The 72,089-nt window shown below is 28.3% G+C and overlaps 1 protein-coding gene and 1 long non-coding RNA gene across 6 annotated transcripts; one reads left to right on the forward strand and one right to left on the reverse strand.

Moving 5' to 3' along the window:
• Positions 1–32,679: 32,679 nt before the first annotated feature.
• On the forward strand, positions 32,680–33,412 carry LOC147806957 (uncharacterized). The gene is made up of 2 exons (XR_015435751.1): positions 32,680–32,767; positions 33,087–33,412. It is a non-coding gene; the product is annotated as an uncharacterized LOC147806957 (long non-coding RNA).
• Positions 33,413–41,763: 8,351 nt separating this feature from the next.
• Positions 41,764–52,641, reverse strand: LOC107454510 (transmembrane protein 220). Of its 5 annotated transcripts, XR_015435403.1 has the most exons (8): positions 52,397–52,641; positions 49,149–49,293; positions 48,303–48,332; positions 48,112–48,172; positions 46,915–47,059; positions 45,465–45,530; positions 42,091–42,333; positions 41,764–41,848 (listed from the first exon to the last, which is right to left on the reverse strand). XR_015435403.1 is itself a non-coding variant. In XM_016071724.5 (7 exons), the coding sequence occupies exons 1-7, from the start codon at positions 52,447–52,449 to the stop codon at positions 42,174–42,176; spliced, it is 660 nt and encodes a 219-aa protein (XP_015927210.3). In that variant the 5' UTR covers positions 52,450–52,631; the 3' UTR covers positions 41,764–42,173. The 5 variants fall into 5 exon arrangements, 4 of the variants coding, with proteins under 4 accessions (XP_015927210.3, XP_015927209.3, XP_071039074.2 ...); XM_016071724.5 differs by having other exon boundaries at positions 41,764–42,333; positions 52,397–52,631; XM_016071723.5 differs by lacking the exon at positions 52,397–52,641 and adding an exon at positions 51,835–51,960 and having other exon boundaries at positions 41,764–42,333.
• Between the last annotated feature and the right edge of the window lie 19,448 nt (positions 52,642–72,089).

The raw sequence follows: 72,089 nt of genomic DNA on the forward strand, positions 1-72,089 counted from the left end.
CAAAAAATAATAAATAAATAAAATAGAAATTAAGCTTTATATTCTTTTTCAAAATAAATAAGTAAATATAAGCATCCGGTGAAAATATTAAGCGGGGCAACTCTGCCCTCTCCCTCTTTTCAGCGTAAAATAACATAAAAAATGTTTATTTTCAAAGTAATACTGAAATCATGAATTCACTACATTTCAAAATGAGTTTAATTGATGATGCCGATTCTTTATGTAGCGTTCAGAAAGTATTTTATCTCATTGCAATATCTCCAAATTAAATTTAAAATGGATATTTTATTTTCCTTCTTTTTAGAAAAGAAAAGATACTATTCGTCCGTTTGGAGTTAGCGCTGAACAGAATGGAAACGAAATAATTCCCGAAACTGATGAAACGCCAATTGCAGTCAAAATATTCAAGAAGTCGTTCATTTCTTCTATAGCCGATGTCGCAGCGTCAAATTCCGTGAAAGAAAAATTGATAAAGCTGATGATATTTCTTCTGAATCTATTTGGATTTCTGTATTTTACTTATGATTACGAGATACAATATCTTACTTACGAAACTACTTCAATGCAGATAATAGAAAGACCATTTACGATGGATCGGCCAGCAATAACTCTATGCGATGCAAATCGGTAAGTAATACATATGTTACGGTTTAAAGTGATAAATCCGGTTATTATTAATACTAACCGGTAAAAATGAATAATAACCGCTTACTTTGGTCAAAGTGAGAATTAAAAAGGGGAGATTTCCGTGTCGTGGTCTGTGACAGAATAATCGCCAACTCTTAGCAACTTCCGGGCAACTGGCAGGCATAGAAACTTAAAAAAAAAAATTAATAAATAAATAAAAATCACAGAACGGGACGAGGGGTACAAATCGTACCCTCCCCCGGACAAAGATCTAAATGTTTTTTAAAATTTTTTTTATTTCGTTTTTCTATTTTAAAATCAATTTGGCGCCTTAGCGATTGCAGTTGGCGTAAAACATGTTGATGTTTGCTTCTCACTTTTACCAAAAGAAGCGGTTATTATTAATTTTGACCGGTTCGTATTAATAATAACCGCTTCTTTTGCTCAAAGTGAGAAATAAAAAAAAAAATAGTGCGTGGAGTCCCTCCGCGCGGAAGAAGTTAAACTTCGCAACCTGCGACGTTAATAGTAGAAGAATCAGCAGTCGTAGAAGGATCACTAGTTCTATTCAACGACTCTTTTTCCTGCTCCGCTCGCTTCCGTGCTCTGTAATCACGGTATTATTGTGCATTTTTCTCTCTTGGACCTCTTGAACCAGTGGAAGTGCTTGTGGTTGCCTCATCGTCTCGCCCTGGAAAATGTATTTGTATTAATAATGTATGTGAATGCGTCATAATGTAATTTCAGAAGAGAAAAACCTAACAATCAATTGATATTCACAAGAGACGTACCTTGACATAACCATAAATCCGTCGCATTGTCCGTGGGATTGTTTTCACTCATTTTTTACGATTGTTATCCACTAAATTTGAAAATAAAAAATACTACCATATTAAATTATATGTGTATCAAAACAAATTAAAAAAATATTTATAGAAAAACAATACTTTAATTATTTTTATGCTAGTGAGAACCAAAACAATATGGAAATGAATCAGGGAAAACTGGATCCTACAACGCGATTTCCCGGCCAATAAAAATGTAGCGTTAAACGTTTAACGCAACCTTGTTGGAAGTCGCATAAGAAGTATAATTTCAAAAAGGTGAAAGATTGACATTGATCAAACTTCACTGGTTATTATTAATAATAACTGGTTAATGTGATAAATTCGCTTAAATTATTCGCTTTAACTGACTTATTTTGTTATTATTAATATTGACCGGTTAGTATTAATAATAGCCGACCACTACACAACGATCGTAACATGTATAATTTTTATCGACAAAAAATATGCTTATAAATTAATGATTTCTCCCTCCCCCCAAAAAAATACAAAATGAATGTGACTAAATTTTTTTTATTTTATTTCCAATGAGCTGCACAATCGGTCTTGCCGATGAGCAGACCTAGTGCGTTCTCCAGAGTTGGTATCCACTCTTTCAGGACCACCACAATGGGTGAGATACCGTTGGTCATGTTAATTTGGACGTCTAGTTTCTGCCACACTAGATGGCAGCACCCAGACTCTATTTGGATGCTAAAGTGCACTAGGAATTTAATTTTGCCGGAAATGCCAAGAGCCAATAAGGCACTCCAGGGATCTTTTACATGCCGCATAATCATACGACATGGCCGCTGAGGATTTTCTGCGTCCCGAAAATCCGGTGTCTGGGCCGGGGATCGAACCCGCAGACTTGGGCTCAGAAGGCCGATGACAAACCAACTGCGCCACCCAGCCACAAAAAAGTGATTAAATAGATTTACTGATTGAGTTGTAGAGTCAGTAGGTAAAATGTTCCATTCCAACTTAGGACGTTTCTGAGGAATTGAATTCGACTCCAACTCATGCTTCAATAAAATTTTCAGAATGCCCAGAAAATATTAATATTATAACTAAATAAATATAAACTTAAAATCATAAGTTTCCATTTTTTATGCAAAATTAGAATTAAAGGTATTTGATTTAAAATTGCATTTAATATTAAAATTTAACAGCTGAATAAGTAATTTAAAAATATTTTTGTACAAAATGAGAAAATGATTACAGAAAAAAGATAGAAATCAATACCTCGTTTTCATTTTTATAGTTATACTATTGCAAAAAAATGCTCAAAAGAATTTTCTTAAACTAAGAAACAATTACAAATAATGTATAGAAGCAATTTGCAAATTTTTTTCAGCAGGTAGCTTTTTTATTCAGCTTACAACATTCGTTAGGAGAGTATATTAAAAATTTCCACCATAAACATAAGAACAAAGAAACAAAAGAAAAAAGAAAAAAAATCAAATATCTTAAATAGTTTTAACAATTGTTATAATATTCTTTGTGTTCTCATGCTAGGTATATTTTTGGGGTCGAAAATCTGAACACGTCGAAAAACAGATATGTTTATTCAGAGAAAGTGCGCTTTTATGTCTGTTTTTGTAACTTAAAATATCGTCTACATTTATTAATTAACATATTTGAGGTTTCCCCTTTGAACCATTAAGATTGAGTCAAAAGTCATTAGATCAAAAGTATTCAGAGTGGTCCGTTTTTTATTTTGTTCATCGTAATGTAACAGTCTGTAAAGTCATACTTATCAACTGAAAAGAAAAGACATTTCCGTAGATTTAACGTTGGTTGGTTGGTTCTAATGCCACTTGACACACGGGCAAGCCTGCTTGGTGAAACCGAGCAAATTTAAGGTAGAGTGTGCGATTCTTGCTTTTCAGTGGCGCCATCTATGGCCAACAATTCGACTTCTACCACATTATACGTCACACCTGTTTATAAGGCGGACCCATTTATACATCCATTCATTCATCCACAGATCGTAATTTTGACCTGAATCAGTGAACGATCGATCTCCAATCCAGTACCCCCAGAGGTATTGATTTGTTATAGGAACATGGAGGACTTTGTGACTTGACAGAATTTTAACTTGCATCAGTCACAAACTACACGGGGAGTCTTCGGCCGGCGGGGTTCTAACCCACGAATTCTCGAACATGAGCCCAGCCCCCTACCAACCAGTCTATCCCGGCCCTAGATTTGACGGAAAGTGCATCGAGCAGGCATCTTTTGCCGGCAAGATTTCAAAATAATGTAAAATTTTTCTTTTCAAATTAATTTTAAAACCAAATTAACAGTTAACTCTCTGATTAAGGAGGTAACCTATTAGCTTTCTGGTAGAAAATTTCAGAAGCAAACTAAAAGAAAAAAAAATATTTATGTTTTAGTTATTTACGTAACTTGGGCATTTCCTTTGAAGGCTTGCTCGTGTGGCAAGTGCTATTAGAACCAACCCACCAACTCCGTTCCGAATTTATAACTGAATCATTATGTATTAACATACAGTGCGTATGTAGGTCATGGTGCAGTTTTTACTTGTGCTCGAACTTTACGGACACATCCGTACATATTCTCGATTGTTTTAGATCTTCTAGATTATATGAATGGCTATGGCTCTAATTTGTAGAGATCAGTAAAATTCTTAGTTGTTAACTTCAAACTTTGATAAATTCTTGACTTTCTTTGAAGGCGAAGTAGGAGACATGTTTGCACAGAACAGCCGCATAAGTGCGTTTTTCTCAATTCCGAAGAAGAGTTATGCAACAAGTATGAAAAATATTGCAACTTCGATGACATATACTTAGGCGTAAGTTTTACTCACGTATTTCTACTAAATAATGAATTTATATTGTAATGTATTATGTTTGATGCAAAAAGTAATTTTTTGCTCAATGTACCGCACATCATAAGTAAAAACAAGTGCAGAATTTACAGATTTATTGCCTTATTTACGCTGGGTGTTTAAGAGTGCATAATTTCTCTTATTATTTTTTCACATCCCTTAATTACCGCATGGGAAAAAATCTTATTATATAAAACGCTAATACGTACGTATGTATGTATCAATAAAACCGATGATATTTCTTTTCTCGCGCTGGCAACAGTTTTCATTTTTAATTGATTGGATTCGGCGCGCAAGAGCACGTAGTGAGCAACCAGATAACAATAACCAGAGTGAGCATTATCAGGTTGTTCAATTCAGATTCATGCACTAAAAACATGACAATATTTAATTTAAACTCAATTAGGAATTAATTAATTAATTGAAGTGAGAATGCTTTAAAAGGCCGCTGTTGAATTGATATTTTTCTACTGGGAGCTACCTAAACGTCTAAAAAACGTTTAAGTGTTTGTATTGAATGCATTGAATTTTTTTATATTTCGCGTTTATTTATGCATTGAATTTTCACGCTTTAAAATGCAGAATATTAGTGAAGCAATATTTGATAATTTATTTTGCTAATATGTTTCTTATTTAGCTAATGTTTTGATTTTTTCAGCATGTACAATCTAAATAGCTAATATACTTTTTTAAAAGCCAATAAGAACATTGGTAGAATTCATCTACATAAGTACAATACTATGTCTTTGATGATAAAATACTATGTCTTTGATGATAATATATTATGTCTTTGTGCTAGAACATTGTGATCATTGGCGAGCGAGAGCAGCGAGCCATGGTTCACGGCGTGAACCACATAGGATTGCGTAGCAATTCTCGGGGACTCGCGAGCGTTAGCGAGCAGGGGGCGGAGCCTCCTAGTGTTATTGTAAAATACTAATTGTAGTAAAAAAATAAAATAAAAGAGCAAGTAAACAAAAAATTCGCCTAGTGTTTCTTATGAATACGAAAAAAAACAAACATTGAAAGTATTTGATGGCTTTTGTTCATAGAGCATCACATTTACAGTTAATTGCACCAAGACTTATTTATTCATATAATATTTCACAAAACTAAAGTAAATTTTATTAATTTTTGTGAAATAAAATAATATAAATAATGCTTCGTCATTTTATTGCAGGTTTTTAAGGATAATCCTGTATGCGACGATAGTTGTTATGATTGGCAAAGAACAATTACTGAATTTAAAGATTTTATAACTCATATAAACGATAATAATGTCTTGCATTTATTCGAGGATAAGAGGTACGTATAAATTAATGTGTGGAGGGTTTTAAACTATATTAAGGACCTAATGTGACAAAATGACGTGATGTATTCAAAAATTACCGACATCTGTGTCTTCGTTTTTTTTTTCCCACATTTTTTTTTGGAAAGAACTTAAATAGTATGCAACTGTTGAAAAGCCTCATACGAAATGATTTTGTAGTTAGAAACTTTTACCAGCTGAAATAACATCACTTACAGAATATTTCATTACTTATAAAGATAGCTTCAATAAAAAAAAATCTGCTCTTTTTAGATACCAGACTATTTTCTTAAACTATTTTCATTAGTTTGAATAAACTAGGTTCGACTTCCAACAAAATGCTGAATGATACTTTGTCTTGATGATTAAATTGAAATAATACCTAAACTATGGAAATTTAGTCAAAGAAAAAACATTTAATGAAAATAAGCGTCATTTCTTTATTCTAAAGATTAAACAAAATTCAATTGATCTTTTTCACTGCTGTTCAGTTTTTAAAAATATTTTCCATGGGCAAGTTTAAAAATGCTGTTTCAAGCATCGGTTTTCCAGAATTCTTCCTCCTTGATCTTCGAAGTGGAACGATAACTTAACAAAAACCTCAGAAATCCATTCGCTTAGTTGATCGCAGCAATCGTTCATGACGAGACCTTCCAATAGCATCGTGGCCAAGAACTGATGAGTCAGCAGGAACACGAGTGTGTTGAAGAAGATAGTTCGTTCATATGATTTGATAACACTTCATCACTATCCGTCGAAGGTATTTGAGATTCTTTAAGATTTCTTAAAAACTGACTTATTTGGCTCAAGTATTCCATGCGGAATCATTTTCTTACATGATGATAGAGTTTATATTTATAAGCATGTCTTCTACTGAGATTTTTATCATCTATTTGATCTAAATCTTGAACATCTGTTTCTTTTATGTCTTGCAAAAACATTGTAGGTGTTAATGCAACACTGTTATCTTAATCTCCCGAAAAGGACAAGGATTAATAACGCTTTCAGACTTGCAGATGATCGTATATGATTCTTCGTACAAGCCTTTCCTAATACTTTTCTTACAATTCTTTTAACATGACAATTAACCGTTCCCAGAACCCACCTCACCATGGAGTGAATTAAAAAATCACCAGGATATCTTTTTTAGTTTAGCAAATTCCTCCATGGATTTCCAATTAATGGCTTTTAATTTATTGTTGACTCCAACTAAATTGTGTTATTATCTGATTACAGAGTCATCGGTCTTATTCTTCTAGAAATGAATCAACAAAGAGCCAATAAAAAGTTTTCAGTAGTCAAGGAATTAACAAGCTTTAAATGATTTCGAGATTGCGCAGGATCGTTCATGACGAGACCCTCGAATAGCACAGGAACACGGATCACTTAAATACAAAGGTCCAGCCGAATCAGCACCAGTCACCTCTGAAACGAAAGCGTCTCCAACCGACACCTCCTAGATAAGAGCAGGCCTCAGCACGGGCTACCATAAATATCCCTTAGTAGACCAAACGAAATGACATATTTCGTATTTTCAACCACTGCGCAGCTTAGTACCCCCAACGTAATGACATCTTTCTTAGTTTTCATCTACTGCGCAGTTGACTTCGTTAGATCGGACTACTAAATTGATCCTTGCTGAGGCCTTCCTTATTCTAGGAGGTGTTCCTTTAATGAAGGGCTAGTACTTTCCGCAGAGCGTTTGTCATATCGTTTACATTTCGCGCATTCTCTAATGACTAGGCGAATCATTTTCATACTGATAATCCAAGATTTTATCACAAGCTTGACATTTGTACTTGTATCTCAAAATGTCAAAGCTCATCATGTTTTTCGAAACTTAAATTTCTTCATAGTTTTGTAATTTGAATTTTGCAAATCGAATTTCCAAGTAAAACTAGATAACGAAATGCCTCTAACTCTTTTCTTGTAAAAATTTTAGTCTTAACTTTGAATAGTCCACCAATATCAATGAATGTTTAAAAACTCAATTGCCGTTGTTGCCCTAATTTTTTTTTTTGAACTTCTTCCAAAAATTTTTTTCCCGCTTCCTATACCACTTCTAATTTTCCAGTTTTTCTGTTCTCGTAATATCAGCAGCTTGTATAAAATTTTCCAAGTCAATATTCTATTTTACAAAAAGAGGAAACTCTGGACTTATACTGGAAGACATCTGAATCAGTGTTTATAGCACAACAATAACTTTCGAAACAATAACATCAGAAATTTTCGAATCCAGATATTTTCTATATTGTATTTTAAAGATACACCAATAACAATTAAATCTGTTTTATTTTTGTTAAGTTCAGTTTCTAAAAATTTTAAATGCTTCACAAAAGATGTTCCATGCACACTTCGCTTCCTTTTCAATCAACTTATTGTTACATCAGCCATTATTTCCATAAAAATATACAGCACAGATTCAAATTAAAAGATTAATTTCAAAGCAAATTTCAAACAAAAATAAAAATCGAAACCAAATATTTTAATACTTAGCCAATTGAAATATTTCATTACTTATAAATATATCTTCATTAAAAAAAATACCGGCTTTTCAACATTCAAGAGTTTTGAGAAACCGGGTCTGACTTCTAACGAAAGGTTGGATTATTCTGCTTTGCTGACGTTAAAGTTAAAAACACATTGAACTGTGGGCAAATTTAATAGGAAGAAAATATTTAATGACAATCACGTACTATTTACAATTAAAGAGAAAAATTAATACAAGATAAACATCATTTCCTTGTTCTAAAGATTAAACAATATTCAAACTATCTTTTTCTCCGTAGTTCAATTCTTAAAAATAGTTCAAGTGGACTAGTAAAAATGTTGGTTCACGTGGTTTGTATCCAACAACGTGAAATTTCAGAATTATTTGTTAATGTTACCTTCTTAATATCATTATTCCTAATTACCATTTTACGGAAGTTTACGGGTTGTTCCTTTTTGGTAGGATGATATGATTAGCTTTTAAGAAGAAAGCAATATGTACTAAAATGATTGAGTTAAACACGAATTTTCTAATATCCTAAAAACGTTTCTTGTAATTTGGAAAAATAATGAAATTAAGGAAAAAATATTATATTTTTAATGGCAAAAATACACGATGAGTATGCTTAATTTTTCATATTCGTATGGGGATTTTTTCAAAATCACCGAAAATATGTTCTCATCACATTTAAAAGGTACTTTAACTCAAGAGAAAGCTTTTATTTCATACTATTTTTAAAGTAAGATGTAACTGGAATTATGTACACATATTTCTATTTACATTGTTTGATTTTTACTTACATCGCTTGATATTGATATTGTTATTGTTTTATTACCTGTTGTATATATTGTTTTATATATTTTGATCAAATTTATCAGGGTGAGTAAGAATATCAGTAAACAATTAAAAAAAACAGGAATATATATATATATATATATATATATATATATATATATATATATATATATATATATATATATATATATATATATATATATATATATATATATATATATATATATATATATATATATATATATATATATATATATATATATATTTATATATATATATATATATATATATATATATATATATATATATATATATATATATATATATATATATATATATATATATATATATATATATATATATATATATATATATATATATGTATATATATATATATATGTATATATATATATCATGTACTCTTAGATATACTAGAGCTATTTCGTTTATTTTTGTACGATTGAAGAACATACAAGCTTCACCTGGTACCATTTACCGACAATGATGGAGAATCTGCAATTTGTATATCTTATGGACTGAAATCTGATATCGACGTTGTTGCAAAATTCTTCAATAGAACAGTTGTTCACAGAAATTTAACTAAGGATAATTGGCAGAATGAGACTAAAATTGTAACTACGAAAGGTAAGAAAACAAATGCTCAGTATAAATTATGTAACTAAAAGCAAGTTTCCGATTAAATTAACGTTGTTCTAGTTTTTTTTATTCCCAGCTGACTTTTCTTTCGCTTGTTAACAAGTTCCATTATCTTTGGCAAATAAATCCCTGAAATGTGCTTTATAACGTTTGGAACACAGTATGTTCGTTTTCATAATCGAGTGCAAAAGTGTGATTCTTACTACCCGTGAGCTTGATTGAAAATGATTTTTTTTTAAAGGGGAAACACTTTTAGCTCCTTTTCTAAGACATTTTTCCATTCTAAATCGATTAATCTAACCTGAAGAATCATTCGAATCAAAATAATGGGCCAGTATAATAAAATATTCAAAAGTGTGATTCTCACTACACGTAAGCTTGACCGAAAACGGTTTTTTCTAAAGAGGAAAAACGTTTCGCTCATTTTCTAAAGCATTATTCAACTCTAAATTAGTAAATCTAACATGTACAAACATTCTCTGAATTGGTTAATCTAAACTGTGCAATAATTCGAATTAAAGTAATGTACCAAGTATAACAAAAATATTCCAAGGTGTGATTCTCACGTACCCGTAAGATTGCAATTAAGAAATAAACAAGTATTGCAATAAGACAAGTAAGAAATACTTTTATCTCATTTTTTAAAGCATTATTCAACTCTGAATTGATAAATCTTACATGTATAATCATTCAAATTAAAGTGTTGTGTCCAGTAATAAAAATATTCAAAACTGATTCTCACTACCTGCAAGCTTGTCTGAAGACGGTTTTTCTTAAAGGTGTATACTTAGCTCATTTTCTTATACACTATTCTACTCTTAATTGGTTTATCTAACCTGTGGAATTTAAGTATTGAGCCTAGTAAAACAAAAATATTTAAAGATATAATTTATATTGAATTAGGCATGGTAAAAATTTCCAGCTATAGTCCTCAATAAATTATATTGATAAAATTTTGAGTGTATCTTAAAACGCCAAAAATGGTGGCACGCAAGTTGAAGTTTCAATTCCCTAAAGCGGTAAATTGAAACACCATCAATAACTCTTTGTTCTTGGTTCTTCATTACAGCAGGAGAATGCTCTTTTGGTGTAAAGTTGCAGCCACTATTTTTCGTATTCAGTAAAACTAAAACAAATTCTTTGTCAGTAACATAAGATACACATAAGAGTCCATAAAGTTAATTTTACGATGCAATTTAAAGCAGGAATTAACTCAAGAATAATGAGTACAGTCAGCAAAAAAAAAAAGATATCACCCTGAATAACTTTTGTTATAATGATCGGATTTTCACGATCTAAGTGTCAATCTTAATGATTCCCGGGGGTGACCTCAAATATGCTAATTAATTAGTGCTAACTATTAATTAAGTTAAGAAATCTGACACAAAAACGTACTTTCTCTGAATAAACATGTATTTTTTTTTACATATTTGGATTTCTAACCTTCAAAATATAGGGGGTAGCCGCAATCTGGGAAATGTGGTCCCCATAGTTTGGTCAGGAGAGCGATCCAAAGTTCGTACCCCTTAATGTTAATTTCGCTTTTTGCGTTTTCAGTCATATTTCAAAACTAATGAAGCAATTCAAAAAAAATTGCACCCACTCATAAAACTCATTTACCCAAAGATAATTTCATGAAAAAAATAATTTTTAATAATTATTAATTATTTTTTATTATTTAATTAAATTGAGGATGAAAAAATTTTGAATTATAAGGTATGAATTTTTTTATACCATAATAATCTACATATTTTTCAATAGAAAAATCTAAAGTTTCAACTGTTTTTATTTATTAGAAGCTGAAAAAAATTAAAATTAATTATTTTTAAAAAAATAATTTGGCGACAATAAAAAAATGATTAAATGGGGGCGATTAATATTAAAATGTGATAAACTTGCGAGGAACTTGACTTCGCGCGCGTAGTGTAAAATTTCATTCATATTTTTTCGCTAATAATCGTTTGCTAATCTTTTTATTTTTATTTCTTTCAAACTATAAAATACGATGTTTCTTTTTAGTCATTTAATAATGTATTTGTAATTTAGTAAAGAAATTATGAATAAAACCTTTTGAATAAAAAACACTTTATTCAACGAATGTCTAGTTTTATAAAGGCGTGCTTCTGATAGAATATGATTATGCACCAGATTGTGCTTACTTAATGTGATTATTTTTTAATTTTTGATTTTCTTTTTCAATAACTGATACAATTTCAATAATATACACACGTATGCATAGATTTGGAATAATATATTTATCAATTTCTTGAATATATATTTTATAATTATTAATACGAATGCGTAGTCAACATTTTTAATCATCTTAAAACTTCCCCCGGTGGCTGAGCGGTAGCGCTTCGCCCTGTCGTTCCTCGGGCCGGGCAAGGCTGACTCAGCCTTTCATCCCTTCAGTGGGTCGATAAATAAGTACCAAGCATGATTGGGAACTAAACACTGGGGGTTCCGCGTTCAGCTGACCACTTGACCGGAACATCTGCTCCTGCACCCCAGAGCCCTAGGTCCAGAAAACTGAGATGGGCATAGTAGTCCTTGGCCCTCCATGGGCTGTCGTGCAGCTGAGTTTAGAGTAGAGTTTTTTAAAACTTCTTTACATCTTATATATCGCCTTAATCTTAAAATAAATTTGTAAATTACCTGTCTATGCGTGTTTCGCAGAATTATTTTTCTAACTTTTTTATTGAATTTTAATGCAATTTTTTTTTTAAATTCTATTATGTATATTTTTTTCCAATAATATACTAATCAATTGTTTAAGTACTTTAATTTATGTTTTTCTTTAAAATAAAATTACTTTTTAAATTATTGCTAAGTTCTTATTGAAAGAAAACTTAAAATTATTGCCAGCTATCTGAGAATTAAATCTTGTTAAGAAATTAAAAATATTCTACTGATCACACTCAATATCATTCGAAGCAGAACAGCTGACTATTTACTAAAAATACTATTGTTTACGAAAAATGAAGATAAATTATTAATTTTATTTTTTTTATTACTTCTTATTTATTCGAGTAATGAAAAGTAAATGCATATGTGCGCACAGGGGAAAAATTTAACAGATTGTTTTGTTTTTTAAATGAACAAAAAACTATGGGCATGCAATTTTAATTCAACATTCAAAGTTAATCTTGTGCGCTAGCCCTTTTAAGTTACCCTTTTGTCTTAAAAAGTTGAAAATATTTTCTTTAAAAGTTGTTTGTATAATTTCTCAACTTTTGCACAGTTCAAAAAAATATTGCTATATCAGGAAAATGTTCGATATGCCTTGTTTTGTTAAACAACTACTAAAATAAAAAATTGCAAAAAGATTTGAAAAATGTGCTATTTTTAGAATCATCATCTCAAAAATTGTTCTTTTACTCCATTTGACTTTTTTCTTCTTAAATAACTTATAATCATAGTTTTAACACACGTTTTGAAGAAATTATGTATACAAATTTCTCCTAATATTTCGTAATAAAAAAACAAGAATATTAATGATTTATTTATACAGTGAAACCTGCCAAGTTGACCACACTTGTAAGTTTTACACCTGAATAAGTTGACCTCAATTATCAAGAACGGAAATTTTCCTACATAATAAAGAAGCAAAACCTTTGTAACTTGACCACCTGTCTATCTTGTATATTGATCACTGAAATAAGTTAATTTTGTCTAGGAGTATTATGAAATTCTATTCTAAAACCCTCATAAATTGACCAGAAAAAAAAAATTCAGAAAATTTTCTGTCATTTCGCAATGTATGTTAATATTTCACTTGTTTGGTGAAATAGTGTAAAAAGCTAATCTAAACCTTTTTGTGAGTTGACCATCTGGGGAAACTGTAGGGAGTCAGCTTTTGACCATTTCTTTCATTCATTCATTGAAAACAGGTGTGTTAGTTGAAAAGTTGCTCTTCCAGTTGCAATAGTGAGCAAATAGGCTTGTATGCGTAGTAATAACAGAATAAATTTTAAAGTGTTAAAATAATTTTGTTTTGTTAAAGTTTTCAATGTTTTCGTATTCTGATATTTTAAGAAATTATTTTTATTAAACACTTCACATGCATAACTAACAAAATAATTTTTAAAAAAAAGTTAGTTAAATATTAAAATTATTTCTGTGTAACAAATTGAAGTTCGTTTAGGTTTAAACACATTTCTTGAGATATTCATTTGGCCATTTGCTAAATCAAATTTTTAAGTCCAGTAAAAAAAAAAATTTAAATGTATAGCAACATGTAGGAAACGAAAAAGTAAACAATGTCCCACCCCTTCTATAAGTTGACCACTTGTCTACGTTGGCCACTAAAACAAGGCACATGAAGTGGCACACAAGTTTTACTGTAATTGTTTCATTGAACCAGAGTAGTTAATTGTTTTCGTAATAATCGGCCTTACAACTATTTAACTTAGATTCTTTGGACTAGGCGTCACTTCATGCATGTCTTTCGATATTGAAATTTCAAAGATAAAATGTAAAAATTACAAGAATGCGTAAGTTGGTTTCAACTAACAAAAAAAAAAGGGACAAAATCGTTGGCAAAAGAAGTTATCTCATGAAAAGAGTGTCAGAGTTGAAAAATTATTGTAAAAACTGTAACAATTGTTACTCTTGTTTAATTAAGGGTATTATAAACCTAATTTTCGTTTAATCATGTTTTTTAAAGAACTAACGAAAGGAGTGTGTAAATAACATCAACTCTTTTTACTGCAAACTAAGTTTACTTAATATCATTTGCAAATATTAAGAAGTACAAATTCTTGACTTGCTCCTTAAAATAAAGTTTTATTTTAATCGTAGTTGAAGAAGTACGGATATAGTTAAGGGAGGTATGCGACATTCGGAAAAAAAAAGTCGTGTCATAGAGATAGTTTTAAACAGAACGAATTAGTTCTTTTAATTGAAATGCTGACAATATCATTACAGCATTTTGGTTAACAAGTGCCATGAAAAAAGGTTCTGAACTTAAGATATGGATTTTAATATATTTTCCTAGTTACATAACTCCTTGATCTCCGCACCGTTTTAATATTCTGTAAAGCATAAAATGAAATAATGTTGAATAAAAAAATAGATTTCAAATGAAATATTTTATTTTCCTTAATACAGGGTATCTGTTACATTTTAGATTTTCAAATTCATAACTTTTCATGTCTAATTCCAAGAATTTTCATGATTTAACGAAGTTACTATTTTCTCCGATAAAAACAGAATAATAAATTCAAAAAGCATTATAATCACATTATATAAAATAGGTATAACCAAAACACTGCAGTAAGAACGCACTTTAATACAAAACCCCTCTATTTAAGCTTTTAGCTCAATTTCCGCTTTTGGTTTCATATTTTGTAATGTGGCAATCTTTTTCGAAAATATTTTAAATAATTCTTTAAAAATTTCACGTTCATGTAATAAGTTCATTTGAATTCGCAGCTCGCTTTATAGATTTCGTTTCATGTTTTATTCTGTTTCTTCTTTATATTTAATTTTCTGATTTCGCTTGATATTTTTACTTATTGTGTTCCATTATGTTTGTAATTTTTTTGTAAAATTTTTTTGAGTGCTTCTCAAACTATTGCATTGATATATTTTACTTTGGCTATATTGATACAATAATAGAAAGTACTATTTTTTTGCTGATATAATCGTGTAAGCTGATGAAAAGATTATATCTTTTATTTTCCGGATATTTTTAGAATTTTTTTTCCGGTTTCTTGCTGTTTTATTTTTTATTATTATTTTTCTTCCCCCCTTTTTTATTGTTCCGTAATTTTTCCCAAGTTTTTTCTACATTTTGAACTTATTTACTTATTTTATGAGTTCTATTTACTTGCAGCTTATGCGCAATAAATAAAACTTATTTTTCGTAATTTTCTTCGTGTTTTTTTTGTTTTTATTTATTATGATATATATATATATATATATATATATATATATATATATATATATATATATATATATATATATATATATATATATATATATATATATATATATATATATATATATATATATATATATATATATATATATATATATATATATATATATATATATATATATATATATATATATATATATATATATATATATATATATATATATATATATATATATATATCAAAATGCTTTTAAAATGCCTTATAACATTTATTAAGTTTTACAATTTTATCGAAAATAAATACCGTGATTTCTATAAAATTTTGCGATTATGCATCAGAATAGCTATCTTTTTTCAGGTCCACCTTTGCTTGATCACTTTTTTTTCCTTTCCTAAGAAACTCGAAGTGCGGGGCAAAAGCATTTAACCCTACAACTCTTCATAAATTTATGATAACTTATGAAAATTTGGTTTTAATTCAAAACTGTCATACAAATTACATTAAAACAGCTTTACAAAAATAAATAATGTCAGATAAAAATTCAAAGATTCTATAATCTTGGAGAATCAAAAATAATTTATTAATTTATTTAAATTTCCTTTTTAAAGGAGATTTAAAAAAAAAAAAAAAAAAGCCCAGAAAGCAACGTGAAAAATTCTTTTGGTTGCTTAGCAACGAGAAGCACTATCTTTTCCCATCTTGTCATTCATTCAGTTTCTTTATGGTTGTTATAAATTATTTCCCCTTCTATGGCGAGGTAATTTGGCATATTTTTAAACCATCGCCAGATATATAAATCCCTATTGCGACCTAATTTACAACCCATTTTTTTCGAAATTTTGTCTACCCCCCTATTTTAAGGGTCAGGATTCCAAATATGTAAAAAAAAATACATGTTTATTCAGAGAAAGTACGTTTTTGTGTCTGATTTCGTAACTTAATTAATAGTTAGCACTAATTAATTAGCATATTTGAGGTCACCCCCGGGAACCATTAAGATTGACACTTAGATCGTGAAAATCCGATCATTAGAACAAAAGTTATTCAGGGTGATATCTTTTTTTTTTTTTGCGGATTGTACATATTTAATATATCTTAAAATAAAATTAGTTTGTTAAACAAACGTAAGCGTTGCACAAAGAGAATAATAAGATGAATTCCAACTAGGCTTAATAAAACCAATGTGGATAGAAATTATTCGTTATGAAATCATTTAATAAAGTTCATAAAAAGTGAAAAATTAAAATATAACTATCCTTATTAAGCAAATAAAACCATAATCCATATTTTATAGGTGAACTTTTTCTGTAGGCGTATAGCAACTTGGAAGGCAACAACAAACTATCGCCAACTCGCATTCAAATTTATACAAGCATGCACAGTGGGCCAGCATCCAAGGTTTCGTTGCCAAAATTAGTATTTCGATAAAATTTGTTTCAAAATTTGGGGGGGGTTTCATTTAGGGTTTTTTATGTGCAGGTAAATTGAATTCATAGTTGAAATTTTGAAATACACTAAAAATACCCCAAAAAACAAAATGGCGGTTGAAATATGGCGAGCAAAAACAAAAATAATAATAGTAAGTTTAGTAAATATAGCAATGAAAATATAATAATTTTCGTAATTTTATATTAAAAATGAAAAGCAAATTATATTTCCGAAGTAATATTACAAAATTACGCGAATTAATTACAAAATAACGCGAAAACATGAAAAAAAGCATAATTTTTGTTTTTCGGTATATTTAGTTCACCTTTGCAATACGGGCAAAATGGGGCAGGTTTTTTTGAAAGAAGAAGCATCAAAGAAGGCAACAAAAAAAATTTTTATCTAATTACCTCGTGGAACTTTTTGGAACTAAGTTTCGAAAGTCATTCAAACATTGTAAAATGTCAAATGATAAGATATAAACTATAAGTTTGTCAAGAGTATTAACTAATCCAACAAATTGAAAAATTGTGCTATAATTTTAGACTAATTACTCTGATAAAAATGTAACAGTAAGGTGAAATTCCTGTATATATTTCTGAAATAAAAATTTAAAAGTTACATTAAAATTTTTTTAAACATATTTTTCATTACATTGTACTCTTGTCAGTCCAAAAAGTAAATAATAACGTTTAGAATGATTATAAATACTTAATTTGGGCTATATTAAAACTGCCCACACATATTTTAGTTGAAAATTTAATTTTTGACTTGAGGCCAAAGATCATGGTCTTCTGGCCTACGGTGCATGCGCATGGTGTGAATGAACGTGAGACAGGTGTAAGTTTTTTCTTGTTTAGGTGTTTAGATTTAAATGACACATTTTAAATTGCATATGAGAACTTGATTTGGTGTTAGCCTGAAATATAGTGTTCTTTCACCCAATTTTTTAGTTGTACAACATTGTACTCAGAGAGATATTACACAACAGCTTTTACTTACTTATCCTGTAAGACCTCTAAATTGAATATGCAGCAAATCATATGAAATCTAAAATGGAAATGTTCTTTCTTTCTCAGATATTATTTTCGTTATACATATAAAGCTGGATGAATACATTGATCCTTTGGCAAAGCCGGCCATTTATCTTACTATACACGATTCCAGAAGGCTTGTGAATCCTTTTAGACATGGTTTAAGGCTTGGATTACCTGGATATCATCTTCTTCAAGTAACTGAATATGTGAGTATGGTTAACAAAGTACAATCTCCAAACTGTGGTTTTACAATTCTTAGAATTATAAAAATTGGAGTTTTTTAATAATTTTTACTGTACTTTAAATTTTGAACTTCAGTCTACTTTTTTTATAATAGCCTCATCAGTCAATGCATCAGCTCGAATTAAAATAACACCTTTAAAGACTTAGAGAAGTTTTGAATATCATTTTCACCCTGTACCGCACTGTTATAAATTTTTTGGAAAAAATGGTTAAATGACAATCTATTTAGTTGTTATTTTACCATATTCAAACAAAACAGTCAAATAGCTATTGATAAGATAATATTTTAAATGTAAACAGTGAAAAAAACAATTTATTAATTGTTTCACCTAATACTGTTAAGCAAATAGAATTTTATCGCACCAATTAGGACCACCTAGTGAAGCCACTTTTTGAACCTTGCAGCGGGGAACATATTATAACCAATAGGGCTAATCTGGCAATCTCATGGCCTACATAATGGGGGTTCAAGTCCTATCGTTGACACCACAAGATTTCCTCCATTCTCTTCAACACATGAAAAATTTCCAATGCCTGTTATCTGACTCTAATCAACACCTCCTAGATAAGAGCAGGCCTCAGCACGGGTTATCCCTAAATCCCTGAAATATCCGGGTTAATATCCCTTAGTAGTCCAAACGTAATGACATATTTCGTATTTTCAACCACTGCGCAGCTTAGTACCCCTAACGAAATGACATCTATCTTAGTTTTCATTTACTGCGCAGTTAACTTCGTTAGATTGGACTACTAAATTGATCCGTGCTGAGGCCTTCCTTATTCTAGGAGGTGCTGCTCCAATTCCCATTACCTAACGAAAGGCTTAGCTCCAATTTCCAGTTAAATATTTTTTGTATGGATGTGAAATCATGGTAGTTGTAAATAGTTAAAAAACCGTACTGTTTTGTATTCATAGTTTTTTAACCATGCGAGTCGTAAACAGCTTGAAAATCGTAAAGGAGTAAGATGTTCCTAAGATTAAATGGATGAGCAAATAGCTGTCTGTTATTTTATCGTAATTTTAGAATGAAAATTCCAACAGCGCGCAAAAGAATCACATCTTCCCTCCTAAATATATCTTTTAATCTAGATCTTGTCAAAAATTATACCTAATTTTAATTCAAATGATATATTTTGTTGTAAGATTTGTATTAAATATATCTTATGTCACAAAATATTTTATAATATTATGTGAGAGGGACATAAATTTTAAAAAGATTTTGCTTTTGGTGAAGCAGAATGCTTCCTGAATGAAATAAAAAGATCTAGGTTTAGCATATTTCTATTTTTACCTTAACGTATATAATTCATAACTTTTGACTCTTACCATCAAATTGCTAAGCAAATCTTTTAAATAGATAGAGCAACATCTCTTACTCGACCCTTATGATACAAATTGCTCAATGGTGAATAAAGGAACTTCAGATGAATTTTTTGATATCATGGTAAGTTCCTGTTTTATTTCTTTTATTGCATGACGTGATTTATTGTAAAGTATCAAGTACTCCGATTCGACCCATCATTAAAAAAAAATATCAATTTCAAAGAAAAAGGAGATAGAATTATACAGTTCATTGCTCTGTTTTGGAATCAGATTTTCTTCTTCAAATTTCGAAATTAGTTGAAATATAAATTAATATAATTAAACTATTATTAAATGTTTTTCTGCACGTAATCCATTCGAAACAAATCTACACGTGTGACAATAGCTTTTTTTTCTGTTGGTAGCTCATTGTTCGTGAAAAATGTTATTTTGAAATTATATTTTGTTTATGTTCCTATCAGTGCAACCTACTGACGAGCAATGAAATTAAATCTTAAGTTTATGTTAAGATTTAATGATGGTGAGTTAAGATGCATTTAAATTATCTGGTTTGCGAAGCAGAACCCAGTAATTGTACAATGCTCAAAGAAGATATCTCTCTGATTAACTTCCGATCCTAATGATCAGATTTTCACGTACTAAGAGTCAATCTTAAGGGTTCCTGGGGTTGACTTCAAATATGCTACTTAATTAGTGCCAACAATTAATTAAGTTACAAATTCGGACAAAAAACGTGCTTTCTATTAAGCATATATTGTTATACATATTTGGATTACATATTACAGACAAAATTTCGAAAGGATTTGGTTATAAATTGAGGGACTAAGAAGCTATACGTGTTTGGCGATAAAAAACAACCTAGCAAAATATAATCAAATTTCATAGTAAATGGCTTATTTTTGGGTCAGTTATCTCTACTTTTGTAGTTTTTCCTTAATTCATGATTGCCAGTGTACTATTAGTAGACTTTTTCAGTTATGTGTTTATTATTACGGATTTTTTTTGCACTCACGATGTAACGAGCTTACGTTGTAGTGTCTGTTTCTGTCCGGATGTCTGGGATCGTTCTAAAAGCTTGACTATATAACATTTCCTTCATTGATGTCTTATCATTTATATTTTATTTAGGATTGCATAGAGAGTTGCAACTTTAATCTTCATATGGAGCAGTACGGATGCGCACCTCGTTCAATAAGCATAAGTCATAAGGCGAAATTGTGCAAGAAATGTAAGATTCAATATTTTGCAAAATGTGTCAACGATAGGATATTTATATTTAGAACTACATTGAACTACAACACTATTAATTTTTTTAAATTGTCGAATATGTGTAAACTATTTTGTAGCTAATACTAGTAAACTATTTAACTAGTAAAGTATTTAAGTTGCTTGATATCTACTCGTAATACATTTCTTTAAACATACATCGTTATTTATTTCCTTGCCAAACTCAAACTTTATGTTTCTTAATTTGAGTAATTAGCACTTACTGAAAGACATTATGAATTATATTCGTATTTGTATTTATCTTTTTGAATAGACTTTTGGCAATCTAAGAGATTTGTTGATTTCAACTTGTTTATAATATCTGCACTATGATGTAGGGTTTCTCAAATTTGAGCAAAAATGTATCAAAATAGTTTCGGAACAAATAATAGTCGAATTCGAAGACCCTACGTAACCATATGCTCATTTTTGAGCAAAATGCATAGATTAAAGTATGATGTGGAGGAAGAAATGTGTTAGAGAGATTGATGTTTGTCTGCTGACCATGATTGGTTCGTCGAACCAAGGACCACCGGGTTCGTTGTAGGATGCTCTAACCAACAGACCTGGCTGAAATAGGAAGCAATGACACATCATATGATATTTTCCATTCATTTAAGTGTTTTTTTTAAGATATAGCGAAATAAGCAAAGAGTGAAATTAAAATTACCGATTTCCTGAAAGCTATAGGAACAATATTTTTCAAATTGCAACTCTTTGTATCTTTGCAAACCGAATTACAGCTCTATGATATGTCATGGTGGTGGCCACTATATAAAGCTTCGAATTCTCCCTGGACTGGGGTGCACAACTATGGTATTTAGAGCAACCTACTACGAACCCTGATGAGCCCTGCGCATGGTTCAAATCCTGCTCGCCGCCAACGAACATCCCTCTCACGCATTTTCTCATTCACAAAACTTTTGAAACAATGCATTTTGCTGAAAAAAATGCTTCAATTTTGAATGTTGTTACATGGAGTTTTCAAATTCGACTATTATTCGTTTGGAAGCTTTTTTTACACATTTTAGCTCAATTTTGAGAAATCTTTTCTTACAGTGTGACTCTATTACACGTGCTTATGAAGCAGACTTCCCCCTCAAATCCTGCTAGCTGCCTCAGCGTGGCGAGGGGGTCGTGCCACTGGGCGGAATGGGCGAAGTACGTCGGGAACTCAGCTCTTGGTAGGGCCTCCCTAGGCGTGAAGGCCATTCCATTATGCCCAGCTAATGCTAGCAGGTGAAACTATGGAGCTAAATCAGTCTTCTACCTTTGGTGTTCCAGGTCACTTTCGTCCAACAGAAGCTGTAACACTTTCCCCTCTGCCATGAGTCTAGTTCATGAGGTCTTTGCAGAGTGCAAAAAATGTTTATGGACCTCTGGAGGGTTCCTCCTTCGTATAGTTGGTATTTCAGAAAACGACCTGGAAGTGCCTTGCTTTTTGAGGGACCTAGAAGCCAGCAGACTTGTTTCTCTCGCTTTGCAAGTGGTCACTTGAGGTGTCTCTCGTATGTTCAGGGGCAAAAGACTTTTGGACTTTGCACTAAATGTAAGACTGCTCAGACTTCGCCCGAGCATATTCTAAACTGTATCGATTTCAAGATCGAGGAGGTTTTTTTTCAAAACCTCATCTGTTTTTAGACTTTCTGGACATTTTTGGACTTATGGAATAGGTCTAATTAGGATGGACCTCTTGGGGATTTGAAACAACAACATGAAACAGACTTTAATTCCGGAATAATGACCTTAGACTATTCAAAATTCCTAGGAGCTTATTAACTATTCTGCGTTTAAAAACCAATATGGATGCACTTGAGTCTCTATTAATTATTACAATGTTATATTTTCAATGCAATGATGCTCCTCAAAATGACGAGTTAGTAAAGATAGACAAGCTGAATAACAGCAATTTTACATTATCTGTCTATATTAAAAAAAGAAAAAGAAAAAAAAACAATTATATTAGATCATTTGTAAACACTTATCACCAGTAAAGCGTTTTAACATACTTATTTTGATCAACATTTCGGTTATAAAAGTTAAAATCTGCAATTATCTGCAAAATAAATCCAGAGTTACCGTTTTAGAGCAAAGCTTGTTCACATTTTATTCTGAAATATGTCGTTTTTTTAAGGAAAAAATAAGTTTTTTTTTCTAAATAAAAAAAAAACTTTGATGTTTGCTGTGAAGTCTAAATGCATAACTTTTGTTGCACTCATTCTTAGAATGCTAGTTGTTGTCTTAGGTGATTCGTCAATACTGGTAAGCCTATTTTAAGGGAGAGAGATGCGCTTCTTGTTTCTACAATGACGCTATCGAATATTCGACTTCCACCACACACATACATCACAGCCTGTTTTACAAGGAGGGCACATTCACTCACCATCCATCTATTCGCAGATCGTAATTTTTGACCTGAACTAGAGCATGATCAATCTCCAATCTAGTACCCCCAGAGGCATTCATTTGTTATAGGAACCCAGAGAACTTTGTCACCCCGGCAGATTTATAGCGCATCAGTCATCATTTTGTACACAGGGAGTTTGGCCGGCAGGGATCGAAATCACGTTTTCCCTTATAATCACGTAACTCCCTTAGATTGCTACGTTTATACCAAGTTGTTCCTTTATGCAAAAAATTCAAACTTTTGTTTTTATGATCATTTTAGAGTTTACGGAGCACCCTATATGTAGGAGTTGAATTTTTATTTTATTTCCAGCATTCTTAGACATTAAAGCATTCATTCTTGCCCGAGAAATTATCACCGGATGCATTATGCTGATTTGGTGTGTCTGAACTGTATTTTTTCTAAAAAAATAATATCATCACTACAAATGAATAAATTGTGATAGTCATAAATAATCAAAAATAAATTCTCATGATCATTCTCAAATTTTTATGATCATTTTAGAGTTTACGGAGCACCCTAAATGTAGGAGTTGAATTTTTATTTTATTTCCTGCATTCTTAGACATTAAAGCATTCATTCTTGCCCGAGAAATTATCACCGGATGCATTATGCTGATTTGGTGTGTCTGAACTGTATTTTTTCTAAAAAAATAATATCATCACTACAAATGAATAAATTGTGATAATCATAAATAATCAAAAATAAATTCTCATGATCATTCTCAAATTTTTATGATCATTTTAGAGTTTACGGAGCACCCTATATGTAGGAGTTGAATTTTTATTTTATTTCCAGCATTCTTAGACATTAAAGCATTCATTCTTGCCCGAGAAATTATCACCGGATGCATTATGCTGTTTTGGTGTGTCTGAACTGTATTTTTTCTAAAAAAATAATATCATCACTATAAATGAATAAATTGTGATAATCATAAATAATCAAAAATAAAATTCTCATGATCATTCTCAAATTTTTATGATCATTTTAGAGTTTACGGAGCACCCTAAATGTAGAGTTGAATTTTTATTTTATTTCCAGCATTCTTAGACATTAAAGCATTCATTCTTGCCCGAGAAATTATCACCGGATGCATTATGCTGATTTGGTGTGTCTGAACTGTATTTTTTCTAAAAAAATAATATCATCACTACAAATGAATAAATTGTGATAGTCATAAATAATCAAAAATAAATTCTCATGATCATTCTCAAATTTTTATGATCATTTTAGAGTTTACGGAGCACCCTAAATGTAGGAGTTGAATTTTTATTTTATTTCCTGCATTCTTAGACATTAAAGCATTCATTCTTGCCCGAGAAATTATCACCGGATGCATTATGCTGATTTGGTGTGTCTGAACTGTATTTTTTCTAAAAAAATAATATCATCACTACAAATGAATAAATTGTGATAATCATAAATAATCAAAAATAAATTCTCATGATCATTCTCAAATTTTTATGATCATTTTAGAGTTTACGGAGCACCCTATATGTAGGAGTTGAATTTTTATTTTATTTCCAGCATTCTTAGACATTAAAGCATTCATTCTTGCCCGAGAAATTATCACCGGATGCATTATGCTGTTTTGGTGTGTCTGAACTGTATTTTTTCTAAAAAAATAATATCATCACTACAAATGAATAAATTGTGATAGTCATAAATAATCAAAAATAAATTCTCATGATCATTCTCAAATTTTTATGATCATTTTAGAGTTTACGGAGCACCCTAAATGTAGGAGTTGAATTTTTATTTTATTTCCTGCATTCTTAGACATTAAAGCATTCATTCTTGCCCGAGAAATTATCACCGGATGCATTATGCTGATTTGGTGTGTCTGAACTGTATTTTTTCTAAAAAAATAATATCATCACTACAAATGAATAAATTGTGATAATCATAAATAATCAAAAATAAATTCTCATGATCATTCTCAAATTTTTATGATCATTTTAGAGTTTACGGAGCACGCTATATGTAGGAGTTGAATTTTTATTTTATTTCCAGCATTCTTAGACATTAAAGCATTCATTCTTGCCCGAGAAATTATCACCGGATGCATTATGCTGTTTTGGTGTGTCTGAACTGTATTTTTTCTAAAAAAATAATATCATCACTATAAATGAATAAATTGTGATAATCATAAATAATCAAAAATAAAATTCTCATGATCATTCTCAAATTTTTATGATCATTTTAGAGTTTACGGAGCACCCTAAATGTAGAGTTGAATTTTTATTTTATTTCCAGCATTCTTAGACATTAAAGCATTCATTCTTGCCCGAGAAATTATCACCGGATGCATTATGCTGATTTGGTGTGTCTGAACTGTATTTTTTCTAAAAAAATAATATCATCACTACAAATGAATAAATTGTGATAGTCATAAATAATCAAAAATAAATTCTCATGATCATTCTCAAATTTTTATGATCATTTTAGAGTTTACGGAGCACCCTAAATGTAGGAGTTGAATTTTTATTTTATTTCCTGCATTCTTAGACATTAAAGCATTCATTCTTGCCCGAGAAATTATCACCGGATGCATTATGCTGATTTGGTGTGTCTGAACTGTATTTTTTCTAAAAAAATAATATCATCACTACAAATGAATAAATTGTGATAATCATAAATAATCAAAAATAAATTCTCATGATCATTCTCAAATTTTTATGATCATTTTAGAGTTTACGGAGCACCCTATATGTAGGAGTTGAATTTTTATTTTATTTCCAGCATTCTTAGACATTAAAGCATTCATTCTTGCCCGAGAAATTATCACCGGATGCATTATGCTGTTTTGGTGTGTCTGAACTGTATTTTTTCTAAAAAAATAATATCATCACTACAAATGAATAAATTGTGATAGTCATAAATAATCAAAAATAAATTCTCATGATCATTCTCAAATTTTTATGATCATTTTAGAGTTTACGGAGCACCCTAAATGTAGGAGTTGAATTTTTATTTTATTTCCAGCATTCTTAGACATTAAAGCATTCATTCTTGCCCGAGAAATTATCACCGGATGCATTATGCTGATTTGGTGTATCTGAACTGTATTTTTTCTAAAAAAATAATATCATCACTATAAATGAATAAATTGTGATAATCATAAATAATCAAAAATAAATTCTTTATAATCATAAAGTTGTAAATAATAATCACCCTATATTTATGTATGACATTTTTTTAAATATATTTCCCCTCTTATTTGGTACTTTGCCTAATTTATTGTCTTTTAAACTTTTCGAGATTCAAAATTTTCATACTGTTTTCCCGAAAATATTTTTCACTGTTGTAAGGAATAAAATAAATAGAAAGGTTAATGACTCCCATTTTAATTGTTAATTTACTTTAACTCGCAAAGCTAAAATGTGGCATAAACTAATAATTTTGAAAACTATATTTTCTAAAAATGAGTAAACATTTTAGCATCTCGCATTGCTTACATATTAGCTATCTTGCAAACATTTAGCATTGAAGTAAATAAACATGTAAGCATTTAATTTTTAATAAATTGATCGAGCTATTTCAAGATTTCAATAGAAAAGCATTTAAAGCACATTCTCTTTAATAGTACTACTGTAATGTAATTTTTAATACTTTGTTTAGCTGAAAGACTCTTAAAACGAAATCGAAATATTTGCTTGAGAAAGTGCAGCAATAATCCATGCGTGTGAGTAATTTTCATGTTGAATATTTTTCTAATTTAAAAAAAAAAATCTTTGCTTGAAAGACTGGTAAAAAAAGAAAGTCTGACTTGGATTTTATGATGCAATTTTTGAAATCAGATATAACTTCTGATTAAGAAAAGAGTGTGAAAATCCGGATACATTATTCTTTCACGATATGTAAATGCAGCATAACCGATTATGGTTGTGCAATTGATTCCCATCTTTCTGTCTATCACCAATTAAACCTGTGTTTCCAAAGCAAGTTAGGTTCAATATGAATTGTAAAAAATTCTGGATCAAATTAAGCTATTCAGTATTGGAACTTTGGCGTCATCATCCGTAAAGTTTATTTTGCGGTAGAATAAATTTTGTTCCTTAAATTATTATACAGTAATATTCGATTAACAGTGGTTTTATGGTAATTATTACTGCAAAAATTATGGTATATCAGATGGTTTTTAACGTAACATGTGCCCATAAAAATATCGATTTTATGGTAAAAAGTACCTGCAACCTGAGTGCCGGTATTTTTTATAGTAATTTGATCCGGGATTTTTTATGGGGTGTTTTATGCATTTTAAATTAATGTACGATTTATGAATAGAAAAGAAGTTGAAAAAACATAAAAATGAAGTTTTAATAGCCAAATTATTGCGCCTTTTTATCCAGTCACAGCCACCAGACATTTCGAAATATATTATATTGAAAAAACTCTGTGGAAGTGTTTTACGAACTTCAGAATTTCTAATAATCGTTAGTAGCGTTTATTTTAAATAAATTACCTTAAAACAGACGGTGAAATCAATAAAATTTGATTGCTGTGTGGTTTAATTTTTTAGGTCACTACTTTCTTCTAATAGTCACTCCATAATCCATACAAAAAACTTAAAAATAACAATGTACTTATAATTTAAGGAACACATTTAAAATTTGTGCTAAATATATATATATATATATATATATATATATATATATATATATATATATATTTTTGGGCAAAAATTTTATAGTGTCAGCTCCTGACTATCTTACATTGCATAGTTTCATTTCGAAAAAATTTCACCACCCGATAAAAATAATGAAGAAAAGTAATCCAAGGAACGATAAAGTGGAAAAGAACAGACGTTAAGTCAGTATAGTTAAGCCATACCCTTCAAGGAAACCATCAGATTTTGTGATCCAAGGTCAAGATAAAACTATCATAATTGAATGAATGATAATCATACAATTGAACAGTTTAAATAATGTAATCGCAACAAGCAGTTCGATACATTTTTAACTCAAACCATTCTTTTTAAAGCGTAGTAAATTTTAATTTCTCTTTCAGTTTGATTAGATGTAGTGAATGACTTAGGAGCATTACCACGTTTCTTCAACATCGATTTCATACTTGTTCAACAGTTCTATCATATTTTTTTTTCCTTTTCAAACCTAGACTTACAATTTCACGTGCTTCACAAATATACTAAATTGATTATTATATATTTTTCCATAAAACTTTGTAGTCAATTTAATTTTGTGAATATATATGTGATATCTAAATAGAAAAATTAAATTTATTCTCAAAAACTCACTATTTATTTTTTTGTAGACACATTGTTTGATGAAAGATAACAAGTTTATTGAAGGATTTTTAGATTTTATTAAAAACAGATATTAAAACAGATGTCTGATATTAAAGTTGCCTTGATAACTCCGATCCAAAATCGTTAAATCATTGTTGTTGTTATTAATCCTTCATGACCTAGCAACAGCTAGATCTGGTCCATGAGTTAAATCATAAACTCGCATTTCAATTTCCGTGTTAATAAATAAACTTAAAAATTTATAATAAAACTATGCATTAGTAAAATTCTTCATAATCTCAATAAACATATCTACTCAGTAATAATAAATTAAAAAAAGTGTAATAATTTTGTTAAAAAAAATCTACATTTGATGTAAAAGATTTTTTTCTGTGAATGTATTTTTTATGTATATTGCATTAGTTAAATTCTTTATAATCTCAGTAAACATATTGACTCTGTGATAACAAATTTTAAAAAATGCAATAAAAATGTTAAAAAAATAAATAATCTACATACATTTGATACGAAATATTTCCATTCAGCGAATAATTTAAAAAAATATATATTCTTCATCATACAAAGTGTGTATGTGCTTAATTCAATATACATTTATATATATTTGGCATTATCTCGACATTTGTGTATCAAAACTAGAAATGTTGTGATTGGACAGCAGAAATTCACTGTTAGCATTTTAATTTTTATGCCAAATTATCAGCAAAGTTTTTTAATATAATTTCAAAAATTATTTTACAGGTCTCGATCGTTCAAATACAAGCACTTAGAGAATGTACATGATGAAGTAAGCTATTTCTTTCTTTATTCATATCATAAGGATTAAAAATAACAATAAGAAATTAAAGTATGGTTAACACTACCAGAACAGGGAAAATTTACCATGTTTCTGGCTCTATGGGAACACCAAACATAACGGTACTTTTTGCAAAAGTACTTTATTAACGAATTTTTTAAAAGTTAATTATGAAGTATGGCTTTATTACCATGCTGTTTGGTAGTACATGTGGTAAAATTTGGTAATTTTATTATAAGATCTATAAGCCTGGCATAAAATCCATTTATTCTTTTAAATTTACTTTTCATTTTTGCTTTTTTACTAAGTATGTGGAAATAAAAGCTATAATTTATAAAACTAGAATTTTCGTTCAACTGTTACCTTATGAATGGTTAAAATACCGTATATTTTGATTTAGTACCAGGATTTTGAGTTTTTTATTCAACAGAAATCTCATTACTATACAATACGGGAACTCCAATAGAATTTTTTTCTATGTGTGGTTAACCAAAGAGTTACAAATAATGAATATATCTGAAAGAATTCATCAGGCTAGAATAATTTACCGTGTTTCAGGCTCTATGGGAGCACCAAAAGGTTCGATAATTTTTACCTAAAAAGCTTGGGGATGATTTTTGTAAAATTATAAATTAAATATAGCATTATAATATGCTTTCAACTTTTATGCTTTTGGGAAAAGTTTCTTCTAGTTTATATTCTAGTTCTTCCAGTCTATAAGTTTATATTTTAGTGTGTTATTCTTTGACTTAAAGTTATTCTCTACAACACTGGACATAAATGATTCAAAAGCTTATATGAAACGCCTCTCCATTCTAGCTCTCACTTGTTCAGGCTCTTAAAATGTTGGCAAAACTACCTAAAATTCTTAGTTTTAAATTGTCTACCACTAAATGAGAAATTTTGCAAATAAGCGTTGTAGTTAGCAGTCTTGAATCTGTGATAAAATTAGGCATATGAGCTAAAATTTAATTTTATCATAATACCTCAGAGTATGGCATAAAAACCAATTATTCGGTTAAATTTATTTTTCAAGTTCGTATTTTTTACTAATAATACGAACTATAATAACTATAAGAAGAACTATAATTTTGAAAAAAAAGAATTTCCGATAAACCATTACTATATGAACCGAAATATTTCAAAATGATTGGTTCAAATTCTGCATATTTTGGATTTATCAACCAGAATTATGAGTTTTTTTTTACCTGAAACGCTGTTACCATACGTTACGATGAATTAAACAGAATTTATTTCACTGTGAATGATTTCAAAATAATTTCAGGTATAATATAGCTGAATATATAGTTGAATATACTTTTGGTTCCGCATTAATAAAATACATGGTCTTTCTCTCAAATAACTATCGAAGGACGTTTTGAAACACAAGGCAGATATTGTAAGATTTCTTTCTCCCTCTTAGGAATTAAAAATATGTAAAAACAATTAACAAAAATGTTTGACAAGTCCCACTTGCAAACTGCTGATAATTTTTTAAAGGAAAAAAAAAGATAATATAACAAAAATAAAAATCCTCCATTCAGTTTCATATCCAAAACAATTGTTAGGAGAATATATTAAGGAAGATCAAAGTCCGGATAACAAAGTCCGGATAACAAAGTCCTAAAAAACAAACTAATTTTGGTTTGAAATTTAGCTGAGTCTTTGAGAGATGAGTTGAGAACTTAATATTAAATATCACAACCATTAACACGTGATTATGGGTTTCTTTGACGTTATAACATGTTTTCCGTTTGTTTTTTTCTATAATTAGCTCAAAAATGTTATTAAAGTACAAATAAAAAATAATGATATACTAATAATGTAAGTTATATTATGATCTGATATATATAGATGCGAGAAATTAAATAGAATCACTTTAGCTGAAACCATTTCACAGTTAATTCATTTTACAATCATAAGCCTATTGAGAGAAATGCGATTTTGTATTTCCATTTTGTTGCATGCAAAATTAATTTTCTATATTAAATATTTTAGAACGCTCATTTTGATTATCAGACAAGACTTTTGTACCCTGGATTATATAATGTGTAAGTTTTCCAAAAGTTTATTAAAATGTATTTATAATTCCATTGTTCAAAGCCTTACATTTGTTTCTATAATCAGATCAACATCCATTTAATATATAATTTATTTTGAAAGTAAATTAAAAATTTGTAGGTTTTGGTAATGAAGTTTTCTGTAAACAGAAGAGGAACACAAAATTACAAGCGTCACATCTTTGTATTTAATAACATCTAAAGGTCAAGCGAAAAAATTATCAAAAAAATATACAATTTTCGAAGTATAAAGTAATTAAATTTTTATCCTATTTAATTTTTTATGTTACTTCTATAATTTTATTTATTGTCAAGTGACACTTAGCCTTTCTTAAAAAACCTTTTAAAAAAAATAATTTAGTTTAATAATATTTAAAGTCATTCCTTAATTTTGTAAGAGAATTTTTCTAAATAACTACGATGGAAACAAGTACTAATGTTACAAGGAATTTTTAAGAAAATCTTATAACTTTTGTAGCCTTAATGGGCTGCCTACAGATATTGCCGTTTTACCAAACGATTTGAAGCGTAGAGGTAGTGGGTTTCAATAATTCTCCGTTTCTCTGTGGATGCATGTTTGTACCGTTCCTTTCTTATTTGTGTAAGCTGTTCTTCTGTACTCGGAGTCTAATCTTTGGGCTGGTAAGTGAGCCTTAGTACTTTGCATTGAGCATACAAGCCCAAGTGTAATTCAGCTGAGTAATATGTAATGATAAAAGAGTTATATATTAAATCTAATTCAGAAATAGAACTTACATCGAACATGCAATCAGTTAAAACGCTTCCAACATAGTAAGTAAATAGAGTGGTTAAATTTTCTCAGAAAATGTAATGATATGTCTTTAATGTCATGAGAAACTGAACAGTTTCACGTTACTAGGATCTTTTAATATTTAAATATATTTTCCAAGACGATATAAACCCCCCCCCAAGGTCAATTTTTTTTTCTCAATCTAGCAGACAGCAATTTGCGGGCTGCAGACCTATACCGGTGTGTGGTTCAAATTGTGAAGGGTCGCACAATGAACATTAAATTATTTCTATTCTATTTATTGCGTCGGATTACTCTCGGGTTAGTACAACTTTCCATGAACGAGAGATAAACCAGAGAGATGTCACCTAAAGCCGCACAAATACCGCTCATGTAATTGTATTTTACTTTGAAGGCATGTTTTAACACAATTGAATATAAAATTATTAAATCAGAATAGTCTAAAATATAAACAATCAATGCTTCCTCCCCCACCCCCTCTCAGCAGGATCATGGTAAAATTATGAAAGGTTGACCGGTCCGCGACTTTATAAAGGTGGAGGAACACTGATGCAATTCTTTGCATTAATCCTTAGCTTTACTTCTCTGTTTAGATATTTTGGAAGAACCATTTCAATATTCACCTTCTAAATTCAATATATTTCATTTTCTAGTTCTCGATTCACATATTTAGCAGTATCATTCAAGCATACAGAGGCCAGAATTATCAACTTTGTTCCAAAAATGGAGGTAAGGGAAATTTATTTTAAATATAAAATTTAGTTACGCATGCGAAATTTAATTAATAATTGAATTATTAATTATTAAGTCATTTAATTATTAATTATTAAGTAATTTAATTATTAATAATTTAGTAATTTAATTATTAATTATTAAGTAGTTTAAGTATTAATAATTTAGTTATATAATCATTAATTACTTCGTAATTTAACTACTAATTATTAATTATTAAGTAATTTAATTATTAATTTAGGCATCATTTACTGTCTACTATAATATGAATGCGTATAATTATTTATATATATATTAATTTTCTTAATAATTTTAGCCTATCGACTTGTTTAGCAACATTGGTGGATTCTTGGGAATTTGGATTGGATCCTCTATCATATCCGTCTCTGATTTCTTGTATAAACTGTCGGAATATGTCTACATTTACACCGTAAAGCTTGTCGAAAGAATTAGAGCAAGAATTGAGCAGCCATAACAAACAGCATTCAAAACTGATCAGATGCACTATTTTTACCATTTTTGATTGACTATGATCGAACAATCAAATAGTTTTGATAATAACAGCATTTCTTACCACTATTAAGCATTAAGTAGTTTAAGCTTATTTTTATTAGCATAATAAGTGTCTTATGCATTAAGGAAATTTTTTTTAATGCCTTTCGATAATAGCATTTTTTTGCCTTCTAGGAAACATTTTTGATTTGAATTGTAACATTATTTTTTACTCTGAAACTTAGAAAAATAAAAAAATATGTGATAGTCTTACCCTCTTTAAATGCAACCAAAATATTTTCTTTCGTTTTTCTTCTTAATTTGTTTAAAATTACTGCTTTATAGAATTATTATTATCTTCACTTATTATTTTGAAAGTTCCAAACTGTTATATTACAGCAATTAAACGCTTGACATTAGGTGACAGAAATAGAAAAATACTTTATAAAGCGATGAAATCCATGAAATGTTCTTCATGATATTTATGACTTTAGCTGAAAGCTAATTATATATTGTCGACAGAAATAGAAAAATACTTTATAAAGCGATGAAATCCATGAAATGTTCTTCATGATATTTATGACTTCAGCTGAAAATTAATTATATATTGTCGCTTGGTGGTTATATTATTTTGGTCTGCTTTATATTATTATAAATTGATATTTATTATTTTAAAACATGTTTTTTAAAGTACTTTTGGTTTATGATGTAATGTATATTACATTTAATTGTCAATAAATTTTGAAGCAAATTCTGATTAATTAGTTAAGGCAATTTTTCCATCTGTATTTATTAAACGTAGCATTTTTCAAATACTATGTATGTGTATTGATGTAGTACTCAAATTAAAAAACGGAGCACCCTTAATAAATTTTAATCAAATGAAATGATTTTCACGTATTAAGACTCAATCTTAATCAGATGAGAGCCTCACTTTATACACTGAGTGGCCAAATTATTATGTTTATCCAAAATATTTATAAAATTAATCATTAATTTAAAAATTTTGAATTGTAATTGAAAAGATATAATGAATTTGTGTAAAATTGTATGACTGCATAGAACTATTAAAATTTAAATAAACCTAAAAACTGCTCCTTAAAAAAAACAATATGTTAATTTGCATTTTAATTAATATAAAACCAGATCAGCTTAAGAATGCACATCAGAAAACTGATTACAAAGCGTATTTTGTTGCAAAACATTCATTTCATGCGCTTACAACCAAGTTACAACATATCTTTAAATTTAAAATAAATAGATTTTTTTAACCAATCTACAATAAAAATATATTCTGTCACTTAAATTTTTGTCCCAGAATTTGCTTCAAAATATTCAAACAGTTAAAATGCTTTATTTTTGAGATCAGTATGTCTTTAAATTTTAACGAATATTAAGAGGTTCATGTAATAAGAGCAAATATGTTAAGCGACATTTTCTTCTATTTAAAAACTAAAAATTAAGCTTTAGAAGAATCATTGAGCGTGCTCGTATGGAAACATCTGCAAATGCTTCGAGAAACGTATTTTCCAGTTAAAATTTAATTTATACACTTACAGCCCATCATAACATGTTCTTGAAACAAACTGAGTTGACTCAACACATATCACTTAACATGTTCTTCACACTAAACTCTCTAGCAATATTCCAGTATTCAGCTTTGTTCACTGCAGTTGAAGGAAGCGTCGCAAATAACCTCAGTTGAAACAGAGTAAGATCTTTCAACAGATGACACTTAACATTTCTTCCCGTAAACTCTCGATAAGACTAAACATTCATTATTGTAGTTGAAGGAAACGTCACAAATAACCTCAGTTGGAACAAAGTAAGATTTTTGAACAGATGACGCTTAACATTTCTTCCCCTAAACTCTCTATAACACTAAACATTCGTTATTGTAGTTGAAGGAACCGTCGTAATTACACTGATTTCGGATCTTTCATGGGACACATTTAGCTCGGATGTACTCCCACAAAGCAAAGCTTTTACAGTTTCATTAAATTTTTCGTTGCGCCACGCAAATATAATCGGCGTGAACATGGGGTTTATGAAACTTAGTTCATATGTTATAGAACACAGTAATTCCGATTTCACTATCCGTGCACTAGCCAAAACCACAATCATCAGAAATGGTGCTATGGCAAAGACACTACTGAAAATAATGATGCCAACTGTAACTGTCGTTTTTCTATCTTTATTTATTTGAGAAATCTCTTCGCTATCATGAACGCAAGCTACTCTTCGTAACTGTTTGTGTTTAAGACACCATATTTTCACATAAACAAACAAAATAGTTATATTCGTTACTACAGCTGAAGGTACAGCAAATACCCATATGTAGACATTGGGTATTATCTCTAGGAAATAACAGCTCTGTAACTTACTGACAGTAACAGTTTTGTTCCATAGTAGTGGCAGACATCCAATTAACGAAGAAATACTCCAAATGAAAATCACAACTGTTTTAACTAGCGTGGTGCTGACTATACGCTGATATTTTAGAGGGTAAAACACTGCTATATATCTATCAATAGTTATTGCTGTTAAACTATACAGTATTATAAAGCCAGGAACTAATGCTACAGAGATGCGAATGATACAGCAATATGGATGGTACACATATAAATCTTTTTCAAACCATACGACAACGTTGAAAATAATCGAAAATCCGTAAAATAAATTTCCTATGAAAAGGCTCAATAGAAAATTATTAATGGTGTAACGCAAATGCTTGTGAAAGAACACAATGAGAATCGTTGAAGAATTATTGATAATTATGATGATTATCCAAAGTATCTCCATATACAGAAATACATCTGATATAATTGCCATTTTTTCCTTTTCTTTTACCCCTCATGGAGAGTAATGTTCACTTTTTACGTTATTTTTTCGTAGATGCATTTTGATGTTTGAAATGAATTCCAACAAATCGTTTAAATTCCAACAAATTAAAACCAACAAATCGTTTGATTTTTGATCATCAAATCATCTTCTTAGTTGGTAAATATTTTTAAAGTTCAGCGTTTTGCACTAGATGATCACAAAAGTTATTTTTTGTATTCCATATAAAAAGTTAAAAAAATTCTTTTTGAATAGGTGATTTTTATACGAAATGTGCTCAAAACATAAGACTCATCTCTTATCGACAGATGCACTCTTTTTTTGCTAAATACGGTGTGATAAGTGTACCCTTCAAATCTTAATGGAAAAATTAGGAAACACCTACGCTTGAGATAAAAGTTCCATATTTGGATCTTGTGGTTGCATTTTTTTTTATTATTGAAACATAAAGCATTTATAAGACTGAACTTGTAAAAAAGAAAAAAATATGTTTGATTATTTAATTTGAAATATAATAAGAAGTAGGAAGAATATATGTAATTTTCGATTGATCATTTGTACTGATTCTTGAATACAGAATGCAGTTTTAGTGAAAAACGCTGCTTCAAAATCTTAATTAATATTGCTCTCAGTCTTTAAATTTGAAAGAGTAAAAAGATTCCATTATCTAGATAGAGAATGGTTTCGATTACACTTCTATGCAATAAATAATTAAATAAATAGTTCGAACCTTAGCACCCTTTACTGCTAATTCTTTGGTAAGATGACCTCTTTATTTTGATTTTGATTCAACTCCTCCCCAGTCACCCATTTTTTCTGAGAACGACATCTTCTCAATGTTTACATCTTTTTGATAATCAAATGTCCATTAATTTATCTAGTGAAACTAAGAGGCTTAGTCTAGCGGGTGAAATTTCTTATAAGAGAGGCTAAGGCCTATAAGGCTAAGAGAAGTAAAAAATTCAAAATCATTGACAATCGTATCACAACAAAAGATTTTAGGGGATTTAGCTCTTTTATATATATATATATATATATATATATATATATATATATATATATATATATATATATATATATATATATATATATATATATATATATATATATATATATATATATATATATATATATATATATATATATATATATATATATATATATATATATATATATATATATATATATATATATATATATATATATATATATATATATATATATATATATATATATATTTATATATATATATATATATATATATATATATATATATATATATATATATATATATATATATATATATATATATATATAATCCCTTTCATTCAGTTTACAAGTTATTTTTTAATTTTTTAAATTATTTGCCACAGCTTTTAACCTCTTTTTTTCCTCTCTAAATACCCCAAAAGAAATTGAAAAAAATATTTTGACGTTAAAAGCCAATGAGGGGATGGAGATCGCGAAATTAACAAAGAAAAAGCCTCCACCTCGGATATAATACTAAAGAAAGTAATTTCAATTATAAACATTTAATTAAAACTCATAAACTTGATTAGGAGTTTTAGAAAAAATGTCTATAGATAAATACAATTAAAAAAAAAACTGCTCCCTTGTACCTTGAAAATAGATACAACAAATTAAATAAATTCTTACTTACAATTTTTACGCACAATCCCCTAGATACCAAGCTTAAAAGCTTTTTATTGTTTCCCCATTCAATTAAAAGTTGATTAAAAACTTCCATTCCCTTTTTCGAAATTAGTTTTTTGTTATAAAAATGCTTAAAAGCATTTTTAAAGTTTTTATAAGTTTGTATTACAAATGGATAAAAGCATACAAAATTAGGCGCTTGTAAAAAAATGAAATATAATAATTTTTGAAAATAACTACTTGTACTTATTTCGTTAATTTTCGTTTATATTTATACTTATTTATATCATTTGCTCAAACTGTTTCTTTCGGTTAAAATTAAATTAAAATTTTGCAATGTGTAGGAAATTGTGACAAGTTTTATGAAAGATTCATGATCAGATGGGCGTGGATAAAAACATATATTCAAATTTTCAGTTTTCAATAAATTGTTGATTTTTTTAAAACTAAGAAAGTGGGTTTTCTTGTTTTTTGAAAAGTCTTAAAAACTCAAAATTTCTGGGGGATGAACATGTTATGTAATGTTGAAGAATATCATTCGATTATTTTTTAATACAAGAATATGGCAAGAATTTTCTCACCACAGAAAGTTTGTCCCTTGAATGTATTGTCAGTGCCAATCCGAAATCAAAGAGTGAAATGCTACTTTTGAGACAATCCTTTTTAAAGATTTATTATTTTATATAATTTATTTTACAAGAGATAAAAAGCATACATATTTCTGGATAAATCATGTGTGACATACGTTTAGTTGACTAGAGGGTGAATCAATTAATGCGATTAAGTAAAAGTTGCCATCTTTGCAGCTTCCTGGCGTTGGCGTGCTGCCACCGATATCAAGATGGAAAAGATTCTAAGAATAGTTAAAAAATTTGAAAAAATGTAGAGAACGAGACCAAACACTATAAATTACTCTGTGAGAGCCACGATGGCTCAGGGGATAGAGTGTTTGCCTTCCAGCGAGGCGAACCGAATTCGAATCCCAGTCGATACGATATTCGCATCCGGCTTGAACCGACCACAGTGCTGACGTAAAATATCCTCAGTGGTAGACGGATCATGGGTTTGAGTCTCATTGCCGTTAGGCTAACCATGGGAGGTTCTCGTGATCTTCCTTTCCATGTAACGCAAATGCGGGTTAGCTCCATCAAAAAGTCCTCCGCGAAGGTAAGTTTCTCCAATGTTTGATCTCAAGTCTTCCCTTGCTTTCTGGATTGGGTTCAAAATTACAAGGCTGCGGAGTTGAACGATAGTATAGTCGTCAGCGCAAAAAATTGCATCGGTTGTTCAACGATGGTTATAAAATATAATAAAATCACTCTGTGGCATTATACCGCACTACTTTTTCTGTTCATTAATTCTTTTCTGGTCATAGAATTGCAAAATATACAGACTCTTATCCTGTTATTATTGACTCAACTGCAACTTTTTGCAAAGTTTCTAGATATATTTTTACGAAAATAATTATGACTAGGAGGCTTCGCCCCCCTGCTTGCTGGCGCTCGCCAACCCCCGGAACTGCTTTCGCAGTTCATCCGATTCTCGCTTTGATCGCTCATTGGATACGTTCTTAACGTCTAGCTTTTGTATACTTTTTTGAACACTGAAGTTCCGAAAACTTTTCACTGTAGAAAATTCTAAACCTGTGCATTTCAATATTAATTTGAAATTGCAAACATTTCGCATATTTTGCTTAATCACACTATTCTAAATTTCAGTTGTTGAGAAAAGTAACTGTTGTAAGTTTTGTTTTAAAGTCTTTCCCACCAGAGGGCTAAAACCATGTGTTGTAAAACAATATGAAATAGTACTGAGCGCCGGATGCAAAGCGTCGGCTTCGATAAAGATAATTTTGTGAGAATTTTTTTGATAATTCGGTGAGAATTCATCCGATTAGACATATGATACTTACTACGTGCTCTTGCGCGCCGAAGCCTATCAATTAAAACGTATTAGCGTTTTATATAATATAGATTAGCCATATGATGCTCACTACGTGCTCTTGCGCGCCGAAGCATATCAATTAAAAATGAAAACTGTTGCCAACGCGAGAAAAGAAATATCATCGGTTTTATTGATGCATACGTACGTATTAGCGTTTTATATAATAAGAAGATTACAATTAAACATTTACTGTGTTTTCTGCATGGTCTGAGAAAAATTGCAAGTATTGAGACGTTTGGGAGTAATAAAATTCAAATGACTTTTTAAAAGCTCTCTATGTATAGATAAAAAAAAATATTTTTGTTATATATTTCAACTTTCGCAGCTTATTTTAAATAATTTATAAAATGAAATATTAATATAGAAATAATAAAGTAGGTTTTTATAACAAAATATTGTCATATTTTGTTATGAAAGTTCGCTGAAATCTTTTGCATTTCTTTTTTTTTTTAGTACTTTCAATCTTTATTTATTGAACTTGCTATTACTTAATATCTTAATACTCATCATTAATTATAAAATTGTTATTAATACATAAAATCTCTCGACTATAAGAGTTTTAATTGATTGATAAACACTCTTACATGCAGTAAATAATGAATGATAATTGAATCTGAGTTCTGAAAAAACTGAAATAAGTAGTTAAGTAATGAAAAAAAATTTTTTTTTTAAATTTAATGAAAATCATTATCTTCCATTATCGCTGTTAAGTGCTTTACCTAATAAATGGCTTAAAAATTCAACACTTTTTAATGAAGTCTTAGCAATACTTTTCCTTAAATTTTAATGAGGGCTAATCTCTTTATACAACTCTACTAATTTGCAGAGCTTTGCCTTTTTAAAAACTTGGTTTAGTCCTGTCAGGAAAACAATTTATTTTGCTCGGCACTATAGATATTCAAGTTAGATTAGAATAAATTTTTGCTGCAAATTTCATAAGCTGATATTAAGACATTAAGATGAGTTATAAAAGCAATTTTTAATGTTTCTCAATTAAATTATCATTTTCTTTTCAAATGAAAGAATTATAGCGATAAGTCAAACCTTCTCCTAATCAGCATATTTATATATCGAATTGATCCGTAGTAGAAATTCTAAATAAATACTGTAGAAATTTCTGCAATGTTCTTTAGATAATAGCATAATACAATCAGCTTAAATTATCAATAATAATCTGTTTAAATATTTAAGTAAAGGTGCCTAAGTTAAAATATTTTTAATCAGAAGCCCTCTTAAAAAACGCTCTCCTAATCAATTCGAAAGTGTTTCTTATTAGCAAAGTGTTACAATATGTTTCTCCAAGCCTTTCAAACATGTTGATATTTACTATTTATTTATTTTTGGGATAGATTTCTTTATGTTTGAATTCTTTTACTATTTTCAAAATTTTTGAGAAATAAAGCTTAGATTTTTTTTTTGTAAAAAGCTATGCTCTACATATATAGTTTAAAAAACTTGTGTTTTACTGAGGTTATTTAAATAAATATAATGCAATTACTATTAAAATATTGAGTATAAAAAATTTTATATAGGTGATTTCATGTGAAAAAATTAAATTTCAAATTACGTTTTTGGTATGCAATTTGCAATAAAGAACTATGATACTAAATGGTAATAGACTGTAGAAGAAAGAAATTAAAAATAAAAATGAAATTAATATTTCTGTAGTAAAAGTTCAATTATTCTAGAAAAAAAAATTGATTTTCAACTTTATTGCAAAATTATTCATATCTCAAAAATTTACTTTTTATCCACTGATGCATTTCAAACTATTTTAAAAACAGCAAAGCAGGAGCAGTTCTAATTTGATTACACTAAGAAATATTGTGATATATTATGTATTTGCAAGTAAAATTAATAATTTTGTAAAAATAAAATTAAATTTTAAAAAAATTATGTTTATTTTATGACTTATTTCTTTATCTTTTAACGAAATATACTATTTTTTCTATAAAGAATTTGTTTAATTAGTTTCTAAAAGAATACTAATTATAAGCAAGGATAATAGATACGTAACTGAAATAAACTAGAGAAAGTTAGATTACAATTCCAAAGTACAAAGCTACCGATAATGAGGAACATTTTATTCTGCTATGTTATCGTCACTTTTACTTGTCTCATAATTGCACAGAAATTTTTATTACATAACTCAGTGGTTCTTAACCTTTTTAAGCAGCGACCCAAATTTGAGAAATATGTTCATATCGCTACCCAAAAAAAAGTCAAAATTAGGCTGAGTAAGCCGCAATGACTTCTTCTAGGAGGTGTTGGTATTACTTATTATTTGGTGTATTACTAACTTTTTTGGTTCGACTCAGCGCGACCCAAGAAATATGCTTCGCGACCCAATTTTGGGTCACGACCCATAGGTTAAGAACCGCTGACATAACTCACAAAATGTATCCATATTATTTCTCAAATAGCATTGTTTTGTGCTTCTTGCTTTAAAATTTTTTTTCAAGATAGTGAAATATCAAAAAGAAAACCGATAGTCATTGAAGTCGATACACAGTGAACAGTCCATGATACTCAGATAACAAAATCCCCATAATAGCAATGGCAGAAAACTGAACAAAATAATAAGTGCAGTATTTGAGAAACGTTTTTTCCAACAAATGTGCCTTGATTGATTGCTAAAATACGAAATACAAGTAAATATTAATGGAAACCTACACACAAATGCAAATAAAAGTATTAATACGTAATTATTAACATGGATAATTTACATACAGGCTAAGTCAAAAATTGTTCCTTGAACTTTTTGCAACTACATGCACTCTTAGAGAAAACCATCAACTATAGAACCATTGAACAATGTTTTAATTTAGGTAACGCAGGAGGGGGGGGGGACGCCATAATTATGCTTACGATGCTTCAATTGATATAGTTAGTTCAGATGTTTCGAATGTTTCATGATAATATAGTTAAATTTTTCAACAGATTAAAGTTGCCGCTAGTTAGGGTGATATTGTGATTCAACAAATACAAAAAATTCTAACACTGGGTTGAGTAAAAGGAACTTACTAGTCAGAATTACTTTTACAGATTAACTCTCTTAATATGAAAAAAGGTATATCTTATCTTTATCAAAAAAATATATAAAAATTCAAAATCTAATCAAAAGAAAAATAATAGAGATAAGTATAAGGAACTATAATACAGAAATAATTAAAATCATAAATTAAATAAAATTAAAAAAAAATGTTTTTAAATCTTTTTCTGTATAAAATACAAGTTAAAAAAGTATTTTTTTCAATAAAGGTGATTTTAAATAGTCATTTTTTGTACATTTAAATCATTTGAAAACTATTAGACTTTGATTTAACAAAACTTCATTATAAGAAATTAAAATTGAAACAAGAACATTTCTTTTTCGAAACTTCTAAGCAATAAGTTCGTTATTATTCATTATTTATATATTCTGGTCGTATATAACCTTACTTTTAAAGTGATAAGGATTTCTGACTCAAATTGATCATCTCTTTTAAAAGAAATCGTAATGCTTACTAAAACATTATATCTTTGTTTTTAATTTATGGGACACGTCTACAAATGAATTCAGCTTTATTTTATAATACATAGTTCATACTATGAAAAATATTAAAATCATGTAAAAATTACCAATAACGTACATGCTACGATACATTTTCTGAAACTGTTTGTCAAAATAAATAAGTAAATGCATGAATAAGGAATAAGATAAATGAAATGGAAATTTATGAAATGTGTTTTAAACGTATAATTTTCTAGTCAGTCAAATACTTCCATAAAACAGTCTTTGCTAGACGAAAAAGAGAAAAATATAAAGTGAACTTAAATTGATATTTTTCAGTAAATAATATTCAATTTGTGCCAAATAAAATATTTTATTCTTTCTTTTTAATACATTTCATAATAATTACATTGGTTGAAATGCTTCTTAAATTACTTAATGCATAATGTATAAAATTAATGTTTCTTTTCTTTGAAAAATTTAAATAATTATATGCATTTCTAGATATATTTTATTAAATAATTTAAATTATTTATATTTATATATATATATTTAAAAAGGTAATCAAATCGAAAAAAGGAACTGTTATTAATTTTAAGAAATATAACTAACTAATACTTTTAAATTTGTTTTATAATTTTAAAGGACATAGATAATATCAATACATTTCCAATAATTACCCAGCGAAGCTTTAAGGTTTTGTAAAAATTATGAATAAGTAAAGTAATATTGCTATAAATTTATCCTAACTGTTTGAAAGAAGAAGAGAAAAAGGAAATTTTTAAAAAATGCAGGTAAATTAATGTTTAAAATCAATTAAAAAAGAATTTAAAATTAAAGCAAAAGATTTTAATATCTATATAAAAAATATTTCAATATTTTACTTTAAACATTTTATACGCAAAAAAAATGTCGTAATTTATGATTGATAAATTTTCCTGAAACAAATATTAAAAGAAAATTGATAAAATGTATACATAAAAAAATTATAAATGTATATGTTCAAAAAATAGATAAAAGCAATAAATAAGTAACATAAATAAATACAAAACAATAAATAAAAACAAAGCAATAAATAAAATAAATACAAAACAATAAATACAAAACAAAGCAATAAATAATTTAAATAAATAAAATAAATAATTTAAACTGATAAAAAAATGAGTGCCTAACTAAACTTAATGCATATTAAATAATAGTGTGTTTTTTATCTTAAACAATAAAATTGTTGTTTGTTATAGTATATATTATTATTTTATAGCATATATTATTATCTATTTTATAGAGAGCTATTATTATTATTATCTTATTTATAAAACAAATCTCATTGAAAGATTTTTTAATGTTAGAAGAATTTTGTAACACGGATGCCCGTAAATGACCATATTTTCCTTTTATTGTTTTGTTAAAGCAATTCGGAATCTAACGATCAAATAATCGATGAACAACTGGCGATTAAATATTCGATGTTTCTGTATTCTTCCATAATGAAGGGCATTTAGCTCGAAAGAAAGAGAAATGATTACAAGAACTTGAGCTTGATCTACAACAATCACACCAGTCAGGAAGGGTACACCTAAAATAAATCATTTAAACTGGTTTTTCATTTTGTGTTTAATTTTTAGGGAATTAAGTATATAAAACACTTAGCAAAAATCTAAAGAGTGGTTAAGTATAAACGTGGCAAAAAAAGTATGTAAAAAAGTAAGTTAAAAATTAATTAGTTAAAAAAGTAGCTATATGGGTAATTTTTCAAATGTGCGATTTAAATTTTATTCTATAGTTAGATTTAATTTCGAAAATTTAATCAACTTATTCAAAAAATAAGAATAAAAATATTTAGCAAAAGCTAACATCCATGTTTGCTTATTTATGAAAATAATAATTAAAAAATTCCCAATTTTAAGTTTAAAAATGTTGCATTACCTAAATTAAGTATAATGTCTTTATTTTTCTTGTGTCTGCTTTCTAAAAATAATGTCTTTTAATGTTAAAATCTTTTCAGAATCTTTGTATTTTTATTGCTTATATTTTACTATGTATCCCTATCACTGGCAAGAAAACGAAATTAACCAAAAAAAATAACTTAAAAACGTTTCTGTTTTGATAAACTATTATTTTCAAAGTTAATATTTGAAGAACTATTACTACTTAAGATGTTCCAATGCGATTAAAAATTTTAAATAAATTATTTAGGAATAACAATATGCAAGAGACGATAAACTTGATATAAAACTCGATAAAAATGGAAATAAAAAAATATGTATTTACCTTATAGTTGGAGATTGCTTACATGTAAATAACCAAATAGCTGTAATCATTACGCCAGCCATTTCTCTACAAGAAAAGTTAGTGTATGAAAACCACATTGTAAATATTTCTGTTATATAAATTTGCCTATAGGCAAGTCTACATTTACGTACGATAATTAGAGTAATGTAGCATTTTGGAATTTTCGTGACCGATTAACTTGAGTGGTATTTTTTTTTTTCATTTTTCAAGATGAAACATAATGCCACTTTATGACTATAGACACAAATTTCAGTTCAGTGGACTGATTAGTTATTTTGTAAATAATATTTAAAATTGCTCGATCAGCCCTATCCCCTAAAACGCAGCTAGTTTTTCCATATCCACTGATGACGTTTAAAATTCTGAACTAGACTACTATCACCTTCCTATAGAGTATATTTGAGTGTTTCAAGTGAAAGAGATTCAAATTAATCAGCATTACGCAATTACCCAATGCATGTAGATTCCTCATTATGTTAAAGTTATTGCTTCCTAATTTTAAATTTTATATCAATAGCGCTTTCATAGTTTTATAATAATTGGTGTTTAATTATAATCTCAATAATCAATTAAATATAGTTTAATTATATATAGTTAATTAGATATAGCTAAAAATAAATAAATCCAATTAAGCATTAATAAATACAATGTAAAAGGTAAGAATCTACCTATAATCTAGCTTGTTTAAACGAACATCTTTGTATTATTTAATTAAAATTCAAAAAATCATAGTTTAATAAGTTTTGAAAGTTTAAATACTATTAAATACTACAATAGATTCATAAAACAAACAAAAAAGAAAGATTGTAATGAAATGGTGTTAACTAATGCAACTCTATAACGCACTAAAAATTAAACTGAAGAAAAAGTTTTCAAAAATTAGTGAGTTGCATGATTTTTCATTTCAAAAGTTATAACATTCTACTCGTTTTATAACGTAAATATTTTTATTAAAGTGAGTCACATGAAAGCAGGTAATAGGAATGCTAGATTGAATCATGTATTGAATCATATGATCTCCTTAACCTTTTGCTTTCGACTAGTATAATAAGTGGACCAGACTGGTTTCACCATCTGGCTTCATCATGACTGGTTTCATCTGAAAACCACAAAAGTGGGTAAAAAAAAGTTTACCACGAAGAAACACCTACCACGATACTCAAGAGTTTCCTTGTCTTTTGAGTACAAATAAGGTAGAAAATACTATGTCACCATATTCAATGACTTGAATAAACTATATTTTAAAGGTTAACATTTTAGAGCACGGCCATGATTTAAATGGTTATCATTTTAGATGCATATAATTTTAGAGAAATGTTTGAAAAGTTGCACAGTTTTTGAAGTTGTGCAAGTTAAAGAGTGTTCGTTATAATTTGAGTAAGTGAAAAGAAATAAATTAAAATTTCAAATTCAGATTTATGAAATTTACCTCCCTTCTTCATACGTAAGAGGATTCAGAGAACCATCAGACAATGGATGTGTTGCAGCTATCACAAGCTCAACTATCGTGTAGAGAAACATTCCGAAACAAAACATAGCATGCATTGAGTAGATCCATATCCACTTTTTGTTTCCTCCATTGATAAGGGAAAAAATATAAATGTTAGAAATGTTGAGAGAAAATTTCAAAATTAGTTACACAGTGACAAATAAGACTTTAATGAAAACAACTGTTTTTTGTTGGTATTTAAGTTAATAAATTTAATGCGATCTTAAACTAAAAAGGTAGCTCATACAATTTCAAAGATAATTGAATAATCAATTATTCATTATTATTGCATAACTTATCATAGTGTTCATTCATAAATTAACTGTTAATTTTGAGAATGTTAAAAAGAAAGCTGCGCTTTCTAAATTTGGAAACGCTTAGGTGTACACATTGAAAAAAATTGCTTCAAGTTTGAACCATAATATCAGTACTCAGATTTAAAATGTATTCAAATTTCTGCATACTCGACAAAATTTGATTGTCTATGATTACATTCTGATTTTATTCAAATTGAGCTATACTGTCGTGTACTTAAAAAGAGTAAATTTTATTTTCCGACTAGTTAGTATCAAATTAGCACTATATTCATGTTGAAACATATTTGAACGATATTATGGTATAACGAGCTCCAAAATTTACACCGTATACTCAAAATTCACTTTTTTTTCATCCTCGGAGCAGCTATTTACCGACAAATCTCCAAATTAAATAATTGATTAAAACAAAGCAAAAGACAACGAGAATAAGGGACGAATAAAAGTACGGAAATGGACATACTATAGTTTCGTTACTGTAAGCAAGAATCTTCCTCTGTACCGACATTGAGAAAGGTTCTTGTGTATCCATTTCAGTACTATTATGTGTGCTTTAGTCTACATAGAACGAAGCATATACAATCCTCCCTATTTAAATAATTTCTTCTTAGGAGCATTTTTGCAACTAAAAATAATTTTCAATGTTTTTTTGATTTGCGCAGTTTTCGATTAGTTAATCTGATTCTTTTCTTAACCAAATTTTGTTTTAAAAAAATTTAAGAAAAATGCTTGTTTAATGTATAAATGAGACAATGTTGATTTATAAAGAAATGAAATGAATGAGGTGGAAAAGTGTAAAATTAAATAATAAGGAGAAAATTACCACTTGAGTTGGGCCAAATGACAACACTGAAAGTAAGAAGAGTTGCTGTTCCGTATAAAGGCTGAAAAATAAAGATACTTCTTACTTTTATTTGATATCGATTTGTTTCTTCTAACTAAGCACTAACAAATATATTGAAACGATAATTAATTATTTATATCATAAATTTAATAAATATTTCATATACTTACGACCCACAGATAGGGATCAGGATCATTGAACTGAAAATAAGCACATAAGATATTTCTTTAATAAAATTTTAGAAAATAATTTCAATAATATAATAATGAATAATAATTAATATAATAATTATTAATATAATAATTAATAAGTATAATAATAAACGATGATGATTATTAGGGTTGCTTTAAATTTTACATCAATACGTATCATTTGCTGAATTATTAATGGGCTTAAAAAAATTGTTTAAGAAATAAATGTCCAAATAAATGAATAAAATAATTCAAAAATGTTAAAAATTTAAAAATTTTGTTGTATAGTCATGCTTAATTCTTTTTTTTATCCATGCACGACTTGTGCACAGTGTGGTTTGTAGATCCTTGAAATAGATTTCTATTAATTTATTAAAAAAGCCAATAATGTGATGTATATATATACAATATTTTGAAACAAGATACATATTTTTTAAAAATAAAACGAAATTACTTCTTGTAAGAGGAAATAAATATACTAAACAAAAACATTTCCTACCACTTTACCTTAGATAAACTTTTAAATTTTTGGAAAATATTTTGGAAAACCTTATCATAATAACTTTTGGAGATCAGAAGGAAAAAAGAGGAAAAGAATTTGGCAATATAAAATATATCATTTAATAAGTTTCAGGCAAAAATCTATTTCTGTAGTTATTTTGTAAAAATGCAATTTCAATACAGGTTTAATAAAGTTAAACGTTTATGGACATGTTTCAGTTGATATATATTTAAAAGCAAAACTTTCAGTCTAAATTTTGGCACGAAAATTGGGGCAAAATCTATTGCAGCTAAAATAGTTATGAATGGTGTGATTTATATTACCTGGACACCTGAGGCCATGAGAAAAAATATGGTCATAAAACCATTAGCTATTCTCCAAATTGTTTTTCCATCCTTTTCAGCCGATGTTCTATTTTCTCTTCGATTTGTTTCTTGCAGTTCAATCTCTTCAATATCACTTGGATTTCTAATAATAAAACTTGTATTACTTTTTAGATTTCTCTTAATTTGTTCCAATTTTTGCTGCTTTCACACTAAATTATGGTTATTAATCTGTATATGATTATTAATTTCCGTAATAATATTTATTTGAATACATTATTATTATCTTTTAAAATAAATCTTTAACGAAACTTCGACAATAAAGCTGAACTTAAAAAAATATATTGATTTGAGAACCGTTATTGAGAGATACATAAAAAAATATCGAATTAATGGCATAAAAATGTACATAAAAAATACCGAATGAAACATAAAATTGTATATCTGAAATAAACGAGTATCTTTTCATTAGTAAGTGTTCTTAAGCAGTCTAGTTTTCTTATTTGTTTGTATAGGAAAAAAGTTAATTCTTTTTATTTTACTTTTGGATTGTAAAGAATAGTTTAAAAACAGAACCTTAACGCTAAACATTTGTTATCTGTATTGTAATCGATAGTAGTAGTATTAGAATAATATTCTTGACATATTTAATTCCTGTACACTTTATTTCTTTTCTTGAAACAATTATGTTTTTAATCTTGTCAATTGTTATGTTCCAAATTTTCCAGTTTTGAATGGTGATCAAAGAAAAAAATATCTCCCTAGTCACTATTATGGGTTACAAATAATATTTCAAAAAGAATTTCTTTTCGTAAGCAGTTATTAAATGAATTTCGTGAATGCACCGTGAGTGAATATATCGCATTACAAGAATATTTCCGTATATTTCTATTCTTTTCATTGAATTTATTTTTGAACTTCTCAACATTCACTCATCATCTGTTTTATTCAAAAATTTCGATTTGGTTGAACTTGTTTTTCAAACTTAAAATCGCCTATACTCTCATGAGTCACTATTTCCCTCTAATTTTTGTTTTTATTTTATTCGCTTTAAAATTTTTAATGTAAAAAATTATCTACCAGAAGCCGTTTAAAAAAATGCTTTTCCATTCACAAAAAGAAATAATTTTAAGTCTGAATGAACATTTCCTTAGAATGAACCTTTTCTACCCAACATTAAAAAAAAAGTAAAATTAGTAAACATTTTCTATCTAACATAAAAAAGGAAAGGAGAGTGATAATTAAATAAAATTGTCTTTTCATGGGAGTAAATTCTTTCTCATATTTTTCTCTAAAACTTCTTTACAAGAAAAATCAACTGCTATTTTAATTATTCATACCATATGTTACAACTAGAAATATAAATATGTTCAAATACATATATAAACAATATTTTGAGAAAAAGCCATAGCAGAAAGTGGAAAAACGAATTATACATGAGCATTGACTATTATAATTCTATTGTTTTATTCATTAATTATTGTGAAATGAAGGTTTTATACTTTAAATGTCCTTCAAATGAAAGGATCATTTCGATCAAATAAAAGAAAATGAAATTCTAATCTAGTTCATAATTAAATTTTTAAAATTGTAAATAATTAAATAAAAAGTTATTCTCAAATTTCATACTTTTAAAAATATTATAGCACGTAAAACTTTTAGACTTGGTTGGTTTGACAAAGTTAATCATTCAAAAAAATTTGCTTTTGAAGCATTTTTCTCTGCTTTACTTTTTGACTCCACAGTTATCAAAATCATTTATTTATTTAGCATTGTTATATAATGGATTATGTGATTGGATCAATGGATATAAATGATTTATAATTTATGGAGATATATGATTTTATTTGTTACAGAATTTTAATATAAAATTCGGTTTTGAGTTTTGAATAAATCTCTTTTTACATCAAATCAGTTCAAAACTTTTATTTAATTATTAAATTGAAATTTTTTTTAAGTTAGTTATAATTTAAGTAAAGAAAATGCATTGCCACCAAAAATATTACTTTTATTTATCTAATGAAGAATATTATAATTCGTAATAATTAGTATAATTACAGAATTTTCATAATTAATAGTTAACTATAAAATTTTAATTTTCAATACTGAAACATGGTTGAATATGTAAAAGTAAGAAATATATTTTTGATTAAAGAAACCTATCTAATTCAATCTTTAAGAATTTTAATGCAATTTTATTAAATTTCAGTGAAATTTGAAAATCTGTAAAACACGTGATAAATTATAAATAAGTAAACTAGTTTAATACTTTAATCATTTATATTATTATCTAAATATTTTTTATTATTAAATTTAATTTTTTTATTATTATTTTAAACTGTTAATTTTAATCATTATTTAATATATTTAATTATTATTTAATATTTTATAAATTTTAAATTATTGCTTAAAGAGAAAAAATAATGATTGTACCACTGTATTAACAAAAGTTATAATTCTGAGATAATTTTAACACCACATTATGGCAAGTTCAATTTACTAAACCTCTCTTTTGTTACTTTTAATGTTACGTTTATATCAAACTTATTTAATTTTATTCACTTAAATGATTTTTTAAAAATCTTTGAAGTAAAATATGTTTTATAAAAAAAAATTTCAAAGATATTTATGTAAAATGAATATTTAAGTGACAAACTCTTTTGTTATAATAGGAATAAAAACTTACTCATTAAAGATTTCTTTCATATCTTGTTTTTGAAGAAAGCAAACTATAAATAAAACAATGAATTTTAAACACATTTGCAACGCTAGGTTTTTAGACTACTTTTAAATATATTCCGAATCTTGTTCTCATAAAACTTCTAAGCATTGGCGACAATAAAATATATCGATTAGCATTTGGCGTAGTTTCTAAAGTTTTGAATTTCAAATAAGCAGAAAACTCTTCTATTTCTTGTAATCATCAAATAAATTAAATCATCATATATATATATATATATATATATATATATATATATATATATATATATATATATATATATATATATATATATATATATATATATATATATATATATATATATATATATATATATATATATATATATATATATATATATATATATATATATATATATATATATATATATATATATATATATATATATATATATATATATATATATATATATATATATATATATATATATATATATATATATAGGTATTCATATTTAGATAGATATACACATATAAATTATTTAAATAAATGTATAAATTTAACTTACTTTATATTTTCATTTATAGGCACTGCCAGTTTGTAGTTATAGTTGTTTACCATTTCAATGATTAATGCTAGGTAATTAAGTTGTATGTAAAAGTAAGTTTAGTTTCGTTATTTAAAAGTAGTATTTTCTTTTATATTTAATATAAGGATTTGTAATTTCTTTAAATATTTTCAGCTCTCCATCTGTCATTTTGGGAAAACGTGTTAGCAACTATGTATTCTAGATAAGAGAGTGCAAGATTGTATGTTTATTTTGTTTCCTAGACTGAAACAGAAGTTAATCTTATCTCATACAGAGCATATCAGATCATTCATAAATACCTATGTAATAAGGGATCATATAAAAAATTTTAAAAAATTAATTCATGGGGTTTGTTTATAAATAACACTTATCTTTTTAGATATAACTCATAGATTTTTTCTCGTATATTTACAATTTTATTATACTTGTATTTTTACTATAGTTTTGCACTTAATTACACTTACATTTATTTCTTAAATACTTCACAACTTTCACATTTTCAATATGGATCTACAATTCCAGAGCTAAAAAATTCCATTTTCAAGAATATTCTAATGTGAATGGGGAAAAAAAACAGATATGAAATAAAAAAGAAAATATGCTGATAATGAAATAATGAAATAAATAAAATGAAAAACAAAACCAGAATAACCGTTTAAGCCGGCAGTGACATATCAGAACTGATTGCAATTCCTTGCTTTATGGAAAGATGATAAGGAACTTAGAGGTAGTTAAATGTACGATTTGGCCTACTTCAATTGATTCTACTTTGGTTCTAAATGTAAATTTTGTTTCTTAAAAGTACCAGTCCGATATAATTGTCTTTATTGTGAAAAAATAGTTATAATATACGGTGATGCGATGGACATTTAAAAAATAAATTACAAAAATATTTACCTCTTGCTGGAAAATAAAATCAATTTCAAAATAAGTCTTCTGACAAAAGATCTCGAAAAAATTTTGCTATATACCTGAATTAATGTTTTCTTAGAATACGCTTACTCTTAACCATCACTACTCTTAACTCCATACCATCACACCAGCCGCAAATTTTACACCGAACGTTTCAGGCTTCTTTATAAAATGCTTCTTGTTTCATCGTCCAAACTCGAAAGCCCTGATTATCATAGAACTTATTTTCGCCACTAAAAATATTTTTTTCCAATCTTCCAAGCTCCGTAACAATCTTGATTTACATCATTTTATTATTTTAAGCTTATGTTTTACAGTTATAAGTGGTTTTGGAACTTAAATTTCTAAAAATTCCTTAATGTTGTCGATTTAGAAATATTAAATTGTTTTTCCTTTCCATTTCCAATCTGTTATCTCGGGTTGAAGTTATCAGTTTTTGACCACTATTGCTTACAATTCATTCTTTTCATCCTGTTGTAAGATTTTAAGAACGCTTTATTGGAGACAATTTAAATAGTTGTCTGTATATTATAAATTTTTATTTTGTCCATGTAAGTCATTAACTCACAATTTTCGTGTTTCTGGAATATTGCGTGAAGTTTCCATATTTAAACAAATTGCATAAAACGTCGAAAAAGCAGTCTTTTTAAAATAATTATCAGCAATAACTTTAAAATTCTCATAAGCAACGTTAATAATTAAAAACCAATATTATCTAACACATTAAACTAATTTTGTCAAATTTAATTCATTATTCGAATATTTTGAGATTTAACAATATTTTTAAGAAAAATAGATGAGCAAGTTTTAAGCTTGTGTCATAATTTGAGGGAAATTACATTCTTCATAAAAATATCATTTGCATGTAATGCATTTTATAATGCTTAAAAATAAAACGTTTTATTTTCATGGAATCAGAAAAATTGATTGTTCTAATGTTTTGAATCAGAGTCATATAAGGGTCTATTATTGTGAAAGTTATCTATTATGTGGAGATGCAGTGGACATTTCAAAAAATTCTTAAGAATATTTGAGTCACGGAGCTTTGAAAAGGTGATAAATCATTTTTATTCATTTTACACTTTATAATATTACCGTGTCCCCCTTAAGAGTAACGTGACTTATGAAATGTAACCTTATATAGTACCTTATGAAATGTAAATTTTTATGAAAATATAAGTGAAATATAAGTGTCACATTCTAAAGATTTGAACCCTGGAGAAAGATCGTTCTAGATCGGGCATCGTATTGGTCAAGATTCATTCACTATTTCAGTTAGTGGTGTTTACTGAATTTAGATGAAAGGAGAACAAATCCTAAGTAGCACCTAATAATAGATAACATCAAAAAGTCAGTAAAATCTAACGTTATTTTGCACAACTTCTAATATTAGAAGGATACAAGAGGTCGCTGTTTGCTCTGTATTATATAATATTCGATTCTATGCAAACTAATATTATCTAGCATTCGCTCGCCGCAACCTTATTTTGCATTGGTTTTAATGCTATATAATTTTAGATTTTATATTATTTGTTATTATCTTGCGCCGTTTCTAATTTTTGGAATTAGCAAGGGGAAGATTTTGATGGTAGTTGAATAATTCGGTAATATAATTTCACTTAATTTTCTGTACTGTTGTGATACAATAAAAGATAGAACAATAGTTTCATAATGTCATTAAATGGATTATTTACTTAGCAATACAGAAATACTAAATAAAATTATATTAGTGAATTCTGCTACCATCTATTTTCATTCCTCTTACTTCAAAGTATATCTTATGTTCAGCTAATTTTTTTTTAATATTTCTAATTTAATTAAGGAATAATGCTATATCTCAACTTTTATTGATATTTATTTCTTCATACAATGGGTTTTCTGACGAATTTTACATCATTAATAATTTTCAAGTTTTTAATTTTAAAATGCATTCTTAATTTTTTTTATAGAAATGAGCCTATTTTATCGAAATCTCAATTGAGTTTGTTAGTTTGAAAAACATGCGTTATAAAAGTCATAACTTAAGCCATTTGTAATTTCATAATTATCATTCATTATATATGTTCTGAAATTATATAATAAAAATAGTACTCGTTGATTAATTATATTGTCTATTTCGGGTCCTATTTTAAGTGAATCATAATTATAAGAAAAAATGTCTTTATGGTATTTGCGCCAAAGTGAACTTTCTTTTAATATTATTAGTTATCATTTTACTTGTTTATTAAAAACTGTAAAGTGCATGATTTTATTCGAAATAATTCGGATAAATGTTAGTACTGGAAACATGAAAAGTTTCACACTATAAGACAAACTCTATCCTTTTAACTATAAGTATTTAGTTTGAGGATGAGCACTAGATGGCAGCATCTTATGCAGAATCTTATGATATTTCTGTTGATTGGTCATTTGCTTCAGAATTAAAAAAAAATTACATTTGATATCCTTTTCATCCGTAATAATTTATCTTTTCTTCTTTAGTTCTTTTCTTCAGTGCCAAAGGATTTTAAGAAATATTAGACTTTTAAGAAATGTCTAATTCATTTTTTGATCTCTGATTGTTTATATATATATTTCAAAAAAATATTATTAATGAAGGACCTAGTTTTTCTAAAAGTATATATTTTAATTCTTCCTTTTAGAAAATTGTACTTTGTACTTACATATTTGACCAATTGTACTAAAAAAATCGATAGGAGGCCGAATATAAAAATTTTCATAAAATACGAAGCAAAAGGCTTAAGAAAGAAAAGAGCGAATAATACAATGTTTTTTAAAAAGTTCAGTTTACTGCCTAAAATCAAATTGATCTCTCATCTTGAATTCAGTTTGAATTTTCACTCTAAAAGAGCATCGTAATTTTACTGTAAATAATTATTTTATATCTTTCTGCAAAGAATTTGCTTCAATATTGCTCTGTCAAACTTCTGTTTTTAGAAATATATAAGTTTATGTGCATTGATGTTTATAACTCGTATTTCCCTGCGTCAAACCTTACATAGACATCACTTACAAGTATAGAGGGTTGACCAAGTTTGAATAATTCTGAAAAATATTTACTATATAAATAAAATAGGTGTTTTATAATTTAAGTAAAAATTAATATTATTAACAGATTATAAATTTTAGGAGCTATCAAATAATTTCATATTCAGATTTTATAATGTTAACAAAAATAAATAAATAAATAATTTTGCGAATCGAAGGGCAATGCTAGTTTTTCCTTATTGCACTCGTATTCAGGGGTTCAAATATAACATCAGCATCCTTTATGGTGCCGATTTGAACCCTACTTTTCACACTTGTTTGCATGTTACTGCTTCAAATATGAATGCATTATACTGAACCAAAATAAAAGTAGTATGTTAAACCGAACAATGCTCAATGATCAGGTAACATTCTAAACTTAAATATTTATAGAATTCTCCAACCACATTAAATTACAATTATTAACGTATCAATTAAAGATTGATTAATTAAGGGAAAAATAAGCGCGTAGCATTTCTTATCACATACAAAACTCATTCTGAATCTTGTATTTTTAATACTTCTCTTTAAGGAATCTGCTTCTTCATATTAAATCAATGCTTCTTCATATCAAAAACTTTAAGAGTCAGAAGATTGAAATTACGATTGAGGGTAGAAAAAGTACAGGGAGTGCAATGAAATAAAATGATTTAATATTCAAAAATTAGTTCGAGAATTATTGGTTGTTACACTTTTAGTAGAAAATACCATGCGGATCACTCTGCAGCCAGTTGAAATTGAACGTGCTGAAAGGGACATTTTAGTAAACGCGAGTTTTTCTTCAAAATTCCAATTTATGTGAAAGTTATAAAAATTTCAAGTGCTTTTTCATTGGTTTTTTCTCCCTTTTTTTGCTTTAAATGATGATTATTTGTTAATTGTTATAATTTTTTTTTTACTTATCTCTCTTGAGATATTTATTCACATGCTCAAGTTTCATTTAATTTCGAAGAGATTGAGAGTAACTGAGCATTTTTATTGAGTTAAAACGAGATAAAAACCATTTCCAATTTGATTTGATGTACTGACATTAAGTTGTTATTATAGGGTAAACTAACCAGTGAAGGAACACTTAAGCTTCGCTTGCCTCTTAAAAAATCATATTAATTTCAAAATTCGTAATTTTAGTTAAATGACAGAGTCAACATATTTGTTACTAATTGCAAATTATGTAAAAAAATTGTAGAGAACTTACATAATATTGTTTTAAAGTTTTGGAGGTTCAAATAACAAGTAGTAAGAAGACCCAGTGAAGGAACAGCTCTTACCAGTGAAGGAACACAAAATTGCCCAGTAAAGGAACACTTAATGTTGGTTATATTTTAATGCTCTTTATGAATTCATTAGCCATACAAATATATAAAAACAAGACTATTTATGAAATTATAACATACAAGTACTTGTAAAATGCTAACTTTATTCTGTAATCATGAACTAGAAATTAAAGTGATGTTAAATACAAAATAAATTTTAAAAAATCATTCTTTCTTATAATTTGACAGTCAAATCTGAATCATTGTGTCATCCGATACTGTTTATTATCATTATCATTTTATCACCTTTTTGTTTACCCTTTTTCCTCTTATTTCTTGAAGCTTTTTTTCTTTTTTAAGTATTTTTTCTTTCTTTTTCTTCTCCATATTCTTTTGTTTTAACTTTTTTCAGATCTTTCAGCCTCTTGAAAGTTTTGCCATTTCTCTGAAGTTAGTGCGAAAGGTAATTTATTCATTTTTCTTCTTATTTGACCTTTCTTTTTATCATCAATATTTGGCCAATGTAAATGGTTCTTCCAAACTTCTTCTGACTTTTCAGCAACATTTCTACAATGCCTTTCTCGAAAATAGACGGGGGAAAGGTGTCTTGAAGTTTGAGGAAAATCCACCTCTTGTTGACTTGTATCTAGAGGATCTTTAGAAGTACTGATTTTACTTATAGAGTCATTTCTTTTTTCAACTAAGAGAGGATCAGCATGAGGACTAATTTCAAATTCGATATCTAAGATACATTCATTATCAATACTAGCTTCAGTTCCTAAGTTTGACTTAACCAAGTGGTCTTCTTTTAATACGTACTTCTTCCATTTTGAAAAAAGTACAGGCTCTTGGACATTTTCGACATTAGACTCTTCAGTCAATGCTGCGTTAAAAATTTGCAACATATCTTGAGGGATTTCCCTCTCAAGCTTCAGAAGAAATTGAGTATCGTTTCTGCTTAACTCTGTTTTTTGTTGAGGAGCTTGCTTCTAAAATCTAACATAGTAAAGTAGTTTTTATAAATTATATAATCACGTTGCTATCCTATAATGATAACTAATTATCAGTTCTTGGTGCAAAAGCCAGCGAAAAAATGTTCTATTCAAATTTTTATGATTATATTTAATTAGTTTTCGATTTGTAAACATAGTTTATTAAGTTGCCTAACATTTGATGTAACTACACACCTCATTAATAAATATAAATTATAATTTTTTCATAAATTAATCGATTAAATTAACATTTTGAACTGAAATTATTTCAGGAATTATTCATACAATTTTTAACAAAATTTCGGTAGTCCTCTATATAGCAGAAGTACTTATCCTAGAGTCATGTAAAATCATATTTCACACATTACTGTTCATTCACTGGAAGTATTCCCAGTGAAGGAACATGCCTGTTTATTCACTGGTTAGAAGTTGTTTTTTGTCTTTAAAATATAATTTTAATGTATAATATGACTAAAAGTACAAGAAAATTAAAAAATTTATTTAATTTTCATTAACTGGGAAAAGAACCTAGTAAAGAAACACTTGTTCCTCCACTGGTTTTTCATCGTTTGGTGATCCAATGAAGGAACATGCCTGTTTCTTCACTGGTTAGAAGTTGTTTTTTGTCTTTCAAACAGAATTTTGATGTATAATGTGACTAAAAGTACAAGAAAATTCAAAAATTTATTTTATTTTCATTAATTGGGAAAAAAACCCATTAAAGGAACAGTTGTTCCTTCACTGGTTTTTCATCGTTTGGTGATCCAGTGAAAAAACACCCCCTTATCTGAGTACTTGATTATGCTATGGTGCTTTAAAAAAATAAAGCGTAACTTCAATAACTATATTTTGAATTCTCTTTTTCACAGTGAGAAAAATAAGACTATTACATGCAATTAATTCCACTTCAAACATATAAATACAAACACTCACCTTATAATTTTTTCAACGAAACAAGGTGTTGCAGAGATAATAAAAAATTCAAAAATTTTTCCAGAGAAGTCTATTTGACCAGGTAATCCAAAACATTGCTAGATGACTTCCTGTTGTTTGGCAGTAAGCTATTGTTACCAACCAATCTTAAAAAAAACTTTCAAATTCTTATTTTTAATCAATATATATGAAATGTTCCTTCACTGGGTAGTGTTCCTTCACTGGTTGGTTTACCCTATATTACTAATGAGTAAAAATATTTTATTATATTTCATTATTATATTTTATTTTATTATATAAATATTTTATTGCTTCTTATTATGTTATACATCCTGCTTTCCGAAGTAAGCCTTCTTTTCAAGTACAGTTGACTATTTTTCAAATCCAGGAAATTGTCCGTTACTTCACTATTATTAACAAAATGTTGCCACATGATATTAAAATAATTATGTATTTTTTGACAATTTGCGTGTGTGAAAATATCTACTTTTAAATGCATGGCGTTCGCAGGGGTTTGATTTATGGGGAGGGTGAAATTAAAATACACAGTCGCAATAGTTCTTTAACATAAGAAAAAAAATTCTTATGTCTGCTAAATATCGTTAAAACGATTAATTATTTGTATCTTTTTCTTGCTTTTAACTTTGATTAATTAAAATTAATAATGGTTCATGAAATTTTTCTCAGTTGTCTCAAACATTGAGGGGGACTTTACAGAGATTTCTTATTATTAAAGGCAACATCCAACACCCCGCTCCCTTTTTCAGCTAACGAAGCTCTTATTTAAATTAAAAAAACTACGATGATCACGCAGCAATCATAGAGATTGGTGTGTAAAACCTCCAAATGCGTTAAAAAATTAATTACAAACAAAGGAAAATTCTTACACTTATTATTGAACGCACAATTATTGAAATTATTTGCAATTTCAGAGTATAACTTGTGTTAATTTTATTCTAGAAATTAATTCCTAAGATGCTTTTTGACAAAAAACTTCGTTATATTATTATCGAAAAATTCCGCTTTCCTTTTTTTTGAGAGAGAAAGGTGGCTTGAGGGGGATAATTGAATTTTGTTTAGACTGACAAGTGAGGTATTGTTTTTCGTGAATGTTTTCAGGCTGAATTGAATGAAACCAATCTCGATTCTATAGGAAGATTAGATGAAGGGTAAGAAGATTAGAGGATAGAAAGTTTTTATCTACAAAAAGTACAAATTTGTACTTTTACCTATTTACGCATCTGATATAGCAATTTGAACAAGTGAGTTAATGTTCTTTTTTTTCATTGCATCAAATGGGACTATACACGAGTCAATAACAAATGAATTAAAAGTTGTTAGCGTTATGTATTAAAAGTATTACTTTTGACACGACTCACAACGCTTTTTACTTTGCTTTCTGTAGGCTACCTGAACATTTTTATACTGAATTGAATTCAATAAAATTTGAGTTAATAAGGTAAATAGTTTTTAAAGTTATGATTTTTTTTTCATAATAAGTGTGATTAAAAAATTGTACTTTTATACAAAAAAAATTAACTTTTAAAATATTACCTCCCTTGGTGGGTGTTTGATTCAATTAAACGAGAAAAAATACATAAGAAACAAAACGGTACTTGTTTCTGCAGCAATGTAAGATGCTTGAATAAGTGTAGGTAAAAAATTGTACTTTTTGTACACGAAACCCAAAAAACTTCTTAATAATTTATCTAATCGATTCCTGTTTGCAATTGAGCATGAAAAATTTCCTCGTAAATATTTTACATGTTTAGATAGTTCCGGGATAGCAAAATATAAACTGTATTGACAAGTACGCGTCAAAGAAGTACTTTTCATACATAAAAACCCTTGCAACTTTAGAATTATGTGTTCTATTGATTTATGCTTTGTTTCATTCAGTTTTGCCGGGAAAAAATACACGAGGAAGAATGCCTCGCTTTTTTTAGATAGCAATATCAGATGCGTAAATAGGTACAAGTACAAATATGTTACTGTTATTCCAATTGTCTGGAAAGTGATCTTATTCAATTCATCTGAAAAAAAATACGTCGGGAATCAGACTTGCCTGTCTAGTAGAAATTTAATTCTTCCCCTCAAATCACTTCTATTTTCTTTCCAAAAGGGGCTGAGGGGAGTACAGTAGGAGAGTTTTCAGATATCTTTTGTAAGAAAATAATAAAGGTTTGAATGAAAAAGGTCTTGGATATTAATTTTTCGGAAGAAACATTCGTATTTTACTGGACTACAAACGAATATTAAGGATTTCTGAGGCAGTTACAAATACACATGTTTGTGAATGTGTTAGTTATAATTGAAATATACCTTCTTAATTTAAATTAATTTTAAAAAAAACTGTCTGAGTATTTTAAAGAGAAATCTCGATACTTATGTTTAGATTTTTATGATTATTTTGAAGAAAAAAACGAGCAAAATGTTCCGGAGGATCGAGAGTGATAATGAACAGAAAGTGGTTCTAGTTCATCTAAAATTATGTTTAAGTGATCATTTTTGTTACATTAAAATATTGTAGGAGAAAGATGTAAAATATTGCAGTCATTGTATACGCATGCATACGATTCTTCGGTGGGAAACTCTAATCGAGCGGTATTTCGAAATCTCCATTGACAAACACTTATTTTGTGTGCAATCACAAACTATCTTTTTTTCACTTAACATGGAAAAATTAAATCTATTTAATTGAACAAAATGTGCAACGAACCTGAAATCTAATTAAATATCAACGGAATGGAAATTTAAAAGTTTAAAAATAAATAAATGAATAAATAACAAGTTATAAAAAACCTCTTCGAGTTTCACAAGACAATTTACAGGTGTCACCACCAGTCTGAATCCTAGTAGAAGTATGTTTCACCTTAGTATCTTAGAATCTATTTCGAACATACTATTTCACAAAAGTAATGAAATGCTGAGTTTATTGAGGAAAAATCATCTTCCTAGAAAACGTATTGAAGAAATCTTATCTTCTCACAAAAAATAACTTAATAACACTGTGCTGAATTTTATTTTTTATTATCAAAGAAGGATAAAATTCGAAAAATTTTTCTAATAATGTGGTCGTCTTTGATAAGTTAACAATAATATGCTCAAATTTGTATATTTTACAAAAATTATTCTCCTCGCTATTGCAACTCGAATACAAAACCATTTAAATATTTTTAAAACTCAATATTTTAGATATCTATAGTATATTATAATTTTTAGAAAATATAGACTTTATGATTCTCGCTATTGAATTGGTTGACGTAACATTGGCAACAATCTAAAAATAGTTTAAGTACTGTAAAAAAAAAGAACGCCTACAATGCTGAAAACATGAAATGAAAGAATTAGAATGCAAAGATGCAGAAGAAAGCTGCCAATAAGTTACAATATGAAAAAATGAAGTTAAACAATAGGGCATGGCAGGGGCGGATTACTCATTACGCCAGACTAGGTCATGGGCACCCTTAAAAAAAATTTTTGAAAATAAATTTAAAAAAATTAAGAAAAACAATGATTTTTCTTAAAAAAAATCAATTTCAAATATATAATAAAAAACACGATAATTTTTTTAGTTCTAATCTAACAAAAAAAAAAGTAAAATTTAATTTACTATTATTTATTTTAATTTTAAATATGCTTTCTTAAATGAAAAGATATATAAATACTTTTGTATTTGAATAAATTAAAAATATATGCGAGAAATTTTTTTTATCTAAGGGCCCCAAAAGTTTTAATGGCCTAGGGCCCGGCGTACGCTTAATACGCCCCTGGGGTATGGAAACAATATTGAGAAAGAAGTTAAGGAAAAGAAGGGTGTGCTTTCAGGTTCGAGAGAAAACAAATATTTTGGAAGAAAGAATATTAAGAAATAATAAAATCAGAAACATTTGTAACGAATAGAACAGTAAGAGGGTCAATAACTAAATCACGAGGATTAGTCACGAAATCACGAAAATAAATTTCCCTTCACTGATCTCCCGGAAATCGAACAGAATGGGGTATACAAGACATGAGTTGAACGTGAGAAACAACCATATACAGTTGGGTATCGTTCAATCATGATTCTATCATGGCCATCATGATCACCTAATCATGGCAAAGCACCTACTCCATTTTTAGAGCTCTTGTATTCCATTGGTCATGGTAAGAATGCCACATAATTTTGACCCTGGTCAGACGACTTGGAAAATGCCTGAGCTAGTACCCCTCTCTCTAAACTTTTCACACCGCAACAAACGAGAGGATTTTTAACACAACAAAACTTACGTGCACCTTACTGCTGGTTGTATATATACCGGTTGCTTAGTCGGCCACGCGGATCGAACTCAGTACCCCCAGTTCTCCAACCAGCAGTGTGAGCGACGTCTGAACCTGCTGCGTTACCGGAGCGTTTTTCAACTATTATCAAGCAAATGGCACGCAATGCAGGCCAGACTCTCTGTTTAGTCCCGGAGTTGCGTTTCAAAAGAATTTTTAAAAATTCTTACATTTACAAGATTCTTAAGAATCTTGGTCAATTGTTGAGATGCAGTGCTTAAATGTTTTTAACAGATCAAAACTCAAACCTTTGATTAAAATCCCAGTTACACAAGGCGATTTCATACATCATTTAAGATATATTTTTTATAATTTTTCCGGTGAAGTTTAAGGTTCCGTTTTCTTCATTCTCCATTTACACATTTTAAGACTACATTACCTCAGTCATCAACGTCAACGATAAGTTCTAAAATTTAAGACTGCTAAAATTCAGTTTCAATTCAAATTTATTAAAGCTTTTTAGAACAATTTAGGGACTGAATTCTTGTATAATAAGGTAAAACAATCAAATAATTAATGTTCGAATTGGACAGTGTAACTCTTTCTTCACTTGAACATTATACTGCGTTTGATTTTCGTTTAAAAATTCAAAATTACTTTTGTTAGTAAAATATTGTTTGTACTGGTAGTAGGAATTTTTTTTCCAGTTGATCAATAAATTTGTTTGCTCTTATAATAAAATATAGTGTGCATTTCTGTATATTTTTGTAAAATTAAAGATTACTTTTTGTATGAACCATAGTCTAAAAGTAAAAAAGAAGTTCCCAAGTCATTTAAACATTCAATTATTCTAAGTTAAATTTACAACTGAAATAAATACTTAGACGAAAGAGAAATTCAAGAATATAAATAGCAGAGAGACGACCCGATATTCTTTACAAAAGATTCTGTGCTTTTCCCGAAAACTATTTGACCTATACGGAGGCTCATTATGCAATGGAGAGGAAAAATCCACGTTATTTCCCTAGAAATCTTTCTATTTTCAAATGCGAAGAGTTTTTCTTCTTCAACTGAAACTTTGTGCGAAAGAATTCTAAAGCGCGTAGGAGGATCCTATCATAAACCTGAATGGAAAATTGTTTGCTTTTGAGCTTAAATACTTAAAATAGCAGATTAAAACACCTTTCGTTAAATTATTTAAAAAAAAGTAAGAACATATTTTTTTCAAAAAATCAGAAACACTTTATGATAAAATATGTAGAAAAATATTAGGATTTTTCTAAACTGTTGAAAATGTTTGAGGTTCAAAAATTTAACTATTTATTTTTGCTTATTTATTTTCTTCTTTTTTTTTCTTTCTAAAAAGACTGCATCGACAAAAAGTCTGATGTTAATTTTAAAGCTATAGTAACACAGATAATTATTTTTTTAACTCTCATCAATCCCCTCTTTGATGTCGGTCTTCACACCGACTGTCAGTCACCGACTGTTTTCACCGACTGTCCGAAAATCAATATGAAAATTAGTACCGGCATGTTATCCGTATGATAAATAGTAGTATACTAGAAAAAAAAATTCTCAGTTGCATTAAATAATACACGATAAAAAGATAATCCTAATTTTCGACTTGGAATAGAGGAACCAGTTTTTCTAAGAGTGTAAATCTCCATCTCCCAGAACCAAATCTTTTTAGATAGTTTGTTTTTGTGTTCATGTACTTAATAGATGTATTTTTTTTCCTCACAAATATAGCATATTATATTCAAAATAATAAATGGATTCGAAAGAAATATAATGAATGTTACAGAAATAAAAGTAAAATTGTAATATTTTAAAAAATTATTAAAAGTGAAGTGTTGGCTTACATACTGAACCGGTCGAAAAATGTTAAGTTTGAGCTTTCAACAACTTTTTCCAGGGTTTTCCAGAATTTATTTTAAGTGTCACAATTTTAATTTATTTTAAATACTCCTTACTTTGAAGATGTCAAGCTTTTATTAATTCCACTAGGAATTTTTATGTACTGGGTTGTTCGGAAAATTATTTATTTTTGCCAAAAGAGGACTTTAATGTATTTTTTCATAGACAACTTCACACTTAAGCCGCATAATCATTATAATTTTGATAGTTGATAAAGCAAGGCTTGCTTGTTTGAAAGCTAGATTGATTCTACGAAGTAGTTTTTCGTTGGTGCCTTTTCAGATATGGAAGTTAAATACAGCATTTTCGATACATTTTACTTTTATACTATCAAAGAAGTAAAAATGTTATTCAAGCAAGAAAAAACCTTCCGATGTGTATGAAGAAGATGTATTAACAGAACTCCAGTACCAAAACTGGTCTGTAAAATTTCAATCCGTCAGTTGATGCTAACCTGCAAATAACAAATTGCGAGAACGCTGAGAGATTAAATTTATAGAATTCACCGTTCATGAGATTATTTAAAGCAACATTTCCCAGTTCTTGCGGCTACAGAACTCTAAATGATCGAGCTTCTTTTAGCGGATTATTTTAATAAGGCATTGCTAAAAAATTTCATTAAAAGCAGTGTTGTTTCCAATCCCAGATGGGATAGCGCAGCTATATCAGATCCATGAGGCCGTGAGTCTTTAAAAAATCGAGGAAAAGGAGAGGTCTCTCAAGAACCTCTTCCATGGTGAAATCCAGGCAATCAAGTAGATGGTGAGGACTAGCCTCCCTGGAGTTGCACTTTTTACAAGATGGAGAAAGATCAATTTGTCCGCTGAAAGTGAGACTCTTAGTATGTCCACTGACAAATCTACAGGTAGTGGTGTGGTCGGCACGTGTACCCTGAAGGTCAAGGGCTCCTCCAGGACGCTTGCTGGGATACCAATTGTGATCCGGTGGAGCAAGCCAAGCTTTATTATCTTTAGATTTGTGGATAGAAAATGATTCAGAGTAAGTGAGGGCCGTGTTTTGAGAGGCTGGGAGGAAAGTACCTTCTTTTGCCAACTGATCAGCACCAATGATTAACAGCCCCGTGTAGTAAATGGTGACTGATGCACGTTAAATCTGTCGAGTCTCAAAGTCCTCCATGTTCCCATAACAAATCAATACCTCTGGGGGTACTGATCCAGGAGTTTCCTTGTCTTCTGGATTGGTTAAAAATTACAAGGCTACGGAGTTGAACGTAAGTAGTCGTAAACCCATGAAATTGGGTCGGCTGTTCAACGACGGTTATAAAATAAAAATAAAATGATTAACAGCAGTGAATATACTAATTAATAAAGAAAGAATGAAATCTTGGGGTGTACGTTCTTGAAATTTTATTTCGAATTTAAAAGCTTGATGATAAATGCTTATTTATTTATTTATTTTTTTGAAAAGTGCATGTTGTTTTCATAAATTATTCAATCTGTTGTTATTTAATTATTTTTAAGTTTTAAAATTTTTTTCATTGGCATTTTACATAAATAATTTCATATCAACAAACGAAATTAAATAAATTATGGATTGTTGATTAAATATAAATATAATCGCTACTTTCTGGAAGAAAAATCCAACTCTCGGAAATCATGCAATTTTTCCACGAAGCCTCAGGGTTCCACAAACTTTCTTTTGAAACGCTGACTTAAGGTACAGTCTCACAGCTCGACATATGCGTTGCTCATATTCTTACGGGAAGAAATTTGTTCAGTCGCGTTGACGTCTGTGCTTGTCTTCTCAAACGTCAAGAAAATGAACCATTTCTGAAGCGCATCATCACTAGAGACGAGAAATGAGTTGAACGACACTCATGTATGAATGCTCTTGCTGAAAAATATAATTAAAGATAGTAATAAATATAAAGATATTTATATTAATAAAGATATTGATATTAATAAAAATATTAATAAATATAAATATATTAATATTAATAAAGATATTAATAAATATATAATTATTAATAAAGATATCAATAAATATAAAGATACTATATAAAGAAATGTGGGAGATCTAATTAACTAATTGGAATGGTAAAAAAAATGTTTTTTATGCTCTGAAATATTCCTTTTTACATGTTTTAAGCATTATTTTTTTTTTAGAAAAACTTAGTTCATTCTAAAAAAAAGCTACGAAAGACCTCTCATCTTTCTTTCATACATTTAAAGTATTTAACGGATTAAAGATTATTTTAATCGTAATATAATATAAAGTTCCCATTATTATAAAAAGCTATTATTTTATAATTTAACGTAAGAATTAATGGGATTTTTATTGGTTTAAAGTACTAAAGATCAGCTAAGACAAGAAAAAAGTAGCCGGCTTTCGTTAAAACAAAATCTTTTTCAAGAACTGAAATAATATGAAAGAAGCATAATGTTCACAATTAATTACAGTGGTGCGATTATATATTAGGAACAATATAGAACGGCAGTTTAGCACTTTCGAAACTTGATAGTTTGAAGGAAAAAAAACAGATTCTTTAGAAGCGTTAAGGATAATTTTAAGCAAATAAGGGAATTTTGATAATCTATTTGTCATCTTATACAACCTATTATATACATTTTTTTATTATTTCGAACAAATCTTACGCTTTTATGAAAAATTTGATAAAAAGAATTTTTAGTACGCATTATTGAAAATGTTAGCGCAATTATATTTAGAGTGATTTTGGATTGCTCTCAAATTGCACAAGGGGACTAGAAAAAATTAAAGAACGTATAGAATTTAAAAAAAATAATAAGATTTATTTACTGTGCACAAGCTGCAAGTACATAAAATCCATAAAATAAGAAAAAAATACACAAAAAATATTGAAAAAATATATTTTTAAAGATAGGAAAAAAATTTTGATGAAAATTATTCTTAAAAAATATTGAAGAATTTGGAAGAAAAAAATTTGTAAAGGAAAATAAAAAGCTGGAAAAAAATAAGGAAAAAATATATTATCGTCGTCAGCTCACACGATTATATCTGCAAAATAGAAAGCTTTCAAATATTGTATTAATATAGTCTAGTTTGATCTTAGTCATAATATTGTAATTTCTAAAGTTTTTGATTGCATTAAAACAATATTATAAAGCACTCTATTTTGCCAAAATAATCGTGTGAGTTGGCGGTAATATCTTTTCCTTATTTATTTTCCGGTATTTTAATTTTTTTGTCAGAAAAGAACAAAATTTTATGAGCATGGAAAATGCTTTTGCCAGGAAGATGAAAAAAATGTATTGGACCAGAATGGACACACTATACTTCAATAAAATATTCATTCACGTAAGAAAATCTTCTTCCATTTTCATAATTTTTTTTTAAAATTACTTTCTGAACCATCCAATAATTGTTTGCCTTTTCATTATTGCTTATGAATTTGTATACTAAGTTTTAACACGTTATTAATTTCAATTAAATATCGATATTTGAATTATCATTAGTTAATTCATCAAACAAATAACTAAAAATACTTTGTGAATCATATAGCGGAAACTGTTCACTTTTTGCGAGATTTAAACCTAAAAACATGACATTGGTATTGTTTTTTTTCCATCAGCTTTGTATTGCCCGCACTCATCAGTGTGAAGATTGTCTCCATTAATCAAATAGCAGTCAAATTCCTATAAATTGATCATCCATTTTTTCATCCGAACTTGAAAAATATTATGTATCTTACATGTAATTTAAATGATAATGCATGTTTCTGTAAAGCAGCGACACAACTTATAAACATTTACTTAAAAATTTATGTTTAAATATTTAGGAACATTAATTAAAAATTAATGCATAAAAGAATAAACAAATCATTTCTTTTTGAAGTATTTTTTCATTTATTTATTTCAAAATAAAACACGCTTACGCTATGTTTATTATATTAACGATTAATGCACAAAGCGTAATTTTCTTGTGAGGAAATTAATAAAATTACTTCCATACATAATTATTCAAATTTTGCTAGAAGTTAAACAGTTAACACCTTGTTTTATTGATTTAATATATGTTTTGTGAAAAAACTGCGGAGATTAAACCATCTTTACTTAATTTACTAACAAAACTTTCCTGTAAATTGCATATTGCTGCTATGAAGTACTAATTTCATTTTTACTGTTGGATTAATAAAGATTTTTCTTGGTAACAAGAGTAAATTCGCCAAACAAGTTATTTAGGTTATCAAACTTACTTGTTTCAACAAACATTACTTCAGATCTCTACAAACGAGCCAGCTTGTTAAATAGTAATTAAAAGTACGATTTTAATTTGGTTTCTTAACCTGAGGGAAATTTTAGACAATTTATAGAAACTGAATAGACAACCATTTTGATTATATATGTTTTGATTTCAGAAAAATTTGACCTCTACATATACTCAAAATAAAACCTTTCATTTTTGAAACCAATAGTGAAGTTCAATGAAATGCAGTTTGAATCACTCATTAAAGCTAATGTATTTAAAAATACAACATTTTGCTATTGAAATTAACCAATGAAACGAAACTATTATAATATACGCATTAAACTATAAATATTTTACCAGTTAACTATTCATAATTTTTAACTATCACTAATATAAAACTAAAGATGCAGAAGTGGGAGGTAAATATATAAGCTAAATTTAAATACATTAATTTCTTTATCTTACTTTCGAAAAAAAATGGCACTTTAATCGTTCTTGGATGTAATTCCCTAGCATTTAAATTAATTTTAAAGCCTACCTTCCTTTTTAAATAAAAGCATACATACAGTTTTATTATTAATTTGCTAAATTAAATTATTTTCTAGTAAAATATTTTGCTGGGGTTATTAATCAACAGCAGTGAAGGAAATTAAATATAAGTCTGTTTTATATTTTCCTTTATGTTTGTAATATCTTTAATTTTCTTTAGAAATATGCAAAATTTCATTAATAAAAGATGGGATCTAAGGGATAAACTGTATTTGATTTATAGAAAATCCTCAGTTTCAAAACCTTTTATCTATAGTGCCAAAATATACTTTGAAAAACCTTTTAAGAATAAAATGAAAACTTTAAATATTTATTTTTACTCGCATTCTCTAGTAGCATATTTTTTTACCTGTTCTTCAGATGATATTTAGAATGGCTCGTTGAAACACGTGAAATTTGTACCAATTTTAACGAAAATAATTCTCTATCTGTTTTAAGAAAAGTTAACAGTATCTGACGGCTTATTATGTTTGTTATTCATTTACATTATTATTTTTACTTAAATAATAAATTTTCTTTATAAAAATGCTTAACTTAAAATGAAAAAACTAGGTCCAACATTTTTGATTTTTACCTACTCTAAAGGAGGTTTGAATCAATGAATTTAAAATAATCAATCAAATTATTACAGCAAATCAAATGCCTAAAGAAACTATAAAAGCAGTTATTTGTCTAAAGAAATATTGCAAGCATTTATTTTTCTGAAGACCATATTTATTTACTTGTGAAAAACACCAAGAAATTTGAACGGAAATAGTTTAATGGCTTCCATTTATATCAGTAAATTAAATATAGTTAACATCAGTATTTGAAATACAATTCTATTTCTCACTTTTTCTTTTATTTCTTAGCTTTCTTCCTTATATTTCTTTTTTTTTCTCTTCTCTTTGTGTCTCGCCTTAATTTCTTCTTTGACGGGGTTGTCTGTGAAAAAATTTCATTTAGAGTGTAAAAACGATTATAAACACAATAAAATAGAAAGAAAAGCATTTAGCACATTAATCTGTGTAAAAGAATCAAATAATTGCAGAGTCAGGATTTCAAAAAGATATGCATATGAAGTGAAGGATGTTAACAGATGTCCGAAGCAAAATTAATTTGTCTCAACATTATATGTGAAATCATAGTGAATCAATAGGTTCTGGGTATAGATTTTTCACCTCCGAATTAGGTTAGTCAGATTCGAATTCTGCTCACGGCTTGCACCGCAGTACAACGTAAAAATACACTCAGTGGCAGACGGATCATGGATTAGCTGCCACCAGGCATGGAAACTCTTGCCGTCGGGCAAATCATCGAAGATTTTCGTAGTTTTCTTCTCCGTGTAACACAAATGCTGGTTGGTTCTGGTAAAAAAATCCTCCACGAAGTCTAGTTTCTCCTAATGCTTAATACAGGAGTTCTCTTGTTTTCAGGGCTGGGTTCAAAATTAAAAAGTTGCGTGGCAAAACATCTGAACCAGTAAGAAATAGATGAAATGATCAACACACCCCTAAGAAAAAAAATAGGGCATTATTTAGTTTTGTGAAATTTTTTTTATCTTAAATGGTGGTATTAAAAACCAAGCGTAGGATTCGTCTGTTATCATTTGAAAACTATTTCTTATTTTTCCTAATATGTAGTAATGTATAGACAAAG

This window comes from Parasteatoda tepidariorum, chromosome 7, assembly GCF_982258835.1.
Source record: "Parasteatoda tepidariorum strain Cologne lab strain chromosome 7, Ptep-v5.0, whole genome shotgun sequence".
NCBI lineage: Eukaryota > Metazoa > Arthropoda > Arachnida > Araneae > Theridiidae > Parasteatoda > Parasteatoda tepidariorum.

Bases quoted from the DNA above. Each gene is read 5' to 3' on its own strand.
- LOC107454510 (XM_016071723.5), bottom strand. From the start codon at position 51,908: ATGTGTTTAAAATTCATTGTTTTATTTATAGTTTGCTTTCTTCAAAAA. The intron at 49,294-51,834 runs GTAAGTTTTTAT...TTTTATTATTAG, and splicing joins ATGAAAGAAATCTTTAATGA to AAATCCAAGTGATATTGAAG. The intron at 42,334-45,464 runs GTAAATACATAT...TTCGTATTTTAG, and splicing joins AAGCAATCTCCAACTATAAG to CAATCAATCAAGGCACATTT.